The 72,089-nt window shown below is 43.5% G+C and overlaps 1 protein-coding gene and 1 long non-coding RNA gene across 2 annotated transcripts; both read left to right on the forward strand.

Annotated features, from left to right (window-relative positions):
* Nucleotides 1–4,414: 4,414 nt before the first annotated feature.
* LOC134736763 (uncharacterized) lies at nucleotides 4,415–28,816 on the forward strand. The gene is made up of 3 exons (XR_010120998.1): nucleotides 4,415–4,564; nucleotides 28,491–28,587; nucleotides 28,715–28,816. It is a non-coding gene; the product is annotated as an uncharacterized lncRNA (long non-coding RNA).
* A 2,820-nt stretch (nucleotides 28,817–31,636) lies between these two features.
* LOC129481522 (selenide, water dikinase 1-like) lies at nucleotides 31,637–32,667 on the forward strand. The gene is made up of 2 exons (XM_055276691.2): nucleotides 31,637–31,727; nucleotides 31,779–32,667. Exons 1-2 carry the CDS (start codon nucleotides 31,637–31,639, stop codon nucleotides 32,375–32,377), a joined length of 690 nt encoding a protein of 229 aa, XP_055132666.2. The 3' UTR covers nucleotides 32,378–32,667.
* Nucleotides 32,668–72,089: the final 39,422 nt, after the last annotated feature.

Here is a 72,089-nt window from a genome sequence, read left to right on the forward strand (position 1 = left end):
AAGAAGAATGACAAGGGAATAATTGTGTCACTTAACCAAGATGAATAGCCAGGGCTATGAAAACAAAGAAGATGGACATGAAATGCTGAACTATAACTCTCCTTGTTAATGCTAAAGGTCTGCGTATGGAAAGAAATGCGAAGGACTGATGGACAGAGAGAAGCTAGCAACCCTCACACCTAGGTTCTTAACACATCCATCATACCTGTCTCCATTTGAAACGAATCTCATTTTTTGAATGAATATTGATCAAGCTTTGGTTCACGAGAAAGATACCTGAGCCTCACAAGTAATCAACTTGGAGAGGCCATTACATTTGAAAACAGAGCCAGAGCATTTGTTCAGAACACAGAATGGCATACGACATTGAAAACCGATAAAGGGGTCGTGACCAGGGCCAGCTTCACAGGTGTGTAAGGTCAGTCACACACGGCACTGCACTTAGAAGGCCCCATGCTTGGTTTAATGCTCCACTGTCACCATCTTGAAGTTCTGAATACTTTTTTTTTTTTTTTTTGAGACAGAGGAGTCTCGCTCTGTTGCCCAGGCTGGAGTGCAGTGGCGCGATCTCGGCTCACTGCAAGCTCCACCTCCCGGGTTCACGCCATTTTCCTGCCTCAGCCTCCCAAGTAGCTGGGACTACAGGCACCTGCCACCATGCCCGGCTAATTTTTTGTGGTTTTAATAGAGACGGGGTTTCACCATGTTAGCCAGGATGGTCTCGATCTCCTGACCTTGTGATCTGCCCACCTCGGCCTCCGAAAGTGCTGGGATTACAGGTGTGAGCCACCACGCCTGGCCAGCTCTGAATACTTTTTTAACATGAGGCCCTGCATTTCCATTTTGCACTGGCCCCCACACGTTATGTAACCAGTCCTAGTCATGGCAATTGTTCAAAGAAATAAAATATTAAGGATATTTTCCACTGGATGAGATTTTAACATTTAGAGTTTGTGACGTAAGTCTTGTTGACTGTGAGGGGGCTGATTTCATCCCCATTAGTAGGCTGCAGGGCTAGGATGTCGAGGCTGGGTCCAGAGCCTACGAACCCAAAGCTGGGAGGGAAGGTGACTTCCCAAGCCAGAAGGACCAGCCACCAGGAGCCTGAGCCCTCTGCTGTTGTTAGCTGGATCTGCCAAGGCAGCAGGCCCTGGCCTTCCAGAATGACACTGGCTGCTGCTAGCAGGGAGCCTGCGGAAGTTTCTACCCGGGCAAAGAAGTATACCATGATCAGACAGGGGTTATGTTCTTCTTGGCCAGACTAACGCTAGTTAGCATATTAGCAAGTTTGGCTATCTCTGTAGAGCCCTTAGAGCCCCAGAGTGCCAACCACAGGAAAAACTGTGAATGCAGAGGTGGGTTGGTGTGCAGGGGCAGAGAGTAGAAACAGATGAGGATGTCAGAAGCTCAGGCTCGAAGTCAGGATGGAGGCCACCAAGCCAGGGACTGTGGGGAGGTCTCATGTCATGCTTGCTACTTGCCCAAGGTTCCCTTGCTTACCCCATGGGGGTGCTCCTCATCTCTGCTTAGGAAAAGTGTAAATGTGAAATACAAACCTTGAGTCAAATCCATGACATCAACTCCGAGGAGCGGGGAAAGAGGAATAGACTGAGGGGTAGTATTTACCTGGCTCCCAAGAGAACCAGGGCTTCAAGGGCAGGGTTGGAGGACAGAAGCAACACAGCAAGAAACAGCAAGGATGAGATGGTCACATGCTCCAGGGAAAGAGGGAAGGAGGGCTGGAATGACACCCTGACTGTAGGATCCCAGGAAGAAAGCTGTGGAAGAACACAGCTCCCGGTAGGCACTCCACCCCACAGCCAGCCACTTTAGCAGGCTCTGTCTCAGGAGCTGCATGCCCAACAGAATGCCCTGTGGCCACCACCAAATAATGTGCTTGAAGTGGCCCAAAGGAGCAGCCCCTGTCCATGCAGTTGAGCAAGAAGCCACTGGAGCATTCTGAGTCTCCTCAGTAGGGTTGCCAGATAAAATACAGGACGCCCAGTCAAATTCAAATTTCATATAAACAACTTTAGGGTCGTGGGGTTTTTTCCCTTAGTGTAAGTATGTCTCATGCAATATTTGGGACACACATACTTAAAAAATAAGTGACTTATTTGTTATCCAAAGTTCAAATTTAACTGAGTGTTCTCTATTTTCATTTGCTATATCTGGCACCACTTCTCAGGGAAGGCACCCTACTTTGACCCTCAGCTCTATTCTTCCCTTGGCCCATCTCTTTCCTCAAATCAGAGAACAGACTTGCACTCATGGGTATACAGCAAGATATTGAGCCTCTCAGATGCAGGCAGGTGAGAAATACATACACTTCTCTTCCCGCTCCATCTCAGTTATTTTCACTGTTCTAGTATCCAGCACACACACATCCCTGAACAGTGAGCCTGGCATCCTGGCTTCTCTCCTATGGGAACTGCAACCACTCTCCATTATTAACTCTCAAGCTACCTCCCTGCATTGGCCCTTTGGCAACAGAATGGCAACCACAGGGTTCCCCCACTCCTGCCCGTGCCTTTTCAGATGCAAGTGCCTTGAAGAGACAAAGCAATGGTTCTCAACCAACTTTGCAACTTGCTTTCCCTAACACTATCATTACCCAAGATGGATCAATAAATAATACAATTAATGATGCAGTTTTCAGAAGACATAGGTCTTTCTTAGCATTCACCACCTACTCAATGCCTCATTTATCTGGGAATCAATTTGCCTTGATGAGTGATCTTATCTCTCTCACTATTGCAGGTCTCAACCAGAGTTCACTTTCTGGAAGTTGATAAAAGAAATAACTGTCATCTCTTGCACACTCAATATCCATAAAATGGGAAACACAGCATCCATCCCATCATCCATTTGACAAGGTCAGTAGAGATCATAAAACCTGGGCAGTTTTGTAGCCTCTAAACTTTGCAAAAACAATCAACTAATATCATATAAGCCATGCAAAACTTCTCACCCGGTAGCAAATTTGAAATGCTAGCTCCCTGATCTAAAGCCATGACTCAGCAGTAAAAACCAGGAGAACGTTGATCAACAGTTGTGGTTTCCAGTCCCTTATTAAAATATATGCTTTAAGAATCAACCAAAAGAATGTGAGCAATCATTAACAAGGACATTAATGGATTTTTGCTTCAACCCTGTACAGTTTAAAAACAAAACCAAAAAAGTTTCCCTTTTACATAACCACTTGCTGTCCTAGTCGAGAATCATTTGATTATGAAGAATGGAAAGAGGAACCCTCTGGAAGGATGCAGTGGGACTTTGCATACCCAATCCCAGGAAGGATAAGTAGACCTCTTAAGAATCCGAGATCGGCCGGGCGCAGTGGCTCACACCTGTAATCTCAGCACTTTGGGAGGCTGAGGCAGGCAGATCATCTGAGTTCTGGAGTTCAAGACCAGCCTGACAAACATGGAGAAAGCCTGTCTCTACTAAAAATACAAAATTAGCCGGGCATGGTGGTGCATGCCTGTAATCCCAGCTACTCAGGAAGGCTGAGGCAGGAGAATCGCTTGAACCCAGGAGGCAGAGGTTGCAGTGAGCTGAGATCACGTCACTGCACTCCAGCCTGGGCAACAAGAGCGAAACTCAGAAAAAAAAAAAACTAGCTGGGCGTGGTGGCGCGTGCCTGTAATCCCAGCTACTTGGGAGGCTGAGGCAGTACATCGCTTGAACCAGGGAGGCAGAGGTTGCAGTGAGCCAAGATTGCACCACTGCACTCCAACCTGGCCATGGAGCGAGACTCCGTTTCAAGAAAAAAAAAAAGAATCCGAGATCATTGGACAATTACTTTCTCCACCTCTGTTTCCTTGAGCCCACTTGGATTTTCATGTCCACCTGTTTTCTTCCCTTAAAATGCTCCTCCTCCTGTTTGTGTCCCAATTCTCACTCATCTCTTGGATTATCAGCCACTTTTTAGAGCAGCTCTTCATGGTGCCCAGGAATACAACAGGCCCTTGTTCTATCTTCTCATGGTGCCCTATGCTCAGTCTTCCAAACATGTGTATTTCCATCATTGTTCATGATTGTGTCTCTCACTAGACACAGCCTTGATGAGGAATCTTAGCTCTCCTACCCCTCACTAGTGGCCCCAACCTGAGTCTGCTTCTTAGAGTTCGATGGAAGAAATAACGGTCAACTCTCCAGCCTTCAGCGGCCGCCATATAAGGTGCTACCTTACCAGGCGCTTATGATCTGCAAAAAGCAAGCTATCAACGATGGTACATACAGGTAATGGGTGGGGGATGCAGAAGCCTCATTCTAGGACATGAGTCCTTATTCACATCACACTATTCCAATTTGCTTGGTGCCTTTGTGTCCTGAGGTTTGGCAGCTGCGATCTGAGGGAAGGAGTAGAGCTAGTCCCTGGTATCAGCTCCCACGGGCTCCTGTCATTCATTGCTTCACCACTTCCTGGCTCAGTGACTACATCCAAAAGTTCTTTCAATGCTTTGAGCCTTAGTTGTCACTAATAAGTAATAATACAAGCCACCTACTGGGCTAGACTCTCCGTGTGCATTGCATCTAATTCTTAAAAAAACTCTAACAGGTAAGTGTTATTTTGCCCCCATTTTAAAGATTAAAAAAACTGAGTCTCCAAGAAATAAAGTAACTTGCTGAGGGTAACATATTTTAGAGGTAAATAAGACAAGTTTCAAGTGTGGGTCAGCTTCTCCCCAAGTTCAATCTCTTTCTATGAAAATGTGCTGCCTCCCTTAGAAAGCCCCAATTGATGGCTGTTCTCGGAGAAATAAAAACACACAGCGGAGGGTAAACAAGGGTATTAAAGTAAAAGGAAGCAGAAGAGGCCTGCATGGTTCTCTGGGGCCAGGTCCTATGAAACTGATCCCCAGGCAGGGCCCCTGCCTGCACACAGCCCCCACCTATATGCAGCCCACAGTCCTGCAGACAGACTGAACTGGCAGAGTGTCAGCACTCCCTTGAGAGCAGGCTCCCAACCTTTAAGCAGTGTTCATCTCCAAAGCACAAAAACACCCTTCCTCACACATGGCCAGGCCAGAAGGACCGGCCCAGGACCCCGTACACATGAGACAGCCCTCAGTACTTCCCAAGTGACAGCTTGCGTGTGGCGGCCTTGCCGGACCATACACCGCTCTGCCTCTGGTTCCTCTTCATTTAGAATTCATCATGTCTCTCTTTCCATGAAAGATAAGCCAATAGCTGCCCTTGACAGCTGTTTTCTCTAGGGTCATTCCTTCTATCCGCCCAGCTACACTTGCTTTGGGGATTTGAGTGATGTAATGTTAGTACTATCAATTTCATTCAGTCCTTCCAGGGTAGTCTACAGGGATGTGGAGGCAGCTAAGCGAAGTGCCCTTAACTGTTTGTGCACTGTGTGAGCCAGGTAGGGAGAGAAACAAGGACAGAGAGAGCAAGGTTGAAAAAACAAACAGACAAACACTTCTAGTGCAGAGTATGTGGAAAGTAGGCAAGAAAGAATGAGGATGGCCAGCAACTTGGAATACTCAAATCCACTTAAACCAGACCCAAGCGCTCCATCGCTGAGTCCAGTGGGCAGCTCGGGAGCTGCATGCCTCGAATGGGATGCTCAGTTACCGAAGCACAAAAAGCTGATGCTCCCAGCAAATTATCTGCCAGTCAAAGAGGGAATCCATCCCTTTGCACCTCTATGTCACTCAGCTTGGCAGTTTCATTTTGGTTAGGCCTCAGAGGAAATCTATATCCATTCGCAAGGTGGAAAGGATTCCCACCCCATGGAATATTGGACAGGGTGTAGGGAAGGTGGACTCAAGTTTTCTGCAGATTAAATGAAGCAGTCAGCATCTGACAACAGCCTCTAAAGGTAAATACAAGGATGCCCATTTTTCGAATTAGTAAACTAAGACTCTTGGAGTTTCAGCAACTTACCAAAGGCCATGCAACTTAGAAGTAAAGAAGCTAGGATTGGCCGGGTGCGGTGGCTCACGCTTGTAATCCCAGCACTTTGGGAGGCCGAGGAGGGCAGATCACGAGGTCAGGAGATCGAGACCATCCTGGCTAACACGGTGAAACCCCGTCTCTACTAAAAATACAAAAAATTAGCCAGGCGTGGTGGTGGGCACCTGTAGTCCCAGCTACTCAGGAGGCTGAGGCAGGAGAATGGCATGAACCCAGGAGGCGGAGCTGGCAGTGAGCCTAGATTGCACCACTGCACTCCAGAGCCTGGGCAACAGAGCGAGACTCCGTCTCAAAAAAAAAAGAGAAGCTAGGATTAGAATGTAGGTGAGACTAGTGGTTCTCAAAGGGAAAATTTCACACACCCGTCCCCCACCCAGGCGGCTTTGGCAATGCCTGGATATACTTTTCATGGTCATATCTGGGGTGCTACTACTATTGAGTGAGTAGAGACAAGGGATGCTGTTAAATATCCTACAACACACGGCACGACCCCTCACAACAAAGAGTCAGCCAGCTCCACATGCCAGTAGTGTCATGGTTGAGAAACTCCGAGTGAGACTGACTCTGAGTCCCTGAGGCTGCACGCACTGAGGAGGACAGCAAGAGGACAATAAATGACTGTAAAAATTCCATATGATGTTTCATAATTTCCCAGTGTCATTAGGGCCCTGGTGACTCCCAAACTTAATGGGACATACGGAGAAAATTCCCAAGGCTCTACCAATGACTCTGACGCATAATTATAATGGTGTGTCTAGTACAAACCATGTGGCCCAATCTCCAGGCTGGGCACTGAGATTTCATCCCAAGGGTCTTCATGGACCTGAACTAGATTTTCTGAACAGGTAGAAAGCATGTTTTAAATGGTGACTGAAAAAGAAAAGCCTCCCGCAAGGAAAACAGAGCATGGTTCAGGTGCCACAAGGTACGGCCCGGAACTCTTCAGAAAACATCTGTGCTTATCAGACCTGGAGGCGACGGTCGGCCCAGTGTTTATCCAGGTTCTTGCTCCTTGGGCAAGGCGTCCCCTGCACAGGTCTTGAAGCTACCAGGGGATTGCCTTCTATCCTTGGAGGAAACAGCCAACTTAAAAGACCAAGGAGGAAAAAAAAAATCCTCTGGGAACAGATTATAGTAGGAGTTAAGGACTTCTCACAGACATGTCTGGAAATGAAAGGGCCTACGTAGTGAGGAAGGAAACAGTGAAACGTATTTCTTAAACACTGATGTGATCTAGTCATTTCCCTGCCTATAACCCCTGAGCTCTTATGAAAGTCAAAACTCAACTTTCAGGAAGGAGGGCCCTCTCTGATTTGACTCCAGGCAGCCTACCCCAGACCCCACCAGGAAGAATCCCCCATCCCTGGATCCATGACTTTCGCCGTGCTGTGCCTTCTCTCTAAAAGGCTCCTTGGAGCCACTCAGCCCCACCTTCCTGGCAGTCAGCATTCCTACCAGAGCTTCCAGTGCTCTAGTGCAGAGCCTTCCTCTTACACATTTTTGTTCCCAGCACTAATAAACAGCTGGGCCTCTTCAGTAAGGTGAGAGAATGAAAAAAGACAGTTGTGAGCTGCCATGGGTGGTGGCAGATACCAGATACTAACTAGATGACACCTTTAAGTTACGTCAAGAGGCTTGGGAGTCAAGTCCCAAAGCATAGATCATCTTACACGTACTCTGTTAGGTTGTTACCTTATGTCTGTGACTTCATCTCTTCAGACCTCAGTTTCCTTATCTGTAAAATGGAGGTATGAAAGCAATACCTATCTGGAGGGATTATAAGGACCAGTGAGAAATGCATGCAAAGCATTTAATTAGCACCAGGCCTACAGAAAATGCTCTATTTAAAAAAAAAAAGTCTTCCTCTTTTGGTAAAGGTGACATCATGGCCAGTAACAAGCGATTTGCTTTAATTGGACAGTAATGATTGGAATTAAACTGATGCAGTCAGAATTGCGTGGCCCATCTCCTTTGTAACCAACGGGAGAAGGGTTTGAAACCAGGTTTGGCATATGCTATCTGTGACCATACAAGAAAGTGATAATTGACCATGTGTGGCTCAGCTCCTTGCCCTCAATTCATTAGTGAAACACACTAACCAAATAGAATGGCCAGATGAGCACAAGGAAGAATACCACTAGCTTTAAATGCAAGGCAGCACCCTCACATTGGCTTTGCAAGGTCAGAAGCTCCTCTGTCCTGCTGGGTGCTTCATTCCTTGTAGGGGCAGTCCCTGGAGCTCAGGGTTTGGCTACAATATGCTGTCAGTAACCAATTGCTGGTGAAGGAAGGAGAAGCAACTGCAAGCCAAGTGGTAGCAACTGGTGCAGATAAGAAGGGCTGTGTGCCACAAAAGTTGGCATGGTCTTCTGCCCTTGGAGAAACACAGAACTTTATGTTCTTAAAAGATAGTGCTCTTTGGCTGGGTGTAGTGGCTCATGCCTGTAATCCCAGCACTTTGGGAGGCCAAGGCGGGCAGATCACGAGGTCAGGAGATTGAGACCATCCCGGCCAACATGGTGAAACCCCATCTCTACTAAAAATACAAAAATTAGCTGGGCGTGGTGGGGCGCGCCTGTAGTCCCAGCTACTCGGGAGGCTGAGGCAGGAGAATTACTTGAACCCAGGAGACAGAGGTTGCAGTGAGCTGAGATCATGCCACTGCACTCCAGCCTGGACAACAAAAGCCAGACTCCATCTCAAAAAAAAAAAACACAAAAAAAAAAACAGAAAAAAAACAAAAGATAGTGCTCCTTTTTGCAGCTGCTACCAATTTTCTTAAAGAAAGTGATCTCCATCTCTATGGTTAAGGGAATGATTTAAGGCAAAACTACAAAATGCTTTTCATCTGGAGAGTAAGAGCTTTCACTGGAATCATCATGCTGCCCCTTCACTTCTCCTCCCTCCCTCCCTCCCTCCCTCCGCCTCCCTCCCTCCCTCCGCCTCCCTCCCTCCCTCCGCCTCCCTCCCTCCCTCCGCCTCCCTCCCTCCCTCCGCCTCCCTCCCTCCCTCCGCCTCCCTCCCTCCACCTCCCTGTCCTCCCAGCCACCCCCCTCCCACTCATTCAGGGATCTGCCCTCATCCCCTTATCCATCTCCGCTGCTGGCTTCTGTAGGGAGGCAGGGAGCTGTAACCAGACCTGGTGTGCGATGGTATCAGCAACCCCTGGTGACTGGCACTTTTACTAAAAGCCTTCTGTCCCTCCTGCGCTGTGACTGAGTTTCCCTCTCCTAGCTGGACCTGTCTCCCACTTAGAGCAGTGTCAGTGCCTGAGGGTCAGGCACTCACCCACCCGCAGTCAGCATCTGCTAATGTGAAGCAGCCTTCCCGGTCTGAATTAGGACATCTCTCCCAGTGAAGAAGATAGCGCTGTTAGCTCTGGGCGAGCTGGGAGACATAGCCAAGGGACCTGTGGGTAACTGCATTTTCTTGGTTCCTAGGAGATGGGTTGAAATGCTGGGGAAGGAGGGGTTTGAGATAACACTGACATCTCCACCAGTTGAATCTGGGATGCTTCAAAAAAGACTCTGAGTGCTGGGAATCCAAATGAAGGCAGAAGACTGAGAAAACACAGAGCCCTACTGTGTGCCTGGTCCTTCCTGTAGATCACCTTAGGGAATCCACATAGTGCCTGTGAGTCCTCTCTCCCCATTTACTCAAAAGCCCACCTGAAAACCCTGCACTGGCCTGGAAATCTCCCTTCTTCACTGCCATGTGCAGCAGTCACCAAGCCCTGTCAATTTTACCTCCCAAAGAATTACTGATTTTATTTCACCCTTGCTGAACCGTCTAACTTTTAATATTTCAAAACAGGCCGGGCATGTTGGCTCACACCTGTAATCCCAGCACTTTGGGAGGCTGAGACAGGTGGATGACTTGAGGTCAGGAGTTCAAGACCAGCCTGGCCAACATGGTGAAACCCCATCTCTACTAAAAATACAAAAATTAGCCGGGCGTGGTGGCACGTGCCTGTGGTCCCAACTTGCCCTGGAGGCTGAGATGGGAGGATCCTTGAGCCCAGAAGATTGAGGCTGCAGTTAGCCAAGGCCATACCACCGCACCCCAGCCTAGGTGACAAAATAAGCAAAAAAAAAAAAAAAAAACCACAAGAAAAACCCATATATATATATATATATATATATATATATATATATATATAAACCTATGTATGTATGTGTGTGTGTACACACACACACATACATACATACATATTTATACACATACATACATAAATATATATATTTCAAGACACGAGTATGAAGTGGTAAATATCATTATCGTTCCCATTTTAGAGGTGAGGAAATTTTAGAGGTGAGGAAAAAGATCTGAGAGAAAATCTAATATAATTCCCTTGTTTTGGGTGAGAAAAAATAGGTCCTCCTTCACAATCTATTTGCTCTTAGTTTACACATAATCCTAACACATTTTCTTGTTTTCCAATCAAAACACACAAAATGCAGTAAACTATATTAATATAAAGAGGCAGGAAAGCTGCTATATATTTTCTAACAGCCTAATGTATCAGAAGAAAAGCAAAAAAAGTCTATATAGCAGCAGACTAGAAAGGCACAGCAGCCTGGGGTCATCTGCAGAAGGGCAAAACCCTAAAACTTAAGGGGCTCGGAAAGACTCTCTCTGTTTGAGTTTCAGCACAAGACATTAACTAATATCTATTATAATGACTTAGCATTATCAATAAAATATCAAATTATGTTACATCCTATTCTCTTACACAAGATATAATTTCCTTTTTAGGCAGAAAAATTTACAAAACACATTTGACACAGACTTTCATTAACAAAATTAAGATGTTTTGTTTTTAAGGGAATGAATTGGTTTACCGAGAAATTCACTCATGTAAAATAGGTATTCTACCAATGCCATATTAAAAAACAAGCAAAAATGTCAGTGGGGATGAGTCTAGGGAATCAGAGTTGTTCAAAATGAAGAAAGTGAAAGGAGAAGTATTCTTTGGTGTACAGAAAATTTGGTGGTCATTTGGCCAAGTAATCTCACCTCTAGCAAAGAGTACGTATTTTGTGCTCACCGTGACAGACAGAGCAACCAAGGCTGTCAAACTCACATTTCAGCTTGTAACATGGGTGTGGGAACACCTGTGGACCTGGTTGCAGAGCCCTGAGGCTGGCGGTAGAGGTGACACCCTTAGAAACAGCCTTTTCCTCAATAGGACAACGGTCCTGACCTCAAATCTTATTTTTTTATTTTTTATTTTATTTTTATTTATTTATTTATTTTTGAGACGGAGTCTCGCTCTGTCGCCCAGGCTGGAGCGCAGTGGCGCAATCTCGGCTCACTGCAACCTCCGCCTCCCGGGTTCACGCCATTCTCCTGCCTCAGCCTCTCCGAGGAGCTGGGACTACAGGCGCCCGCCACCACGCCCGGCTAATTGTTTGTATTTTTAGTAGAGACGGGATTTCACCGTGGTCTCGATCTCCTGACCTCGGGATCTGCCCGCCTCGGCCTCCCAAAGTGCTGGGATTACAAGCGTGAGCCACCGCGCCTGGCCCTGACCTCAAATCTAACCCAGGTTTGAGGAATGAAAAGATCAAGAGAGGGAAATATTATAAACATTAGCTTCCTGGACAGTTTGCAACAGAAAAAGTAGAAACTTGGTTTTTGAAATCCATTCTTTCTATAATCCTGGAAAGGTCCCAAACCAACCAAAAAAATGGCAAGAAATTCCTTCAGAGACAGAAAGTACAGAGAAATATGAAATATTAGGATATGAAAAGAACTTTAAAAACAACACAGCTGTTAAATCATTGAGTACATTGGGTTTAAGACAAGGATTCCCTGGTCTATAGTGGAATACCAACAAGATAAATTCAAATCAAAAATTATTATTTGGCAATTTAGTTAGGGTTAGCCCCTTACTAAAATACCATGAGGAAAAGAAGAAAAAAAGTCCAAACTACAGGCAGTTTATGTTGTGCATAGTAGTGATCTAACTGTAACTTGTGCTTATTAGAACTGTGCAAAGTGAAGACATTGTTCTAATATGCACAAATTTCAGTTATTGTGGTGCCTGGAAAAGCAAAGACTGCTTGCATTTAATAAAGCAAAATGTCTTATCTAAGCCAGCAGTACATTAAAAGGATAAAATAGTAATAAATAAGTAAGGTTTCTCCTGGTAATGCAAGAATGGTTCAACGTTAGAAAATTTTTCACTGTAATTCTATATATTAACACAATTCAATTTATTAACATAATAAATGACAAAAATCATATAACCATCTAAAACTTGTAGAAGAGCATTCGATAAGGTATAACACCCACTTCTGATGTACATGTTCATCTTTTAGTGCAGCTTATGCTTTGAAAACTAGAGGTAAAAGGAACTCTTCTAACTTGAGGGCATCGACCTACTGGCAATATTGCAAAATAATTAAACACTTGAACTCTGAAGTAAGCATTCCTGCAACTGAATCTCTACTAGATGTTAATGCCACGGTCAAGTTCCCTAACCTCTCTGTAATTCAGTTTCATCATCTGGAAAATGGGTATCATAAGAAATGGATAATGCAAATAAAATTCTTACAATACTATCATTTAGTCAGTACTCAATAAGTACTATTATTGCCATAAATATGTAGCAGGTAAAACCTTAATGCTAAATTAAGGTTACTTAATGACATAATGCTAAAACCTTATCAATATTTTAAATGTTTAAAATTACTTAGTGTTAAAATCTTAGCAATATTTCCACTGAAGTTGAGATAAGATAGTTGTACCTGTTATCGTTTATTGCTCTGATTCAACATAATGCTGGTGGTCCTGACCAATGTAATAAAATAAGAAAAAGAAAAGGAAGAGCTATAAATAATGGAAAGGTGAAAACAAAAAAGACAACAGACTCAGAGGCCTTGGGAAATTGACCGTGTGTGCTTAGTCAAGTGGAAATAGCTTTCTTAGGGCTTGCTACCACTTCGAAAATGATTTGCTTACCCACATTGGAATTGCAAAGGAGTTCTCTTCCCATAAACTGACCACAGCTGGCAGGTGGCCTGGAAAGCCAATGATGCAATTCCCAAATGGACTGGGTGACCAAATTAATGGGCAACAACATTGTTAGAGGGCATGTGTCCTCGCCCAGAAAGAATTTATAAATGTGTTAATTTCACCAATATGGTCGCATGTACTGGAGGGAAGGGGTGATTTTGTGCGACCACTATGGCAAACCTAAATTGTGGTCTTTATTGTTATTTTCTCATGGCTAGGGTGCTGTGGATGGAGGGCTAAATGTTCCTAAGATACAGCTGCTTGGGATTGGACTGATTAAAGGCCATCATCATTTCACACCCAGGGAGACAGGTGGATGATGCTCCACAAGGATATCAGGGTACCTCTGTCCTTGGAAACTGGGTTCCTGTGGCCAGGCTATGACTAAGCCCATACACCAGATGGAATCTGGAACTTCTTAAAAATGATCTGTAAACTCCATTTACAGGAAATATATGTTATATGGCAAAAAGATGCAAATGGAAACTGATTCTGTAATATTTATTGATGCGTGTGATATGCTAGACATTAATCTTTCTATTAGAGTTATATAATAAAGGGTTTGTAGGTTCCGTTATAGAATTAAATAAAAACAGAACTTACGTGTATGATGATCCTCTGGATTAAAAATATTTAGGATAAATGACTTAAGGCCCTCAATTAACCTAATACTAATGGGGATTGTTTGGCCAAAGAGAAAGTAAATTTGATTCTAAAGAAATGATATACATAGATCAATGAATCTCTCAGTACCTATAAAAGGCTATAAGAGGTCATGGGTAAAGAAGGAAGAAACGGAATAGAATACCTTGATTAATTAGGGGATTTCGAAAGGTTTGTGAAGGAGGATAGTCACAAAATGTATGTGGGGGGGATTCCCACTTCTTATTGGATATTCTGGGCGTCATGGTCGGTAGTGTGTTAGTGCAGTTGGCTCTCTCTATCCATGGGTTCCGCATCTGCAGATTTGACCAATCACTGCTCAAAAATATTCAAAATAAATTAAAAATAACAATACAACCACAAAGAATAATACAAAATTTAAAATATAATCTAACAACTATTTACAGAGCATTTACATTGTATTAGGTACTATAAGTAATCTAGAGATGGTTTAAAGTATACGGGTGGATTTTACAGGTTCTATGCAAATACTACACCATTTTATATCTGGGACTTGAGCATCTGTGGATTTTGGCCTCCATGGGGGTCCTGGAACCAATCCCCTGAGGATATCATGGGACAACTGTATGTTCATTTTTATGTGTTTAATTTTATTGAAAAATTTAATGGAAATTATAATAAAATACCTGGGAAACGTGACATAAAAGCTATGGCAAGAGGGTGGGACTGAACAGAAAAGATTAGCAGCTGGACTGTGAATCACCGTACCAGTTTCTTTGGGGCAGTTTGACCCTTAGTCAGTGTGATGATTAATTTTACGTGTCCACTTGACTGAGCCAAGGGATATCCAGAAGGTAGTAAAACATTATTATTGGGTGTGTCTGTGAGAGTGTTTCCAGAAGAGATTAGCATTTAAATTGGTAGACTGAGTAGACTCACTCTTGGTAGACTCACTCTTGCCAATGTGAGTCGAGAACCTAAACAGAACAAAGAGGCAGAGGATGGCAAGTCTGCTTCCTGTTCCATTTGGGACTTCCATCTTCTCCTGATGATGGACGCAGACTGGGACTTAAGATGTTGGTTCCCCTGGCTCAAACGTGGATTGAATTATACTATGGGCCTTCCTGGTTTTTCTGCTTGTGGATGGCAGATTTTGAGACTTCTCAGCCTTCATGACTGCACAAGCCAATTCCTAAATATATCTTATTGATCCTATTGGTTCTGTTTCTCTAGAGAACCCTGACTGGAGAACACCTAGGTGTTGGCAAAATCATCCCTGAAATAGATGAGGGGTTTTCAGGGCCTCCCATGTACTCATTTCTGATCCAAGAATGTTCTGAGCTCACTCACAACACTTGGCTTGTAGGATTGTCCAGAGAGTCACTTTCATTTTATTGACCTGAGCTCCACTACAGAACGAGAACCAATCACTTACTTTTATAAAGGTTATATACCAGAATAGTATTTAAACTGAGGGGAGACTCCAAGCCATTTCCCCTACCCTCTGCCATCCCTGCCAACCCATGCCAGTGGCTTTTCATGCATGTACTGATGTGGCTTGTACTCACATGATCTTTTCATTAGCCTCAAACCAAAACACATCTCATCTGGTAACTGAGGACAGTGGAAACTGCATCTGAGTGCCCACGACACCCAGGTGCTTATTGAGTAAAATAGTTTAATTAGAATTTGATTAAGATAATAGAATATATATGTATATAAGTACATGTAAGATATAAAGAATCCTCAAATAATTAACACCCATGTACCCACCTCCCAGTTTAAGAAAATAAACAAACATTGTCTCTGAAATCCCTTTTCATCACCCTGAAATACTATCTATTCTTTCTTCAGCAAAGGTAACCATTCTCCTAAATTTTGTTTTTCTGTTTCATTTCACCAAATTGCTTATATGCATAAATATGTTGTTTCATTTTGCATGTTTTTAACTTTTAATAATGTGAGGTATTCTTTTATCACTTTCTTTTTTAAACTCAACATTATTTTCCTGGAGTTCAACCAGGTTGTTGCAAGTAGCTATAATTCATGCTGTGAAATATGCCATTGTATCACTATACATACTTATTCGTTCTATTATTGGTGGACATTAGTTATTTTCAACTTTTGTTATTACAAATACCACAGCTGTGAACATCCTTCTTTATGTCTCCTGGGGCACACATGCAAGAATTTCTCACTCAACTGCTTCTCTGCCATTATTGTAGAGTATTTTAGTATTTTCTATTTTTAATCCCATAAGGTATTATTATTTTCTTATATAGTTGAAGCTTGTTTATATATATATATATATATATATATATATATATATATATATATATATATTTTGTTGTTGAGACGGAATCTTGCTCTGTCACCCAGGCTGGAGTGCAGTGGTGCCATCTCGGCTCACTGCAAGCCCTGACTCCCGGGTTCATGCCATTCTCCTGCCTCAGCCTCCAGAGTAGCTGGGACTACAGGTGCCCGCCACCACACCCAGCTAATTTTTTGTATTTTTAGTAGAGACGGGGTTTCACCGTGTTAGCCAGGATGGTCTCAATCTCCTGACCTCATGATCCGCCCGCCTCAGCCTCCCAAAGTGCTGAGATTACAGGCATGAGCCACCGTGCCTGGCCATTACCTCACATATTTTAAAACTCTTAATTTGTTCTTATGTCTCAAAGCTTCCACCTGGAATCACTTTCTATCTGCCTAAGTTATATTCCTGAGATTTTACTTTAGGAAAGGTCCAAGAGGGAAAAAAACCCCACATTCTATGTTTGTATGAAAACATCTTTAATTTGCCCCCATTTATGAAAGATATTTTTGCTAGGTATGAAATTCTGGGTTGACAACTGTTTTTTTTTGTAGACCACAATCTTTAATCTTTTATTGTTATTCTTAAAAAGTAGTTATTAATACAGGAACAGAAAACAAAACACCACATGTTCTCACTTATAAGTGGGAGCTGAGTGATGAGAACACATGGACATGGGGTCGGGAAAAACACACACTGGGGCCTGCTGGGGGAGTGGGTGAGGGAAGGGAGAGCATTAGGAAGAAAAGCAAAGGGATGCTAGGTGTAATACCTAGGTGATGGGTTGATCTGTGTAGCAAACCACCATGGCACACGTTTACCTATGCAACAAACCTGCACATCCTGCACATGTATCCGGGAACTTGAAATAAAAGTTGAAGGAAAAAAAAAAAAGAAGTAGTCGTAAATCTGATTGTCATTCCTTTCAAGATAGTCAATCTATTGTCACATGCTTTTTTTTTTTTTTTTTTTGGAGACAGGGTCTCTCGCTCTGTCGCCCAGGTTGGAGCGCAGTGGCACAATCATAGCCCTATACAATCTCAAATTCCTGGACTCAAGCAATACTCCCACCTCAGCCTCCTGATGCTAACTGGGACTACAGAAGTGTACCACTGCGCCTAGCTAATTTTTTAAATTTTTTATAGAAACAGGGTCTATATTGCCCAGGCTGGTCTCTAACTCCTGGACTGAAGCCTCAGCCTCCCAAAGAACTGGGATTACTGGCATGAGCCACCATCACATGCTTAAGATCTCTTATCTTTGTTAATATTCCATTTTGCTAAGATTTTTTAGGTGTGGATTTATTTTCTTATGCTCAATATTCATTTGGCTTCTCAAGTCTGGGGATAGATGTCTTTCAGTTTTCAAACGTTATGAACAATTTGGTATTCAAATGTCGCTACTCCCCTAATTTTTGTCTTTTCTCCTTCTGAAATGTGAATGAATGAGACACATACTGGAAAATTTCTATCCTATGTGTGTGTTTGTGTGTATATATACATATATACATGTAAGATATATATGTTAATCTCTCTTTTAAAAAAAAAATCTCCTTCCTTGAACTGTTCTGGATAATTTATTTAGATCAATGCTCTAGTGCACCAAATTATTCCTTCAGATAAGTTTGATGCTATTTAACCTATAAAATTTTTAATTAGCATCAGTGAGGTATAATTTACACACAATAAGACTCACCAATTTTATGTGTATGTTTCAACAAGTTTTGACAAATGTACACAGTTGTATAACCACAACCTCAATCATGAGATAGAATATGTCTATAACCACCAAAAAGTCCCACTGTGGCCCTTTGCAATTAATCCCCTACTTCACCCCTGACCCTTAAAAAACACTGACCTGCTGTCACTAATTTTGCCTTTACTAGAATTTCACATACAGTGAACCATACACTATATATTCTTTTGTGTTCATATTATTTTACTTAGCAAAATGCTTTTGAGATTCACCCATGTTATTTGGTATTAGTAGTTCCTCCTTCCGGGTGACGAGGAGTATTCCATTTATGGTTATACTGCAATATATTTAGTCATTCACCAGTTGATGCACATTTGGGTTGCTTGTAGGTTTTAGCTATAATGAAAATAGCTACTATGAACATTCGAGTACAAGTGTTTGTGTAAATCCACATTTTAATTTCTGTTGGGTAAATAATCTGTTTTCCAAAGTGTCTGTACCATTTTGCATTCTCACCAGTCATGTATAAGAATTCCAGTTGCTATATATCCTCACCAACATTGCTATAATCAATCATTTTAATTTTACTCATTCTAACAAATGTGCAATTATATTTCTCCTTATGGTTTGGTTTTGCAATTCTCTAATGTTAATGATGTTGAGTATCTTTTCATGTGCTTATTCACCAACTGTACATCTTCTTTGGTGAAATACGTATTCAAAACTTTTGTCCATTTTTAAATCTGATTGTTTATCTTCTTCTTATTGGATGACAACGCTATATATTCTAGATACAATGACTTTATCAGATATCTTCTTTGCATTTATTTTCTCCCAGTCTATTTCCTGCCTTTTCACTTGCCTGTGCCTATTTAGAAACAAAAATTTTTAATTTTGATGGAGTGTAAATTTTCAATTTTTCTTTTACGGTTTTGTTTTTTGTGTCTAAATCATGAAATCTTTATTTAAGCCAGGCCACACCCACACATGCGTACAAAAATCTTCTATGTTTTTTTCTAGAAGTTTTGTAGTTTTACCTCTTAAATTTAGATCTGTTTTTTATTTTGAGTTCATTTTGTATATAATATGTGATAAGAACCAAGATTCACTTTTTTACACACAGAAATCCCATGATTAAAGTAAGAGTTGTTGGAAAATTGGTCCTTTCTCCATTAAATTATCTTGGCATCTTTGTAAAAATATTAACTGGCCAAATGCAAGTGAGTCTATTTCTAAATTCTCTATTGTGTTTTATTGATCCGTATGTTTATCCTTATGCCAAAATTACACTGTATTAACTATTAAAGATTTATAATAAGGCTTTAATTAGATTGTGAAAGTCTTTCCAGTTTTTTTTTCAAAACTGTTTTGTCTATTTTACGTGTTTTTAATTTCCATACAAACTTTAGAATTATTTTTTCCATTTCTTTTTGTTGTTGTCAAAAGTTTGCAGAGATGTTGATTAGGGTTGCAATAACATAAAGATCAAATTTTGTAAAATTTATATCTTAATAACATTGAGTCTGCCAGTCTATGAACATGGTCTGTCTTTGCATTTATTTTGTTCTCCTTTCATTTCTCTCGGTAATATTTTGTTATTTTCAGCATACAGGTATTGTGTATGTTTTTAAAAATTCATTTCTAGGTAGTTAGTATTTTGATACTATTTAACTTTTTAAATTTCCACTTCTGATTGTGTGTTGGTAGTGTGTAGAAATAAAATTTAATTTTGTATGTTGACTTAGTTTCAAGAAAATTTCGTAAATGCACTCATTGATTCTAGTAATTTCTTTGTAAATTCCCTAAGATTTTCTACATTAACAATTATGTCATCTGTGGATAAAGAGTTCATTTCATTATTTTCAATCCGTATGCCTTTTCTTTTTCTTGCTTCCTGTACTGACTAGGACTTCCAGAATAATGCTGAATAAAAGTCATAATGAGAATGAATACACTTACCAATCTCCCTGTCACTATTAGGTATGATGTTAGCTGTAGGATTTTTATTATAGATGCCCTTTACCATGTTAAGGAAATTCTCTTCTATTACCAGTGTCCTGAGAATTTTTATCATGAATATATGTTTAATTTTATCAAAAAAAATTTTAGTGTCTATTGAAATGACTCTTTCTTTTGTCTGTTAATATAATGAACTATAATGTTTTTGAATAGTAAACCAACCATGATTTTCTGCATGAACTCTGGTCATGGTATATTATTCTGCTTGTATATCATTGGATTGGATTTCCTAAAATTTGTTAAGCATATTTGTATCTGTATTTATTAGGTGCATTAGTCTGTAGTTTACTTTCTTGTAATACATTTGTTTCTGTTCTTGTTTCTTTGTTTTTTTACTATCAGGGTAATGCTTGCCTCATAAAAGGAGTCAGGAAGTGTTTCCTCTTCTATTATCTGTAAAGATTTGTATAGAATTGGTATTTTTTAAATGTTTACTACAATAATCAGAGAAATCATCTGGGCCTAGAATTTTCTATGTGAGAAAATTTTAACTATGAATTCAAATTGTTAAGTACATATATATGGTTAATTCAGGTTATGTTTCTTCTTGCGTGAGCTCTGGTAGTTCGTGTCTTTCTAAGAATTTCTTCATTTCATCTAAGGTAATATATTAGCATAAAGTTGTTCATAGTTATTACTTTAGTATCCTTTTACTATTTGTAGTATCTGTTCTGTTATTATTGGTTTTAATTTTTGTCTTTTATTTTTTGTTAAGTTTGGCTAGAGTTTTATCAGTGTCATTATTCATTTCAAAGAGCGGGTTTGGATTTTATTAATCTTCACACTTGTCCATTATATTTACCTTTTAATAGAACCAGATTTAGGTTTCATTGATTTTTCTCTGTTATTCTGTTATCTGTTCTATTGAATTCTGCTTTTATCTTTAATAGTTTCTTTCTTCTACTTGCTTTGAGTTTTGTTCTTCTGTTTCTATTTTTTAAGCAAAAACTTCTATCTTTGATTTAAGACCTATCATTGTTTTTCTAATGTATACTGTTATTAGTTTGTTAGGTCTGCCATAACAAGGTAGCATAAACTGGGTAACTTCAACAACAAAAATTTATTTTCTCACAATTCTGGAGGTTAGCAGTTCAAGATCAAAATGTCAGCAGGGTTGGTTTTGTCTCAGGTCTCTCTTCTTGGCTGGTCGATAGCTGTCTTCTCCATGTGTCTTCACAGAATCTTCCCTCTGTGTGTTTCTGTGTCTCAATCTTCTCTTCTTATAAGGATGCCAGTCATATTGGATTAGGGCCCACCCTAATGACCTCATTCTAATTTAATTACCCTTTTAAAGGCACATCTCCAAATACAGTAACATTCTGAAGTACCAGGAGTCAGGACTTCAACATAAGAATTTGGGGAGATGTAATTCAGTTCTTAACAGTAACTATGCCCTAAGTTTTGATATGTTTTTTCCATTCAGTTCAAAACTTTTCAGATTTGCCTATGATTTGCTCCTTGGTTTGGAAATTTTTTTCAGACATCTTTTTGTTTACTTCTAGTTTCATGTTTTGCAGACAAAGAATATACTTTGTATGATTTTAGTATCTTATGTTTGTTGAGATTTGTTTGATTCAGTATTATGGTAGATATTCATAAATATTCCTTGTATACTTGGAATGAATGTGTATCTTTCTGGTTTTTGTGATTTATAAAATGTCTAGTTGAGGCATTTATAAATTAGTTGCTACAGCTGGTAAAGTCTTCTACATCCTTACTGATTTCCTGTCTACTTGTTCATTCAATTATTGTGAGAGTAGGACATTTGTGGCTGTTATCTGATGAGATGACCACTTATTCAATATGAAATGGCCCTTTTTATGCCTGGTGACATTCTTTGTTCTATATTCTACTTTGATATAAACATAGCCAGTCCAACTAGTTTGATCACACAGAATATATCTTTAAATTCTTTTAAACTAATTGTATCAGATTTATTGTGTGTTTCTCTCAGACAGCATATAGTTGCGCATTACTTTTGTTAATCCAAATTGACTGTCTTTTGATTGGTGTGTTTATATCACTTCCATCTCATATTATTAATATGTTAGATATAAAACTTTTATCTTGCTGTTCATGATATATTTATTCTGTCTGCAGTTTGTTTCCTTTTTGCCTTAAATTTTTCATTTCATTTTATCTTCACTTTAGGCTTATTAGTTTTGCCTCCTTGGTTTACTTTTTTGGTTGCTTTAAAGCTTACAATACCCATCTTTCACTTATCATTGATTATCTTTACATAACATTATAACACATCACTTATCATGTAACAGCCTTACAACAGAATGCTTTTTCTTCATCTATCCTCTATGCTATGCTATTATGGTCACATCTTTAACTTGGTCACATCTTTAACTTTGACATACTCTATAGGCCTAACAATAAATACATTGTTACTTATTTTTCTTTAAGCAATTAACAATGAGAAATACTACCTTTTTAAAGTTTATCCCCCTTCCTGACCTCTCTTTCTGGGCCTCCAGTTATATTTTAGACTGCCTTTTCCCCTCTCTTGGGCTGTTTATTTTGAGAAGTTTCTGATGCTATATATTCAGGTTCACTCTTCTTTTCTTCTGTAGTGTCTAACCTGTCATCTCATTCAGTGTATTATTTTTCCTTTCAGTTTTTATTTTTTTAACCAAAAGGAATATAATTCATTCATATAATTCATTCTTATATTTTCTATTTCTCTCCTCAATCCGCTCACGTTTTCTTCTACATTCTTAACATGTAGAGTATACCTGTGTTCATGTCCTTGTTTGCTATTTCTACCACCTCTGTCATTTGGCGATGCAATTCTATTTAATGATTTTTATTTGGGTTATGGACTTTCTTTCATGCCTGGTAATTTTTGACTGGATGCCAGACATCGTAAAATTTAAATTGTTGGGTGATCAATTTTGTTTTCTTTAAATAGTGTGCAATTTATTCTGGCTCACGGTTAGATCCTTTCAAGTTTTACTTTTACACGTTGTTAGAGAAGAGTCAGAATAGCCTTTAGTCCAGAACTAACTTAGAATCATTATTAAGGGGATACACTTTTGAGGATTCTATTGAATGTCTCGTGTCTCATGAGGGCTTTTGACTCTGGTCAGTGGTAACTAAATTATCCCAATCCCTGTTGAGCTCTGGGAATTATTCTGCTGTCTCCATTCCAGTAGTTCTAGTAGTTCTTCCTTGGCCATTCGTGGTGTTTGTTTTTTTTCAATCGTACACAGATCAATACCTAGCCGAACATCATGGGAAGCCATCTGCAGATCTCCAGAGCTCTTTTTATAGCTGTTCCTTCTTCTTCTCTGGGATTCTGTCCCATATACACTCAGTTCTCACTTAATATCAATGATAAGTTTCTTAGAAATTGCCACTTTCAGCAAAACAACATATCATGAAACCAATTTTACCATAGGCTAATTGACATAAACAAGAAATAAGTTTCTATGGCATATTTCTGGTCACATAAACATCACCAAACTTCTACATAAAGACCAAAACACTTCTAATATTAAATATTGAAATAACTGTGAGCTACACAGACATTTAAGACAGATTAATAAAAACAAGCAAGATAATTCTTTACCCAATTATTCAGTTCAGGATCTTAGGTGGCTGAACCCTATCCCAGCAGCTCAGGGCACAAGGTGAGACTCAACCCTGGATAGGATGCCATTTCATCACAGGGCACACTCACACACTCACACTCACTTGGACTGAGAGAACTTAGACATGCCGATCAACCTAGTGTGCACATCTTGGGGATGTGGGAGGAAATCAGAGTACCCAGAGGAAAACACAGACATGAGATCATGCAAACTTCACACAGACAACGGCCCCAGTGAGGAATTGATATTTTTTTCCTCATCGGTGTAATAGTGAAATGACGTTATTTGAGGACCTGCTACATTCTATTTGACCTCCTCTACATCTGAGCACTGTCTCCTCAACCCAGTAAGGGCACGAGCCTTAGTTTCAGTCTCTCCTCCCTAACTTGTATCCTGAAATTTGCCTCTAGGATGCAAGCTGGTGCCATCATAGGGCTGACTTGACTTCTCTTGCTTATCATACTTCTTGTCTACCAAGCATCCAATGTCTAAAAACTGTTGTTTCATGTACTTTGCCTGACTTTCTAGTTGTTTAAAGCAAAAGTATAAAAATCTGGTCCCTGTCACTAAATTTTGATCAAAAGTAGAAATATGTCATCATTGAGTTTTACATGTCAATCATTTTTAATTTCTGGAATGTCTGTTTGATTCTTTTTACAAATCTTCCTGTTCTTCACTCAGTTTCAGGTTGTTAATTGTGAAATTTAACAGATTATTTTGTGTCTGAAAATGTTAATATTTGAAGTCTTCAAGGATCTGATGTTTCTCTGTTTGCTGACCTTCACTCAAAGTACCTTGTTATTTTGTGTGTGGGGTGTGTATGTGTGTGTGTGTATATGTGTGTGTGTTTTACTATGAAGTGCTCATTTGTATCTGGAACTTTGAGAATGAAGATAAATTCTTCTAACTGGAATCAGTTTTTGCTTCTGGAAGACCCTGATGGAAACCACCAGTCCTCAGTCATTTCAATCTCAAATTGAGATTTCTGTGGACCTCCCAGGTGGCAAGTTTGAGAGCAGTAAACAATGAAAAGGGCTAGTTTGCTGCAATTTATCAGGGAATATTCCCATCTCCTCAATTCAATTCCAAGTCTCAAGTCTGACAGTTATCTTTGCAGTCCCCTGCAGGTGTGAAAGTGGGTGTCTTCCACTCCACCCTTAAACTGATGTAGCTCACTAGAGTCCCAGTTTTATAAAGTGGATGTCCTATTCCAATCTCCACCTTACATGGATGCTGGGCATTGAATGCCACCCTGTAACATTTGAGACCAGGCAAGCAAGGACCTAACCAAATACCTCAAGTCCAAAGCCAGATAATGAGTTCTACTTACTTCTCAGAGACTCTGCTTTCATTTTCATTTTTGCCTTACTGTTCTTTAATATCTTGTCTCATATTCGTTTAGAAATTTTTTAAATATATTTATCCAGTACATCCAACTGTTTTCAGCAAGAGTCAGTTTAGGTGTCTTATTCATCATATTGGCAGAAGCCAAAATATCACTGTGTTCTTAAGTTTGACTGTAGTGTGTTTGACAAATGTATTTTGATAAAGTCAATTTTACCACCCTTTTCCTTTGTATCTGCTATCATGGTTTAAGTGGTTTGAAAACAATTTTGGGGGAGGGGCCTTTGCCTGTTTTTTTCTTCTAGTATTTTATAGCTTTATTATTTACATTTAACTAATTATCTGGAAGTTATTTTATGAAAGATTTAAATTTATGTTTTTCAAAATAATTAACCATTTGTCTCAGCACTGTATATGGAACAATCTGTTTCTGGTTTCTTGTATTATCCTTATGTACTTGATTCTCATATAGATTATTATCTGTTCCTGTACTATGCATATTGGTTCACCAAACCATCTTTGGATTCTTGCAGTAGTATGACACTATGCTGTTTTAGTTGCTGTACATGTTTCGAATGTTTCTCTCTGGAATGGTAAGTTAAACCTAGTATTCCTTTCTATGTTTCTTCTTTCTTGTCATGACATTTCTATGTTCACACACAGTTCTAGGATCTAGACTGGAAGTCAGTAAAATGTATGTCAGTTTGGGAAGAATTGATATTGGACTCCATCGCAAATTCACCTGATTTTGTTCTCATGTTAATCCTTTAATGAGGGGTAATTTTGCGAGGTCCCATGAAGGAAAGACAGCAGTCTCATGGCTTCTATGGTCACTCTTAAGTAACACAGAGCCCTGTGGTCCCTTTGTCACAAAAACAATCCCATATCAGAAGCTAAAATGTGTTTTAATAAGGTATATTTCAGTCTGTATTCATATTCACGCCTGTCCCCATCACCCCTTACAAGGGTCTGCTGCAAGGAAGTAACCAGCAGACAGGAAAACAGTGTGTTTTCTGCACCTTCCTTCTTTCCTGTTGGCCTCTCCCTCTGCATGTAGAAGCAGTGCTGGCCATTCCAGAGTTGGTTGGATGAAGTAGGAGAATTAAGAGAAGAAAATTCTTACCTACCTGACAGTGTCAGAAGCTGGATTCATGTACTGAGTTTGGCTGATGCTTCCACCTGGTGTTTTCTCTAATGGGACACTTTCATGGTCATCTGAACTGTCACTAAGGGTCTCTCACTTTCTTTTATCTGGTCATGTACTTGGCTTTACTAGGTGGCCACTTACTTGATCTATAGTCCTCAAGAATCCAGCAACAGCTTCAGCTTTTCTTCATTGAGTTTAATTTGCCTTCACAAGTTCCTAGATAACCTCGCATTGGGTTTCACACAAGGCCCACTTCCGGTCCATAGAAACACCTTCTTTGCCCACAAGTGCCATTCATGCAAATCAGTGTCCACCCTCCCCACCCCCATGCCACCATCAGCTTGTCCATCCACACCTGCCTAGCTCATTTTCTACCCCTCACTCAAGGAGGAGTCAGGCAACAGCCCACTATGCCCCTTACTGAAAAGTGACATATATGGTTTTCTACATGGTTTTGTTGACTTGAAGTGAAGGAAGAAGAACCAACACCACACACCACACATACACACACACACACACACACACTCCTTGCTTTATGTAAGTAAAAGTTCGCCCCAAAGTTCTTTTCAGAAACACTTCCTTCAAAATCTCTCTCCTGGGCTGGGCACAGTGGTTCACACCTGTAATCCCAGCACTTTGGGAGGCTGAGGCAGGCAGATCACTTGACGTCAGGAGTTGGAGACCAGCCTGGCCAACATGGTGAAACCCCATCTCTACTAAAAATACAGAAATTAGCCGGCCATGGTGGGGGACGCCTGTAATCCCAGCTACTCATGAGGCTGAGGAAGGAGAATTGCTTGAACCTTGGAGGCGGAGGTTGCAGTGAGTCGAGATTGTGCCACTGCATTCCAGCCTGGGCGACAGAGCAAGACTCTGTCTCAAAAAAAAGAGAATTAAAAAAATATAAAAAATCTCTCTGCTGACTCATTGATATGCCTGATGTGGATGAGAGGTTTCAGAGACACCAGTTGTCGATCCACCACCCCAAAACTTGCTCACAGCAGTCCCTTTGGTGTGTCACACCTATTGTCTTCATGCCTCAGCCAGAAATAAGAAGGGTCCTCTTCAAAACTTTGTTAGGCTAGGTCAGAAAGTTAGATGAGGGATGAATACTGCTTCCGTCCGTTTTGTGCTGCTGTAACAAAATCCCTGAGACTGGGTCATTTATAAAGAACAGAAACTTACTTCTCACAATTCTGGGGGCTAGGAAGTCCTGGATCAAGGCAGCAGCTGGGCTGATGAGGGCTGCTCTCTGCTTCCAAGATGGCACCTTGAATGCTGCATCCTCCAAGAAGGAGGAATGCTGTGTCCTCATGTGGCAGAAGGCAGAAGGGCAAGAGGGCAAATGGTGACCAACTCCCTTAGTCAAGTCTCTGTAGAAGGGCACCTAATCCATTCAGAAAAAAGGAGCCCCCATGGCCTAATCATCCGGAGTGTCCCACCTCTCAATACTATCACATTGGCAACTCCTGAATGTTGGAGAGAACATGTGTGAACCCTAGCAGATATGTAATCCTCTTGAGGGCTGATATGGTTTGGCTGTGTCCCTCCCCAGCTCTCATCTTGAATTGTAGCTCCCATAATCCCCATGTGTTGTGAGAGGGACCCAATGGGAGATAACTGAATCATGGGTGCAGTTTCCCCCATACTGTTCTTGTGGTGGTGAATAAGTCTCATGAGATCTGATGGTTTTATAAGGGATTATTTCCCCTTTTGCTTGGCTCTCATTCTCTCTCTTGCCTGCTGCCACGTAAGACATGTCTTTCACCTTCCACCATGATTGTGAGGCCTCCCCAGCCACGTGGAACTGTGAGTCCATTAAACTTCTTTTTCTTTATAAATTACCCAGTGTTGAGTGTATCTTTATTAGCAGCATGAGAACAGACTAATACAAGGGTGATACATTTGATGTGCAGACTGAGGCTCAGATCACCTGCCTGTTCTGAGAAACCCTGGGCTTTCCATACAATGGCCACAAACACCCTCCCCAGAGGCCTTCTTCCCACAGCCCCTGCCACCCTTCAACCCTCCCCCGAGGTTCCCCTACTAATTATGTCCATTTTGTGCACCACCCACCTAGGCTCCCATTCTCATAGAACATTTTCCCCCTTCCCCTCAAATTTATAAGAGTGTCAAGCGGCCCTGCCCCTGGAACTCCTGCATTCTTCATGACAGAAGCCCATCAGCATTTTATGAGCCTCTCCTAAAGGGAGATAATGCCCAGCTTCATCACCAAATGACCTTCCTTTCAATGGTAGCTTCCTCCTCTTGTATGGCCACAGAGAACATTCGTGACCACATCCCATCAAATGCCAAAGTTGTCTGAAGCCCCTGGGCTCCAGGGACCTATAACCCCACCCATCACAGGACACAGTTTTGTGGGCCCCAACATGAATAGAAGCATGATATCCGCATGATATTAGTGTCTAGGCCCAGCCAGGAGCATTCACTCACGGAGAAGGTAAGGACCCCAATTTCTTTTTTAACTTTTCTTCATTCCATAATTTTTTTACATAGAATGGTGTGTAAGGATCCAGAAAGTTCTGATCCTATCCCCACATATCCCCGGCCATGAAGAAAATACACCGATATCCTTTGCCACAAGGCACATTTCCTACACATCATCTTTAGACCAAAATTAATCACTGATAAAATACGGTCTGTCGTGGGGTTAAGTAGCCCTTAGATTATTCCGTGAAAAACAGAATACTGGATGAGAGGATTTCGCTGATCCTTCCCAATCTAAGATCAATAATTCTGATCCCAAATACTTTCATTTTCCTTTTATCCTCAGTTTGTCAATGAGACACAGGCGCCTCGGCAAGGAGGTGAAAGAGAAGGACAGGTGGACATGTAAAGAAGAGGCCATGAGTTCTGGTCTCTTTCGGAAGGTTTGTGTGCTTGTTGGTTCTGTATCATGCTGTTCATCTCTCTCCACTCAAATCTTTAGAGTTGACTGGAAATTCTGAAGATATATCTGGTATTCAAACTTCCTCTCACTTCTCTGATCATTTCTAGAGACCCCTTGGTGATAGAAGAAAGCAAGTCATGTCAACAGCAGAGCTGGGGAATCTTTTCCTGCTGTTCCAGCTGTGCTTATCAGAGGCCTCTTCCCTTCCCTAGACAGCTCGAAATGGAGTTGAATTGGGATTTGTAAAAGTAAACAATGCAAAGCCCAAGTTGGTGTTTTTTCTATCACCCAATGGATGAGAGGCTGTGAGTAAGAACTGAAGAGAACTAAACAAGACTGCTTTTCCTAAGGCTGACGGAGAAGCCGATTGTGGGGGGTGGTTCCGGCAGGGAGGGAGTGAAGCTCCTCAGCTGAGGCCAACTTCACACTGCAGGCCTGTCAACGACCCTGGAAGAGAGCTGCCTCTGTTGACTACCAAAGTCTCCTCCTGTCATCCTTGGGAATGTTTTCAAAACATCTACAAATACTGTTTTATTTTCTAGAACCAAACACATTTTTTAAATAGCCTGGGTTTTCTTCATACCCTTGCGGTCAGAGACCCATGAGACTCTAGGCTGCTTTCCCCAGATACACACTCCGGCTAACTCGAGAATCCACCTAGAGGTTGAGGTAAATTCTGTCAGTCTGGTTGGCTCATCCTAAATCATGCATTTAACTTTTAAGTAAACAGACCCTTTATTTATAAAGGCTTCATTTAAAAGCCAACAACAGTCACAGCTGTCTTAGATACAGACTGCCCTTCGTACGGTCACCAACATCATCACATCCTTGGGAAGGCCACTCCATAAAGGGACCGGTTCACTGGGTTGAAGTCATACTACCTCCTGGGAGCAAGCCGGGTGAGCACATTCCTGGGTGCCATCTTAACAACTGCAAAGCTATACAGAGATTATAAAGTCCCTCTCACCCTCTCCTGCTTCTAGCCTCTCCCTGGCAGAAATACCCACAGAAATCCTGAATCAAGAAAACACTTTCATTAGGACCCCGACCTTCTGTTTAAAATGGCAAAGTTATACTCTGCTGTTTTTCTAGTAAATTACAAAACAGGTAAAGTTGGAAACACAGACACATACAGATTATGACTGACAACCAATCTGTTGGTAAATTGGGTGGCATTTAGAAATGTCTTCCTACTTAGAAGGTTAAATTCGTGAAAAAAGAACAGAGCTGGCTGGGCACGATGGCTGACGCCTGTAATCCCAGCACTTTGGAAGGCCGAGGCAGGTGGATCACCTGAGGTCAGGAGTTCAAGACCAGCCTGGACAACATGTTGAAACCCTGTCTTTACTAAAAAAAAAAATTACAAAAAATTAGCTGGGCATGGTGGTGGGCGCCTGTAATCCCAGCTACTTGGGAGGCTGAGGCAGGGAGAATTGCTTGAACCTGGAAGTGGTGGCTATAGTGAGCTGAGATCATGCTACTGCACTCCAGCCTGGGCGGCAGAACAACACTGCATCTCAAAAAAAAAAAAAAAAAAAAAAACAGAGCTGTTGCATTGTTTTTGACCATATGAAATAAAGTTGCTTTGCCTTCTTTAAAGAAAGTAGGAATAGGCTTCCTCCCTAACCCTTTACAGCCTTACCTAATCAAGGTTGGGATCCATCCAAACACAGCACTGGGCACTGGAGAGCTGCCTGTCTACTGTGTAGCTGATGCCCTTGAAGTGGCCACAATGGTAGCAACCCATAACCTTGTTCGTCTTGCTACCTTCATTTGAGGACTGAACTTCCAATGAACAAGGGCCCAGGGTAAATGGATGGCTGCAGAATGTGACATGGCAATAGATTCCCTAGCAGTAACATTCCATGGGAGGCGCAAAACTACAGAAAACTCAGGTAGCAATTTATAATGAAGACTGCAGTTTTTCATTCATCTAATCAGAGCAATAGAAATACAGGTCTGAGAGAAACATCTCACAGCAGCATCAAAGAACCTAGTTACAAACTAGGAAGTGAGCTGGGGCTACCTGACAACATGACTTTTCAGCTCTCAAAACAATCAAGGAAAATCTAACACTGCATGCTGGCAAATGCTGAGCCTAAGAATGTTTCTGGGGCTGTGGGGTTGCAGGAAGACAGGCAAATGCGCATGCACACACACACACACACACACACACACATTTAGGCCTTTGTAAACACTCACTCATCTATACATATTTTGAGGGTTCAGTTCACAGTGGTTCCGAATCATTTCAGCTTGCTTTGGATGCAGTTCATATCTCCAGTCCTTGTAGTGCCACATATCCCTAAGTTTAACTGAATTTAAACAGTAGACTCAAAATACAGAATGATAGCACAATGATTCTTTGACTTCTAAAGTCAAAAAAGCAGAATTTGAGTTATTTCATGTTATGAATTGAATGTATCCCCCAAAATTTGTATGTTGGAGCCCTAATTCTCCAAGTGATGGTATCAGGAGGGGTCCTTTGGGAAGTGATTAGGTCGTGAGGGTGGAGGTCTCATGGATAAAATTAGTACTTTTATAACAAGAGACATGAGAGAGATGATCTGTCTCTCCACCGTGTGGTCTTGGACTTCCCAGCCTCCAGAATGGTAAGAAATAAATTCCTGTTGCTTAAGCCACCCAGTCTATGATGTTTTTGTTTATAGCAGCCTGGGCTAAGCCACTTCGATTTTATTGTTCTGTCTTACCACTTTGTGTTTAAAATTTAAAAAGTGAACACAATATATTTCTTTAAGCTGCAGCTGTGTTTTTTAAAAGAAAAACAGACTTAAGAAGTGTATTCAATATTTTCCTTAAGTTGACTATTATCTTTAAAATTGAAATGTATACACTTTAAATTGTTTTAAAACTAAAGAATAAATCCGCCCCGCGCCCAGCTGACGGGAGCTTGGCGGCCCGGCTCCCGCAGGGTCGCGCCGAGCCAAGCGAGCCCCAGTGGCGCCCAGGCGCGAGCCCGCGTCCTCGCTGCCGCCGCTACCCCCGCCCGCGGCATTTTTATTCAGGCGATGCTTAAGGGAAGCCGGCCGCGCCCGGTGCATTGTGGGAGCCGCTCGCGGCCCGTTTTCCGGGAGGAGGCGGAGGGCTCAAAGCGAGCGGGTGAATCCGTAAAGAACCCAGCCAACCCGCAGAGGGCGGGGAGGGGGTGAGCTGTGAGGAGAGCAGGCCCCAGAACCGTGTCTGCGCATGAGTCCTTTAACCCCGAAAGTTACGAATTGGACAAGAGCTTCCGGCTAACCAGATTCACTGAACTGAAGGGCACAGGCTGCAGAGTGCCCCAAGATGTCCTGCAAAAATTGCTGGAATCTTTACAGGAGAACCACTTCCAAGAAGATGGGCGGTTTCTGGGAGCCGTTACGCCATGGCTGGGCATTGGAATGGATACTTGCGTCTTTCCTTTGAGGCACGGTGGGCTTTCCTTGGTTCAGACCACAGATTACATTTACCGGATCGTAGACGACCCTTCCATGATGGGCAGGATAGCACGTGCCAATGTCTTCAGTGACCTCTACGCAATGGGGGTCACGGAATGTGACAATATGCTGATGCTCCTTGGAGTCAGTAATAAAATGACCGACAGGGAAAGGGATAAAGTGATGTCTCTGATTATCCAGGGTTTTAAAGACGCAGCTGAGGAAGCAGGAACATCTGTAACGGGCGGCCAAACCGTACTAAACCCCCGGATTGCCCTGGGAGGAGTCGCTACCACTGCCTGCCAGCCCAGTGAATTTATCATGGCCAGCCCCTAGTTGGACCAGCAACAGGGGATGGTGTTCCCTCCTGGGATCTGTGAGGCAGCAGCTGAAGGACAGATAAATTTGAAGTTGCAGAAGACCTACACATGCACCACATCCCAAACCTGCAGAGGCCTGGAGATACAGTATTAAGAGTCCAGCCCGTCTGACAACCCAGAAGTATCTACTGAGCATTTTATTCAGCAACACCGTTCATGCTCCTTAATGACAGCACAGCCAGCCAGCCTCATCTTACAATAAAATTTTGAGTACAACTATACTACCAAGGGAGAGACTCCTTTATTCTAAAATTATTTCAGCCATTTGGTTGCCCTCTTCAGCAATCAGTTTAAGAAATTGGGGCCGGGCGCGGTGGCTCATGCATGTAATCCCAGCACTTTGGGAGGCCGAGGCGGCAGATCACGAGGTCAGGAGATCAAGACCATCCTGGCTAACACGATGAAACCCCGTCTCTACTAAAAAATACAAAAAAATTAGCCAGGCGTGGTGGCGGGTGCCTGTAGTCCCAGCTACTCAGGAGGCTGAGGCAGGAGGATGGCGTGAACCCGGGAGGTGGAGCTTGCAGCGAGCCAAGATCGTGCCGCTGCACTCCAGCCTGGGCAACAGAGCTAGGATCCGTCTCAAAAAAAGAACGAACGAAAGAAAGAAAGAAAGAAAGAAAGAAAGAAAGAAAGAAAGAAAGAAAGAAAGAGAAATTGGAGTCAACTATATATTGATATCCAGATTCTAAATATTAAGTATCAATTTCTCTTTTAATCTTAGACGTCATGGTGGAAGGAAAAATCAGTTAGCAAATAAGCAATCCCAGAAAAAGTGTAGCTATTTGATGCCTTTATGCCTTAAGACAATGTTGAACGCAGTGAGAAGGATAGGTTCGCTTTATTGAATGTTTTTTGTGAAAAATTAGTTTTTCACTGCGTTCCAGACCTAAATCAATGTGTACTACTTTGGACATTAGCCTTGGAAGAAGGAACAGCTTTTTCTCTTCTGGCACCACAGTATATCTGCATTTGATTTTTTTCCCGTTGTGCATGAGCACCTCATGGGCCACAGAGATGTGCTTTGAGAGCACCCTGAGATGAAGTTTATTTTAAAATGAACAACAACCGACACCACCACCAGCCGCACAGGGGCTGTCCAGTGTACATTATTATCATCTCCTTGTGTTATGAGTGTTGACTTTTAGAACAGTTTGGAAAGTGCTAATTTAGAATATTAATGTATTTATCTTTAATTTTACTTTTCTTTTTTTTTTTTTTTTTTTTTTTTTTTGAGACGGAGTCTTGCTCTGTCACCCAGGCTGGAGTGCAGTGGCGCAATCTTGGCTCACTGCAAGCTCCGCCTCCCGGGTTCACGCCATTCTCCTGCCTCAGCCTCTCCGAGTAGCTGGGACTACAGGCGCCCGCCACCACGCCTGGCTAATTTTTTTTTTTGTATTTTTAGTAGAGACGGGGTTTCACCATGGTCTCGATCTCCTGACCTTGTGATCCGCCCGCCTCGGCCTCCCAAAGTGCTGGGATTACAAGCGTGAGCCACTGTGCCCCGCCAATTTTACTTTTCATTCTGTAAACACAACTAGCTTATAAACAATTTTGTTTCAAATGCACTAGACTTTGTAGCTAATTCAATTGTAAGTAACTTTAATTAAAAATGGTAAGTTTACACTCATTAAAAAAAGAATAAATGAAGATGATAATTGGTTACATGATCACTAACAAAAATCTTGCCATATAGAGAACGGGGTATTAAAAAGGATTCACTTCAAGGAGTCAATCCACAAGGTGCATCTCTGCACTTGCTGTACCCACTTCCTGGAACGTTCTTACCCAGATACCCCCACAGCATGGCTTACACTTCTTCAGGCCTCTGCCCAAATACCAGCTTATCCAAGAAGTCTTCCTTGACTACCACCCACCTCTATCCGTGTCTATTGCCCTAGCTGGATTCATTTTTCTTCATCTCACCAGTTTCCTGTCAAGCTGTTTATTGGTTGACTCATCACTTACTGTGTTTCTTCTTCACTAAGAGCTCCCTGTTCCCTGGGAACAAAAAAACTTCATTTTCTGTTGTTCACATGGTGAATTTCTGAACCCCGAGCAGTACCTGGCCTGCCCCCAAGCAGACTCGGGGGGAAAAAATGACTAGGTGATTTCTGTATCAATTACTGCCTGCTTTACACTGATTTGGAATGCCACCTTTATTAGGAAAAGTCATGCCTCAATATACTCAAGGATGAAAGCTCACATTTGCAGTCTACAGAGTGCCCATATTGGTGATGGGGGTGGGGGGAGAAAAGGGAAGAATCTCAGCAAATGGAAGGCCATTTTCATCAGCTAGGGGTGCAGCTGGAGCCACAGCATTCACTCTACCAACTCTGCTGAAGGTAAGAAGCTTCACAGACCTGCCTTTGCCTTTTTCTTCCTATCTTTAAAGAAAATCCAGAGCACCATCTAGTAAGCATGTGCAGATTTCTGAGGAACCTCAGGGTTCCAGCTATAAAAAGCATTAAATACCAAAAGGAAGCATGCTAAGCAGCTGGACACAAGACAGGACAGGAAACAATGGGGAACTTCTAGGGCAAGAAGAGCAAATCCCCTCTTAGCTGGCCACACCCTCATTCCAGCCTCGCACCATGGTGGCAATTACTAGGGACATTCACCTTGCTTTGCTTTCAACTGTGATGCATCTATATTAGTCACAGCTCTAAACAGAAACACTAATCTGAAAGCACACGAGGCAAAAATGAACCTGTATCTAGGTTTTCTCCCCTTTGTCACTGATCTATTTGGCCACCAAGGTTCATGCTGTTTAAATGATTTCAGATTTATTTTAAATATATTTTTAACAGCACAAGTTTTGCCCATTTATTTTACTTATTGTTCCTTTTCCCTGGGCTAGTTTCACTTGTTCGTCCAAAATATATTCTTCGAAATAAATAGTAGAAATACCATTACAAGTTCCAAAAGAAAAAAAAAAAAACCTCATGCAATTTGGATGGAAATTGTGTTAAATGCATCTGTTCATTTGGGGAGAACTGACTGCTTTGCAATGTGAGGTCTTCCTTCCACAAGATGTGGGGGTCCCTGCATTACCACTCTCCATGAACAGCATTCCCTGCTGAGTCCGGAACTGCGCCACGAGCTGAGGCTGTTAGTGGGAGAAGAGAGCCGTGAAAAAGGGGAACGTGCCAACCCTTCGTGTCTGGACCCACCACCATCCCTATGCCTGCTCCCCGACAAGCCCAAGCAGTCTCCTGACTTCCCTATACCCCTCACCTCTGCAATGATCCCTGAACTTCCTTGTGATTGTCATTGCCAGCACCAGTCAATCTCTTCCTTCCTCATGACCTTAAGAATCTGCCCCACAGGACCCTTGACCTGTCTTGATACAACCCCCCTTCTCTGTTCAGAGCCATTGGTTTCTCTTGCCCCTCCTACACCTTTCTTTCCCAACTGTCTTCCTTTGACCCTCCTCTTCACCTACACTGGGGCATTCATGCAGATTAACTTTTACAATTTCAAAGCCAAAATTGTGAGAGGTCCCTTAGCTTGGGGAGGTGTTTCCCATAGACTCCATGAAGGTGACCTTGAACATGGGACTCAGACTCAGAAGGGAAATAGCCTCAAACAGGCACAGAAAGCCTAAAGCCCATGGCATCTCAAGTTCAGGCCCTTCTCCTTCTGACCTTCCCTCCCTGGCTCTCTGCCCTCCTCGTTCCCTTCAGAAGGGTCCTTCTCTCTCCCTCTCACCTGAAGGCTGCCTGAGAGGTGCCCTGTGAGAGTGCTTGCTTCAGCACTTCAGTCTTTCAGGGTGAAGTGCTGAGAAAGTGTGTTGATCAGAACTCGACCTTGCTACATCCAGCTCTGGGTAACTTCTTCACCAACCAAGTGATGTCTCTTTCTCCCTCAATATTCTCAAAATCACCAATACAGTAACACTCACACAGAGAGCCCCATTCAGAAGCTGTAGGCGCAGGCCACACGGTCACCTGGGTTTGCAGTGAACTTGTGATGTAATCAGCAGCATGGCACTGTCCATGAGGGTCACGTCAAACAGAAGAAGCATAGCCGTGGCTGATGCTCCACTGTCCAGCCCAGGAGGACTGGTCTTCTTCCCAGAGGAGGGCAGTTCCTAAATTCATTCATGTTATCACTTGTCTTGTTTCCTCGCATGTGTGAAATGAGATGTTTTTGCAAACCTGCAGAGTCTTAATCCTAACCCCACGTATTCCTCTACAGCAAAAGGATTGCCGGGCAGTCCTTCCCTTAGATGCTTCCTATCTTTGGAGTGTCCTTCAATTCATCACGCATGTGTGGATGAGCTAATAGATAAAGTCGCATTCCTGAGCACCCAGGGAAAAGCATGTCTTCCTCTCTGTTTCCAGAACTTCATGGGGGATTGGTGAACATTAAGTAATGTTAACTATGACCTTCTTCCAGAACAAGTTTTAAAAGGGGAAGGTATCTACTGAACATTTAACTATGCACCACGTACTCTACATTAAAATTTTCTCTGGCTTTTCAGCTTTACAAAAACCTGTAATCTCCTTCTTATCTTCTAAGACTCAGCTCAGACATCTGTCATCCAGGGAATCATCTTTGTCTCCCTTCAATAACCTCATCGCATTAGCACTGCTATTCTCAACTCCAGGGTGTTTCTGGACCAAACCAATGTACATCTTACATATACTGATTGATGTCTCATGTTCCCCTAAAATGTATAAAACCAAACTGTACCGACCACCATGAGCACGTGTCTCCAGGACCTCCTAAGGCTGCCTCATGGGTGCATTCTTAACCTTGGCAAAATAGACTTTCCAAATTGATTGAGTTCTGTCTCAAATACTCTTCCACAAGGGTCATTTCTTCTCAACATGACCTTCAGCCACTGTGTGACAGTCATGTTATACATGTGAACAAAATTTGGAGGATAGAAAAAAACGCGAGAAGAGTTATCAGTGAATTCTTTCCTCATTTGGAAGTCCTCACTGGGACTTAGGGTTAGGGCACTCATCTATGGTTAACAAAATTCTTTCATATCGCTTCACTTCACCCTCATACCAGCTCTGCGTGGTCATCTGGGTAGGAAAGATTATCCCCATTTTACAAATGTAGAAACTGAGACTCACAGAGCCTAAGATCACCTAACTGGGCAAGAAAACCATTTGCTGCTCAGAACTCTCCCCCTACCTCCCAAATACCTCAACTCCTGCCTTTGAGTAACAACACTCAGCTTCGTGTCACCATAAGTGAGAAAATTTTCATGACCCAAAGTAGGAAACCCATATCCTGTTATTCCTATTGGATTTTTTTCCCTCCTAGCATTAATCACAATTTGTAATCATTTTTAACTCTTTTTGTCTGTCTCCCCAGCAGAGTCGGCAGCTGCATCAGTGCCGGTGCCATTTCTATCACGGTGGCCATTGAATTTCTGGCCCATAACACTGGCTCCAGAATATGAAGGATACTCCAATAAATATCCATGGCCTTCTGATTCCGAATTCCCTATCCTTTCCACTTTAATAAGCATGGTTGGGAAATGATTTCTCCAAACTCTCCTACTATGTAATCCTAAAACTGAATCTTATCATTACCATTCAATCTTTAACCTGAAATGTGCACTTTTTGAGCAGATGGAATCACAATAATAACTGGGTTTATGCCACTAGAGTCCAAGCATTTCATGGAAATGGGCAATGCCTGATGAAATCATGATAATACTGACTAGCATTTGGGATGTGTCTGGCTGCTCTAGTTATTAAATATATCAACTAATATATAAAACCCTCATGACAACTCTGTGACATAGGGATGACTCTATTATCTCCATTTTATAAACGGAGAAACTGAGGGCAGTAGGTGCAGCACTGGCCCCATCCTTGGGATAACCACTCCAACATTGATCCTTCAAGGTCACGGCATCTTCCTCTGGTGCCATCGATGTGCCTGCTGTCTCCCGCTGAAAACCTATTTCTTTTCTTTTGTTTTCTTTGAGATGGAGTTTCACTCTTGTTGCCCAGGCTGGAGTGCAATGGAGTAATCTTGGCTCACTGCAACCTCTGCCTCCCAGGTTCAAGTGTTTCTCCTGCCTCAGCCTCCCAAGTAGCTGGGATTACAGACACCCACCACTACCACGCCCAGCTAGTTTCTGTATTTTTTTAGTAAGGACGGGGTTTTACCATGTTGGCCAGGCTGGTCTCAAACTGCTGACCTCAGATGATCCTCCCGCCTAGGCCTCCCACAGTGGCTGGGATTACAGGCGTGAGCCACCGCACCCGGCCCTGAAAACTTATTTATTTGTCCCAATGTATGTTTTGCCTCGGAGGGCTTGAGGAAGCCACACCCCAACGAGGTTCTGAGAGTCCAGTGATTCCTGCCCCTTAACTGCCACCCTCTACTGCCACTGCTTCCTGCTGCAGCCATGGCCTCAAGCCTACACCCTTGCAGGGCCGACTGCCTCTGTGTGGTAGGGCTTCATTAGGAGACATTCCAGTTGAATGTTGTCTGGGATGAATGGCCAGGCACAAAATGACAGCCATAGTAAGTGACAGAGGGGCCTGGCCTGCCCCCAGCTGCAGCACACTGGCCCAGGGGGTGGTGGAGGTGATCTGACAGACTGCCTCCGTCTGCTGAGGTCGTCTTCACTTGTGGTCCACACTGACCCTTCCCAGCTTCTCTCAGCCTGTGTGTGTCCCCATGGCCCCTTTTCTCTGGACCTCTTGGATGCTCAGAGCAGCTCTGAAAAGACCAGGATGAGCAGGCTTTGGAGACTCCCTTGGAGCCCTCCTGCTTCAGGAACAGCCATCCTGCAGCCCTGACCAGGCCACTACCTTTCCAGAGCTCCAGTCCCTCACTCCTGTCACTTATCCTAGCCTTACCTGCCACTTACAAGGCCACCTCAACCTGCCTCAAATTCAAGTTACAATTATCTCCCTCTGTGTTTGCTTTCACAATGAGCAGATCCCTGACCTCACAGCCTGTCAATTTTCCTCAACTGGGTTACATGTCAAATCCTTTCCCCCCTCCAAGGCTCTCCCTTTCCCAGTGGGCCTTCTGACCAGTCTCCACTCTTGCCTTCTTCTAAGTTGTGCACCACATGGCACAGGTGTCCTCACTTAAAAGGAAAAAAAAAATGTGATCATTTATCTCCTCTGCTTAAGACCCTTCATTCAAAGGCTTCTCAAGGCTTCTAGGATAAACGCTGAAATTTTGAACCTGGTCTGCAAGTTCTTATAGCAAGTTCTCATAGCATCTTGGCCTCCTTTCCTGGCCTCAGCTTGCACCATTATCTCACACACCTCACTCCAGCCAATTGCTCTACAAAACTTACTCTCTTCATATAGAAAGTGTGTCAGGGCAGAAGCTCTCTGAGGGTGAATGTCTGTTTCTGTTTGCCTAACACTTTTTGTCTCTCCAGTACATAGCTAATGCCTGGCATATAGGTGTTCAATAACTGTTAAATGAATGACTGGATGACTGAATGAATCAATGAATGAGAAAAGTATAAAGTATTCCTTGTTCCAGGAGTACCAAGAGTGACCAGGGTAAGCTACAGAGCCCAAGGCCAGCTCTGATTAGATGGGCCTCTCACTCCCAGGTACTAAACACCTGTAGTAAGACACAATCAAATCAGAGAGGAAGCCTCAGTTTTCCCAGTAGACACATGAGCCCAGACAGAGAGCTGGTTAAGCATGAGGCATTGTTGGGGGGCATGAGTTTATATTTCTTAGAGCTATACACATCTGCAACCCCTGAAGAAGCCACCATAAGCAATGCTTTTGCACTGGCTCTTTGAGCCACTAGAATGGCCTTTCCTCCTCCTCCACGGCCTAGCCCCAGCCCTGAGAGTGGAAGAACACAAGCATTTGCAGCCTTGGAGTGTGAGCTACTTTGGGGTATGCAATGTTAGGGGTGACGGGGACAGCTGCAGCTTCAGGTCAGGAGTGTCCTAGGGGGTTGAGCCGAGTAAGGTAGCAGGAAGTCCTGTGGTCCCCAACTTTCCTCAGCTAGGCCTGCCAATGTATCCACAGAAGTTTCTCCTCAACCAAAGCAGGTGAGTGTGGTGAAATTGTGAAGCTGCAGCAGAGAGGTCACACAAGTGACCACGATGGCCTTGGAAACTTGGTTAAGAATTAGGTGGGAAAATCAAGTCGCCGTGCACTGCTGTGCGGTTACTGGATGCTGAAGGCTGAGACCACTCAGAAGTAAAGGCTGGACCCAGTCCTCGGGGCCTTGTAGTCCAGAGGCCAGAACCAGGGCACCAACCCCTGAGAATTTTGAGGGTGGAACATTCTGATGGCAGTTGAAGCCAACAGTTGAGGAAAGGTTCAGGGCAGGGCAGGATTCACAGTCCAGAGAAGGGTACAGATACACTGGAAAGAGGGGCTTGGAGAGGGAGACAGGGCCGGGCAAGGCTGCTGGGGAAAGAGAAGAAAAGGGATGTGGGGCACAGGGGCCTGCTAAAGATATGAAAGAAAAGATGAAGGCTCGGGGCACCCAAGGGGCTGAGAACCCAAAGGGACCAAGGAACAAGAAGGTAAACAAATCACACTGTGGGTCTTTTGGGGGGCACCCAGCCTGGAGAAGAGTAGCCCAGCCACCGAGTAAACAGGCTCTTTGGCTCAAGGGACAGGAGCCATGGCTGCCTCTGTGTGTTCATTGAGTATTAGGACAACAAAAAGTCTTGGTGCACACACTAGAACAAGTTTCAAAAACTAAACGCACTCATTCACTCATTCATTCAACAAATACTTATTGAACACCTGTGAGCTGGATGTTAGGAATATAATAGCAAGAAGCAGGACAGCTCATGCCCGATGAGAAGTGCAGATAATCCTAGAATACTTGTCTGTGACAGGCGTTATAAAGAGACAGTGCATGCACTATGAGAGCTTAAAGCCCTGATCTAGTTTAGGGCTCCTCTGTGAACAGTGGAGCTGGAATCTGAAAGACATACAAGAGTAATTACCTAGTTCAAAATGGAGAGGATGAGGAGTAAGGGCAAAGGCATTCTAGGTAGAAGGAACTGCATGAGCAATGCCTCAGTGCTGAGAAGGAAGGAGTGTGGCATATTCCAGACGCCAACAGCCAACAGGCCAATGGGCAGGCATGAGCCAAACTGTGCATGCTCTTGGAGGTCATGTCCAGTATTTCTTTTTGAAGTTGATGTTGAATTGTTCTGGTCTTGATGCTGAAGGCAAAGGCACAGGTAACCAATGGCAAGGCCAAAGCAGGGGCCAAATATAGAAGAAAAAGATAAGCATATGTGAATTCATAGGCAGGACCATGCACTTAGGGGATCATGTGCTATAATCCAGCACTGTTGAAGAATCTGCACTCTTTCCCTCCGAATTAATTATACAGAAAAAAATATCAGGCATCTCAGGCACAGAAACTTACTAAAGTTTAAATTGTGGTTGCACCAATGACAGACATTAGCACAGTTTTGTTGTGTATGTATGTGTATGTGTGCATAATTCTCCTGACCAAATCTACATATTGATGCAAAAGAGATGAATATTACCTCCTTTTGTAGAAGAGCTAAGGTTTACAATGGTTACATGGCTTGTCAAAAGGGAGAAAGAGACAGAATAGAGACTAGAAACCACTTTCTAGCTTGTCTCACAACATGCTTCTTTCTAAATAACAATGCTTGGAATCACTATTTGATAAGAAAATGAAAGTAAGATAAATTAGTCCCCCAAAATCCATGCCTGTATGCTTATGAAGTAGTTGGATAATATATCAAAAGGGTTCCACCCTGAGTTTGCAACTAAGGATATTAAATACTAGATAATTTACCAATCTTCAGACTGAAGTGATTTACTTAAAGCAAGGAAATTATCAAAATCATAAAAGGAAAAATAAAAGAATAATTGGAGAGGTCATGAAGTAAATGATAATGAGATAAAGTCACCCAAGGAGTCTTTGGATATGCAATACTGATTAATGCACATGTACATTACAGAACTTGAAAAAATGATGGTGAAATCCATCTGGAAGGCAGAATTGTCAATTGTCAGGTGTATCACAGAACTGATGCTCTAGCCAATCCAGACTACAGAACAGAACATGACAACACTATTCAAGCCATATCAAAATGGGTTCAAAAGGGAGGAGCGGGGATTACCAATGGTTTGGAAAAGAGAATCCAAGAAGTACAGACATGTCAGCTTGTGAACAAGCTGCTCCTACTCCTGGGTCCCCGCCGCTGGCTCCCACTTACCTGTCCACTCAGACACCCCCGCAAAAAATGCCTCCAACCCTATCACCTGCCAGAGCATCTCAGGAAAGCCTGGCTCCCACCTCCGCCATGACAAGCTCTCCAGTGGTTCCTCTGCCCCTGGCCTCACGCAGCCCAATGTGAGGCACATCACTCTCCCTCTCCTCTGAGCTTCTGACAGCCTCGCCTGAATCCAGCCAGCTGCCATCCTTTCCCTCTTAACACTCAACTCTCTTCCTCCAGGCTGCACCCACTAGAAGCAACAATATCCCAAGGAAATGAAGAGTCCATGAATCATGCATGCATCAAGCTTCTAGGTCATAGATCCTCTCAACCCAGGAACTTCTTGTGGGGTCCCTCTAAGAGGGTTCATGGTGATCTCTCATCTGATCTTAGAAGCTAAGCAGGGTTGGGCCTGGTTAGTACTTGGATAGGAGACCCAAATGAGCTGGACTCAGCCATGATGCTGCTGCAGTGTGATGATGCTCCCTGCCTTCTTTTAAAATATATAGAATTTGAACTGATTTGAGGGGCCCCTCTCCACCTGCAACCACGCTCTGTGGAGACTTCCAGGAGTCTGGCTGCTCGGCTGTGTAGGGTGGTTTTGCTCCCAGCAGAGCCTCAGGGAGGACAGGCTGGGTGCGCACAGGGCTGAGGCCACATCCCTCTCCATAGCTGTCCTCTCTGAATCTCATTTCCACCCACCTATTCTCTCTTCCTTGTCATTTACAAGATTGAAGGGCTAATGGAAGCTGAGCCCAGGGTCCATGTGGCAGCTCCGCTGAGAAGAGAATGGGCAGGGAGAAGCCTGCACGTGGCAAAGAAACAGAAGGTTGGATCCTGCTCCTGGGTGGGGCTGGCACTGCCCCATCCCCAAAACAAGCACAGTAGCCTGCACAGACCTGGGCACCAGCCTTTGCCCACCATCCCCCTGCCAGGCAGAGGACCCCATGAGGCCCACTGGCCCAAAAGACCCTCAGTGTTGGCAGGACAGCATTTCCGGGGGCATCACAGCAGCAGCACTTCCTGCCCGGAGCCACCTGTGCCTTCTTAAAGGCTATTCCTAACTTTCTGCTTCCTTCCCACTCTTCTTTCAAAACCCGTGTGTGTATGTGTGTGTGTGTGTGTGTGTGTGGGCAACCCAGGGCACAACAGGCATTTTAGTTATGAATGGAGTCTGTTTTGAGTAATTTCTCACATCTAAATGCTACATTCTTCTACATGTCATATTGAAAGAAACCCCACAGACGCTCTAGGGAAAGCTTTTTAACTCCTCACACTATCAACCACAACCAACCAAACACATGCCCAGTTTTGGGAATTCACAAAGGGCCTTTAGATAATTCAAACTGCTTGTCAGACAAGTAGGTAAAGTTTGGAATTAGTAAGGGACAAGGGCACTTACTTACCACTATCAATTGTTAAAACCTTCCCTGGGCTTAGTTTAGCAAATCAAGCACTTGTTTTCTAAGCATATTCTATGGAATAGGTATCATTTTAAATTTTGAAAAGTATGAGAACCTTATCCTGGGTATATGTAAGTGTGTGTGTGTGTGTGCACAAACAATATAATTGTAAAACTGAACACATAAATATCTTTATCTCCCTTCCAGACATGTTCTAGCACAGAGATGGTATATTAGTCCCTTCTCACACTGCTAAGAAGGAATACCTGAGACTGGGTAATTTATGAAGAAAAGAGGTTTAATTGACTCACAGTTCCGCATGGCTGCGGCGGCGGGTGGTGGGGGGCGGCCACAAGAAACTTAACAATCGTGGCAGAAGGACCTCTTCACAGGACAGCAGGAGAGAGAATGAGTGCCAGCAGGGGAAATGCCAGATGCTTATAAAACCATCAGATCTTGTGAGAACTCACTCACTATCACAAGAACAGTATGGGAGAAGCAGCCCCCTTAATTCAATTACCTCCCACCGGATCCCTCCCACAACACATGGTGATTATGGGGATTATAATTCAAGATAAGATGTGGGCGGGGACACAGCCAAACCATAACTGCTTGTGGTTAATCAGTCGTCCCTTTCTGCCTTAAGGGTGATGGGAATCAAAAAGAACTTCTCCACCCTTGGCTTTGATATTTCAGGAGCACAAACAAGGCCTCATTCATCCTTCCCAGAGCCGATCCACTGGCATGATTGCTCTAATGCCAACATCACCACCCCTCCCCAGAGGCCCTGCCAGCCTCTACTCTCCCAGGAAGTCAGCCCCACTCTGCTGGCTAGTCCTGGCTCTCTACTGTCTTTCTGGGTCCATCGTGGCTCCCTGACCACCCAACTCTGAAACAATCTCCAGGTCCAGGGCATCCCAGGAACCAGGTCGTTGATGGAACTGTTATTTGGCAATTGCAGGTGCGGCAGGAATGGTATGGGGAAGTAGAGGCAGAATGAAATGGCCTGGAAGAAGTTGCCCTTTTTGGATGAGTCCAAACCCCCTAGGCTGATGCACCCAACCCCTGCTCCGTCATTCGTGACCTGCTCTTTCTAGAGCAAAATATCACAGGACGGGAGGGCCCTCTGAATCTTTTCCTATGAACTTGACTTTGATGATGTGTTGATCCTTTTGTCAAGTCTGAGCTGCTTGTGGTCTGATGCTGAGTGTCTCACCTGTCACATCTCAGCACATAACACTCCACAGTGAGAGCCTTCCTTCTGCCCCTGGGAGGGAGAGCTTTACAGAAGTATTTCCATGCGAATTTCCAGAAGGCCTCAAAGTAAGCAGCAGAAGCCGCTGCTGGTGTGAGCAGCAAATCAGCACTCAGCTTGAGGCCTCCCAGCCTGCCCCGGGAGGGCACGGCTCGCAGCCTTTGCACTCTGGGTTCTTTCCAGTGAGGATCCCATGGGGCACTTCCAGGAAGGAGCCCCTGCTGCCTTCTCCAAAGAGCTCTGCTTCAGGTCTCAAAGGATTGGTTTTATCTGCAGAGAAGCTAAAGGAAGGAATCTACTGGTCCCCTAAGGACCTGATGACACATGCACAGAGATCCCATCTCTCTTTTCATTCTCTGAAGTAAGGAAGGCAATGAAGCCATACGTGTACCACAAAGAGTGTGAGAAAAAAGGAACTCTTCAGCCAGGGTCTTTCTCTGAGTCATTTTTGGGTCTTAGGGTACAAAAAGCTCCAGGTTATATTCAAGGTTTTATTTTTTCCAGAGTATCTTCAGGGGAAAAAAAGTATATATGAAAATCACAGAAACTCTTCAAGGTAAATTAGAGGATTTGAAGGCGCAGTGCTGGATGATCTCTGGGTTCCCCTCTATTCCAACACCCAGACTCTGAGATTGCTTCCCTGTGGGAGCTCGGCCTGGCCTCCTTCCATGGGCGTTTCTTCCACCGTGGAGGTTTGTCAGTGGCGTGCCTGATGGCCAGGGCCAAATGCTGTTCTTCACATCAGAGAGTCATAATTTAAAACGTCTATGCTCTGAAGCAAGAAATCAGAGCTTCAAACCTAAAACTTGCAGGATTTACAGAGCAGTTTCATTCCACCAACATCTATTGAGTACTCATTATGGGCCAGGTACAGAGATGAGAAGTGGGTCTGAGAACAGTCCCTGCCCCAAAGGAGTTCACAAATCTCATTGTGAAGAAGCAGCACAGAAAATCTATCCATCTGGTAGGGGCCAACCCAAGCCAGGTGGCAATACTTTCCCTCATAGAGTTAGAGGGTAGTTTAAAGAAACTGCCACCCAGAGGGAAGGGGGTGAGGTTTTAAGAATTATGATTCCTTTCCTAAATTGCTTTGCTATTTGTTATGAGCTACACAAATGTGTATACTCAAGTCTTAAAGTTTTAGCTGATTAGAATATTTTCAATAAAGAGAGAATTTCTACTTAATGGGCACCATGTATGTTATTTGAGTGATGCATATCCCAAAAGCCCTGACTTCACCACTACACAATCTATGAGTGTAACAAAATTACACTTGTACTCCATGTATTTACACAGATTTTTTTTTTAAAAGAAAGATAGGGAATTTAGATTTAACAGTGAAAAATATTTGAAAAGCTTGCCTTTGGTTCCCTTTTACTTTTCCGAGAATACAAAACAAACAGCATACAACTGGCAATTATATTTTTGCACAAAGGACTGGAACGAAATGAATTTGAGTTGCACATGTTTTGTTGGAACTAGTTCACGAAAGCACTGTCAACTACAGAACCCTGTTGAAATGGGGGACAGGCATGTTTATGCAGAAATTCACAAGAAATTTATTTCTAGCTCTGAAAAGAGGGCTTGAAAAGTAAATTCAAATGGAACTAGGGAAAAGTTGGCCTCTTTTAAAAAAGCAAAGGCTTTCATGGCTTTGCTTGGATTAAAATCTGAAGATATCAAATCCAAGTTACTGTGGTGTATGAGTGATGCTTCCTGCCCGGGGTTCAAGGGTGTGTGTCAGGGCAGGCATCACAGATCCTTAAGGGTCATAAATGTTTTTTGCCATTTTCTTTTGTTGCTTTTTCTTTCTTCTTAATTAGGCCCAAGTAATAAAGATGTGAGTCCAACCTTACTGTATTTCAGAATCCTGACACTAGAACTAGAAAGTTCAAAGACCCAGCCCCCTGCGTGCCTTCTCTGGCCTCACAGTCCCCAGTTCTTCCACTCTCATTTCAGGATTCCTCTTGCTGGGCTCGCTCTAAGCCTCCGAGAAGCTTCAGGCTTCTGCCCTCCTCACCAGGACAGATACATGTTCTCCAATCCTACTCCACAAGTCCCTGCTGGGGCTGGCCTAGAAGTCCTTTTCAGGAAGGCCTAGGCCCTCCAAACCGTAGGGCTTTCTTCCTCTACCTTCCTCCTCACTCCAATCCCAGCAAGTTCTCTCCTCCCTTCCCCTTCCACAGCCTGGATGCCAAGGCCAGTCTCCCCTTCTCTCCCCACATGCAGCCATCAGTCACAATGAGGCTGTCACCCAAGAGGCCTTTGCAGCCGCTCCTGAACGTGGGACAAAGCCTTACGAGCTGCTCTTAGGAGAAATGTAGTGTATCTGATTTGGGAAGCCATCTCCCTCCCCAGATTCATTCCCCAGTGATTGGAAACAGCCCCCACAGGAGCCTCTTGATCCCAGCTCCTGGATCTGCAACTGTTCTGTTCTTGCCACCCTCTCTGTTAGTTCCTGTTCTTGCCACCCTCTCTGTTAGTTCCTGTTCTTGCCACCCTCTCTGTTAGTTCCTGTTCTTGCCACCCTCTCTGTTAGTTCCTGTTCTTGCCACCCTCTCTGTTTGTTAGTTCCTGTTCTTGCCACCCTCTCTCTTAGTTCCTGTTCTTGCCACCCTCTCTGTTAGTTCCTGTTCTTGCCACCCTCTCTGTTAGTTCCTGTTCTTGCCACCCTCTCTGTTAGTTCCTGTTCTTGCCACCCTCTCTGTTAGTTCCTGTTCTTGCCACCCTCTCTGTTAGTTCCTGTTCTTGCCACCCTCTCTGTTAGTTCCTGTTCTTGCCACCCTCTGTTAGTTCCTGTTCTTGCCACCCTCTCTGTTAGTTCCTGTTCTTGCCACCCTCTCTGTTAGTTCCTGTTCTTACCACCCTCTCTGTTAGTTCCTGTTCTTGCCACCCTCTCTGTTTGTTAGTTCCTGTTCTTGCCACCCTCTCTGTTAGTTCCTGTTCTTGCCACCCTCTCTGTTTGTTAGTTCCTGTTCTTGCCACCCTCTCTGTTAGTTCCTGTTCTTGCCACCCTCTCTGTTAGTTCCTGTTCTTGCCACCCTCTCTGTTAGTTCCTGTTCTTGCCACCCTCTCTGCCCAGCAAACCAGGCCTCCTCCTGCCCAGCAGCACAGACTTTGGGAAAGCATCACTGGCCATTCAAGTGGAAGATTCTCTGGTGGTCCCTGCCGACTGCAGTCTTACACATATGCCTCATCTTTCTAGAAGGAAGGAGAAACAGGAAGAAGACCCCATCTGAGACAGCACTGCCTCCTCTTCACAACTTGCAATGGTCACGCAAAGGATCTGTCAGCTGATGATGTTTCTCGAATGAAACTGGGTGCCAGTAGGCAAAGGAGTTCTCTGCAGGGAGGTCCCTGCCGGGACTATGAATGCCTTAGGATCTGGGATGGGAAATCCCACTAGCACACAGAGAGGATTCTGTGTATGAGGATAACATGCCAAGCAAGGGAAACTTGACGACTTGGGGAGCCTTCGTGCAACTGTATAAAAAGAAAACAGAAAATCAGCCAGACTAGCATTCTCAAAAGAAGGCTTTCTTTTCTGCGGAAAGTAGACTATCACAGAACAGAGAACAGAAACTGGAAAGGCAGTCACAGACTCTCCATATCTTTCTCCTCTGCCTCTCTGGGCCTGCAGGTCTTCTCTCGGTTCCCCTTTGTCCAGAGCTTCACTTCCTTCTTCTCAGAGGAATTGTAAGTTTTCAAGGCTCTTGTTTCCACATTTGCAATCTTGGGGAGGTCACCTCTGCCCTAGCAGATGACAGAGCACAGCAGTCTAACCACAGTCTCTCAAACTCTTCAATGAGGAATTGCACAGCTGTGGTCATCCAATAGATTCCTTACCCCCACCCAGGATCAAATGTCCAGCCCGTGTCCAATCAATGGAGAACAGGAAAGCAGGATCCATTGGTAGGGACGTGACCTACATGGTGTAACCAAGAAGAGGCGCTCCAAGATGGTGAGCTCACCTGTGATAGTGACACAGGAGGGGGACAAGGAAGTGCTGGGTAAAGAAGGCTGGGGTCCAACCCAAATGTCCAACAACGATAGACTGGATTAAGAAAATGTGGCACATATACACCATGGAATACTATGCAGCCATAAAAAAGGATGAGTTCATGTCCTTTGTAGGGACATGGATGAAACTAGAAACCATCATTCTCAGTAAACTATCGCAAGGACAAAAAACCAAACACCGCATGTTCTCACTCATAGGTGGGAACTGAACAATGAGAACTCATGGACACAGGAAGGGGAACATCACACTCCGGGGACTGTTGTGGGGTGGGGGGAGGGGGGAGGGGCAGCATTAGGAGATATACCTAATGCTAAATGACGAGTTAATGGGTGCAGCACACCAACATGGCACATGGATACATATGTAACAAACCTGCACATTGTGCACATGTACCCTAAAACTTAAAGTATAATAATAATAATAATAAAAAAAAGAAGGCTGGGGTCCCTGACGAGGGCTCTACCCTCAGGCCTGTGCCCACGTACCTAAGTGAGGACAGGCACTTCTGTTTTCGAGCCCAAATGTTGCATTTTCCAAGATCACTCTAGCCCGCCACATACCCCCATCCTGTGCCTATAAAAACCCCGAGACCCTAGTGGGCCCAGACACAGGCAGCTGGACGTTGAGAGAAGCAAAGGAGAGGAAGAGCACACCGACAGGCACCAGCAGACGCCAGCAGGCAATGGACAGAGGGTGACATGGAATTCAGCTGGGGGCAGTCAGGGGAGAGCACAGCCGCTGGACAGCCCGACGCCAGGAGAAGACCACCTTCCCACTCCATCCCCCTTCTGGCCCCCCTATCCACCTCACTGAGAGCTAGCTCCACTCAATAAAACCTTGCACCCATCCCCCAAGCCCACATGTGATCTAATTTTTCTGATACACCAAGGCAAGAACCTGGGATAGAGAGAGCCCTCTGTCCTTGCAGTGAGGCAGAGGGTCTAATTTAGTTGATTAACACAGGCCACCTGCAGATGGAAAAACTGGAAGAGCACCCTGTATCACACACTCACTGGGCCTTCCGGAGCTGTAAACGCTCAACCCTAGATGCTGCCACAGGGTCAGAGCCCAACATGCTGCCACGACTTGTCCTGCAGGCTCCCCCCCGAGGGGTCTGAGCAGCGGGGCACCGAAGAAGTGAGTCACACCCCTCTTGCACGCCCTGCGAGGGGGATGAGGGAACTTTTCCCGTTTCAGCAGGGTAGAGCTGAAAGCATCGTGTAAATTGCCAAGTGCTGCGTCACCATGGGACCAACACTACCGGCAGTGTATGGTAGCACCCGCGAGTGCGGCAGAAGTCTCAGGCAGAGAAAGGAGAAGCTGCCGGGGTGAACTGCCACTGAGAAACCATGAGGTCTGAAGACTGCAAAAAGGCCACAAAGACCCAGTTCAAACAAAGTCTTGGCGGTCTTTGATGATTACAGCTTCTTGCAATAGGCATAAAAGGGAAAGAGAAACAGAGGAGTCAGCCACCTTGTCGCTTGAAGCCACTTAAAGATAGAAAGGAAAGGGTCAACTGGGAGGATGAGCGGGAATTTTCTTGAGAAAAAGGGAATTGGAATGAAGATAAGAAGTGCCAAGAGGCCAGGTCCTTTCAGCGCTACTGCTGTCCAGGGGGCCCCAGAACACAGCTCCTGAGCCAGGAGGAATGGGGTGAAGCCTGAGCCTCAGCTCTGCAACTCACCAAATTCGTAGCTCCACTCTGTGCCTCAGTTTCCTCTTCTGTAAAGCAAAAGCAGCCCATGTTTTACAGGAGTGGTATAAGGACCATATATGTCTCTTGCTCAGCCCACGCTGAGTTAATGGTAAGGGTTTACTGTATGGGGCCTAGAGAGAGAGAAGTGCAGAAGTTTCCCCTACAAGAAGTGATTCCCCCTTCCAGGCACAAATCACACATGCTGATTTTCTCTCAGACCTTACCACACTTTGTCTCGGGTTTTAGTTTCTTTAAGTAACTTCCCAGCTCGCCATCTGGCTGGACTGGACAGGAGGGTCCTATCCTATTGACGAGCCCAGCCCCAGCCAGTGGTGTAGTGCCAAGCATACAGACAAGGCAGAGTCACCTGCCCAGCCTTGAAGAGCTGATCTAGATGGGAGACTGAGGGGGAAGCCTTCTGAGTCCCAGCATTGTCTGATCACTGCTTGCATGCTGCTCCAAGCAACGGACACCAGGTCAATGGGCCTCAGTGTCCTCATCTGTAAAATGAGAGGCTTGGTCTTCAAGTACTCCAGAGGCTTCTCTTGGAAAAGCTGGAAAAGAAGAGTCATTTTCTTCTAGAGTTAATAAACTCAAAGGTTTGGGAAAGGTGCACTCATGGAAATGCCCATTTCAAAGGTGTCAGTAGGTTGCCAGAAGTGGTCCACAAATTTGGCCCCAAGCAGCTCCTACATCTCTGGGTAGCTCTGTAGTTTAAAAAACCAAAAGGGCACACACACATACACACACAAAAGCCCTCATTCTTCACCTGAAGCAGGATATGGGGCTCCAGACTAAGAGGGAAGCAATTCAGAAGAGAAACTGGCTCTTTTTTTTCCTCCTTTCTGAGCTCTTTCCTTTCTTGGTGAGCCAAATCCAAATGCCCTGGTCTCTTCAGTTATCCTTTACCTTGAGGAAGTAGCCAAGAAACCTCTCGCCCATCACCAGCACCTGTGCTTTGGAGGGTGCACCTCTAAATCCTACAGAGCCTGGACCAACGCTGGAAGTTGAGTTTGCAAACTGCAACTCTACCAACAGCTATGAAACTCCTACTTCATGTGGGGTGCCACTCTCTCCTTAAAGAGGCCTGGCCCAGACAGAGTATATGATTGTCCTTCCACCTTGCCTCCTCGGCCTTGGCCATGTACCAGTCCACCAGGCTGGTCCTGGTGTTCTGTCCACATGGGCTGACACGTCTGCCATCTCTGCTAGACTGTGAGCTCCTTGAGGACAGGAAGAGTGTCTTCCTCTCTGCCCCTTACAAACATGCACATTTTCAGACAGCTTACCCGGAGATGACTAACCCTTGCTATATGTTTTAATTAGGTAATTGGCTTTGGGAAATAGTAGACAGTGGGTACCACTCACAGAACTAAGAAACACAGAAAGGAAGATTTGAGGGGTAAAGACCATGAGTTGATGGCACTGAGTTTGATTTGCCAACTGAATGGCTAGGTGAAAGGATGCAACAGGTGAAGGAACCTGGAGATGCACGGGAGGGCTGAAGCTCAGGGGAACCGTTGGGAATATGTTTGGGGTGACCAATTTATTGGGTAAGCACAATGGACATGTATGAGATGAGCCTAGAGGAGGATTACCAGGGCACGCGGCTACTCTTCTGGAGAAGTCCATCTCTCAGAGGACAAATAAAGAAACAAGAAGAAGAAGTAGAGAAACAGATATTGACCAATCAGAACTCAGTTGCATCAATCAATCAAAACTAAGAAAATTTCAGTCCTTCCATTGTATAGACAGACCTGATTGAGAGTCTCAGAAGAATTGTGGAAGAAAATGGAGGCGAGAGTTTCAAGAAGGAAAGGTTGGAAATTGCAGCAGAATCTTTAATACGGTGGTTCTGAGAGAGGTGTGGAAGGCAAGGGCAGGCCAAAGCCAAATGAAAGGATCACACGAAGAGTCAAGTTCGGCCAATAAACTGAAGAATGCATGAGGAAAATTGATGTAGCAAAGATTTCTCATAAAAAGCACCTGAGCCTTAGCAAGCCGTCTGTTTTGCAACCTGGAAAGTAAGATTTTCCACGCTATAAGCACAAGTTAGCGAAGGAACAAAGAGTTGATATTTTCCAAGACTTCTTTAAACTCCTCGTTGCTAGCACCCCACCCCCATTCAAGTATGCTGTTTATCTTATAGGAGAATGGCAAACAGTAACAAATTCCATTATGGAAAGGCTCCACAAAAGGGCAAATTGGGACTCAAACACCCCTCCGGCTTTGTGGCTGGTTGCATAAAGCACAATCGGATGTGTGGTGCTAAAGTACGCCCCCCTTCCGCCCGTCTACAGACAAAATGGACTTTCTGTGTCTAACTGAGGTGTACAAAGTTAAAACAGAACCAGGCGACCATAGCTGGATCAGGGAGTGGCCACATACTGTGTGTTATCAGAAAGATATTGTAAAAGTATCACAGGATCTGCCTTTCTACGATCCAGCCAAACCAGTTGCTACTGTCAGTGCCAAGATAAACTGCAGCAAGAAATCCAGCTCCCCCTACCCTCACTAGCCATTTTAAAGAAACATCTCACAGAGACTTCTTATTTTTGTCTTAGAAACCAACCAATCAGAGCTCACCTGAACCAACCAATTAGAGATTACCTTCCCCGGCCAATCACCGCTCCATTTTATCAACTCATCAAGGCTCAGTTATATTGACCAATCAGAACTCAGTTGTATCAACCAGTCCTTCCATTGCATAGACAGACCCGATTGAGAGTCTCAGAAGTATTGTGGAAGAAAAGGGAGGTGAGAGTTTCAAGAAGGAAAGGATGGAAATTGAGACTCTGTCTCAAAAAAAAAAAAAAAAAAAAAGATTTTTACCTAAGCAAAATGTAGCTTGTGAGCTTTCATTTATTTATTTATTCATTCATTCATTCATTCATTCAACGAACATTTTTGGAGTGCCTACACTGTGCCAGGCACAAGAGAGACTTTAGGAACATTGACAGCGAATCTTTCATTTACTATCCTGAATTATGCAGGTATTAAAACTAAGGCTTGGGTACTTGTTCCAAGTGGCACAGTTAAGCAACCATGGTTTTCCAGTCGGGCATTAAAAAATAAGCCAAGGTGTGGCCGGGCGCGGTGGCTCACGCCTGTAATCCCAGCACTTTGGGAGGCCGAGGCAAGTGCATCACAGATCAGGAGTTCAAGACCAGCCTGGCCAAGACGGTGAAACCCCGTCTCTACTAAAAATACAAAAAAATTAGCTGGGCGCAGTGGCAGGCACCTGTAATCCCAGCAACTCGGGAGGCTGAGGCAGGGGAATCCCTTGAACTCAGAGGGCAGAGGTTGCAGTGAGCCAAGATCGCGCCACTGCACTCCAGCCTGGGTGACAGAGTGAAACTCCATCTCAAAAAAAAAAGGCCAAGCTTTCAAGCCCAAGTAATTACTATTTCTCTTTTCCTTACATGTATTAGAAATGCCATAGAGAAATGTCTGTGGAATGACTCTCTGGAGCCATTTGAAGTTTTACTTACTAGGATTTTTCCTTTTCTTTTCAGCTTTTCCAGCTTTTCACAAAGAATCAAGTATATGCATGTCGCAAAATTTCTGCTTAATAAAACATATTTACTTCTCATGGCCTTTAAGGTAATACTGAAGAAGTCCTGTTGAAGTTCTTCACTGGAAACCCACTCTTCACTCCCCAAGCAGGGCTTATTTTTCACAGAAAAAAGAAAAAGAAAATAGCTGCTAAAAGTAGGGTGGGAGATTGGGGAAAGCCAAAGGGGAAAAAGAGAGAAGTCTGGGGCTTTTTCTTTTTTTTTTTTTTTTCTTTTTTTCTGGCCAGAGCCTGCCTTTAAAGAGAAAATAAAATCTAAGTACTTACAAAGTTTATTTGCCTGTTTTTTTCTTTGTCATTCAGTCTCATATACCCAATTTTCCTAATAGCTCTGCAAAATTCAAGCATATGCTTTTTTTTTTTTTTTTTTTTTGAGACGGAGTCTCGCTCTGTCGCCCAGGCTGGAGTGCAGTGGCGCAATCTCGGCTCACTGCAGGCTCTGCCTCCCGGGTTCACGCCATTCTCCTGCCTCAGCCTCCTGAGTAGCTGGGACTACAGGCGCCCGCCACCGCGCCCGGCTAATTTTTTGTATTTTTAGTAGAGACGGGGTTTCACCGTGGTCTCGATCTCCTGACCTCGTGATCCGCCCGCCTCGGCCTCCCAAAGTGCTGGGATTACAGGCTTGAGCCACCGCGCCCGGCCAAGCATATGCTTTTTCACCCTTGGTCTTCTCTGCTCTATGAGGAAGTCAGCAGGTAGCCCATCTCAGCCCCAACTGAAGCTGCAGCTAAAATCCCTCGAGTTTACAGGGTACTCAACCATCAGCCCGTATCTTCCTGGAGCTCGCTGCACATGGAAACCTCATGTCCCACTTAGGACAGTTCTGATGGTCCTGTCACCTAACCTAACATTATGAGAGACCTGGAAGAGACACAGGGGTACGTACCTTTATAAACTGTGTGGCCACCCTTCCTGTGGCTGAATTGCATTGCCTATTATTGCAGGTCACTTGGATTCCCTCTCCAGAACTGAGCCACACTAACCCTCTGCAGGTAGCTGGCCAGATGGGGAGACAAAATACCAAGTAATTGTCTTTAGAGAACTTTCTAGTGCATAAAACTCTTGTAAAGCAGTAATTGAGATATATTTTTATTCTTTCTCGTGGACCCTAACATTAGCTATCTCTTATTATGCCACATGCTGCTGTTGGTGTTTCTTACATGTATTTACTCATATAATCTTTGAAACAGTCGTTAGAAATCTTGCTACCGAAAGCATGGCCCATGGGACAGCAGCATCACCACCATCCAGGAGCTTGCAGAATTTCAGGTTCCACCCTGGGTTCACTAAATCAGTCTCCTTTTTTTTTTGAGATGGAGTTTCGCTCCTGTTGCCCAGGCTGGATTGCAATGGTGCTATCTTGGCTCACTGCAACCTCCGCCTCCCGGGTTCAAGCGATTCTCCTGCCTCAGCCTCCGGAGTGGCTGGGACTACAGACGTGTGCCACCACACCTGGCTAATTTTTTGTATTTGTAGTAGAGATGAGGTTTCACTATGTTGGCCAGGCTGGTCTCGAACCCCTGACCTCAGGTGATCCACCTGCCTCAGCCTCCAAAAGTGCTGGGATTACAGGTGTGAGCCACCATGCCTGGCAGAGTCTGCATTTTAACAAGCTGATGTTTGTGCATATTCTATTCCAGTTCGAGAAGCACTGCTCTAGTAACTGCTATTATCTTCATTTTATATACAAAGAAACCAAGGCACAGAAAGACCGAGTAACTTGCACAGGAATATGCAGATAGTAAGAGATAGAGCTGAGATTCACACCCAAGGAGTTAGGAGTCAGAGCCCGTGTCTTTCACACCACAAACGTGGCCATTGAATGACTACTTAAATACCTTCCCAAAGTGATTTCTTATTGCCAGCCCCGCATGAGTGAGTCCAGGCCTCCTCCTCACTGTTGCCAGTGTCTCTCCAAAACACTGCTCTCATTATAATTCCTTGCGTAACATAGTCTATGTCACCCCAAGACCTACAAGATCAAGTCTAAATGCTTCTTCATAGAGGGGAAGGTCTGTGACAATATGGCCCTGACAATCTTACCCACCTGATCTTTCAGCTTTCCTGCCTCCTCACTCATGTAATCCAAACCCAGCGGGCAGATCATCTGAGGTCAGGAGATGGAGACCAGCCTGGCTAACATGGTGAAACCCCATCTCTACTAAAAATACAAAAATTAGCTGGGTGTGGTGGCAGGTGCCTATAGTCCCAGCTACTCAGGAGGCTGAGGCAGGAGAATGGCATGAACCCAGGAGGCGGAGGTCTCAGTGAGCCAAGATCGTGCCACTGCACTCCAGCCTGGGTAACAGATCGAGACTCCATCAAACAAACAAACAAACAAACAAACAAATAAGTGGGATCATATGGTCCAAACCCAGGATGTCTTTGTATCCTCACACAGACTGAGTATGCCCTCTAGCTGGAAGGTTCCTACTTATCCACCTGGCAAAACCAAGGCCTCCCACAAATCTCAAGTGTCATTTCAACATAGAAGCATTTCTCAGCTCCCTTGGCCAAATTTTACCATCTCAGGCCTTCTGTTCTCACAGCATCTAGTTCATGCCACTTTTGTAAATGCTCCATGTGGTTATAGGTGTATGTCTCTCCTCTAACTCCCAGATGTGAGTAAGACTCGTGTGTAAGACTCTTCTCACTATTATCTTACTTACAAATTCAAAAGAGTTCTCTTCCATGAGAAGAGGCAATGTCATATTTGGTTTTGGCCCACTGTGTCCACACAGGGCTTTACCCATGATGGTGGGTGCTTCTCCTGTGAGTCAATGAAACGTGTGGGCTTTGTAGTTCTGTTGAAGAATGGAGAGAACAGATCATTTTACACAGAAACCCTCTGTTTGGTAGAAAGAAAGAAAGTGCCACCTATTGTGTCTTCCCTCTAATGGTCCTTGGAGGTAGCAGTGCAGATTATGTAATGAAAAGCTTCATTTTAAAAGCCAGCAACCTCCTTAGCTAGTATAGAGAGGAAGTTGAAGAGTGCAGTCATGCTACCATAGCCATTCTCTTTGTATCCTGATAGTTGGATCCTCAGGGTCTTGCTCCTTTCTGATCTCAATGTTCTGTGAGCCAAAAATCATAGCATGTGGGAAGCTGACACCCAGATCATTCGGCACTGCGCACCCCAGCCCTTCAGTACAGAGAGGGAATTATTTCAGTTGTTCATAACTTTGGGTCACCAGGTACTTCTAGGTACATTTGCTTTTATTACATTTCAATATCCTTTTTTTGTCTGTTTTTTTTTTTTTTTTTTGGAGATGGCGTCTCACTCTGTCACCCAGGCCGGAGTGCAGTGGCGTAATCTCGGCTCACTGCAACCTCTGCCTCCTAGGTTCAAGCAATTCTCCTGCCTCAGCCTCCAGAGTAGCTGGGATTACAGATGTGCACCACCACACCTGGCTAATTTTTGTATTATTAGTAGAGATGGGGTTTCACCATGTTGGCCAGGCTGGTCTCGAACTCCTGACCTCAAGTGATCTGCCTACCTCGGGCTCCCAAAGTGCTGGGATTACATGCGTGAGCCACTGCGCCCAGCCACTACATTTCAATATCTTAATGTTGAATCAAATTGCCCTTTAAAATAGGCTTTTGGAAAATCCAGGCACTTTTGGAAGCCCTCCTGAACATAAAACCAACTCCTGGACTATATCCACCTGCATGACAATATTTGTTTTTTGAAAAGTCCCAGATACCAACACTTCCTCCAAAATATTCAAAGAAAAGTCAAAAAAAAACTGTCCAAAGACTGTGACAGAAGAGGGAGACCAAGAGACGTCTCTATTGTTTATCACTTGAAAATCTGCTACTTAGAGAGGACCTCTGTCGTGAGTATTGTAGTTGGTATTTTAGTTGCCCTGTGAATTGTCAAGCCTTTGTAATATTTCCATGTGGCTTTGAAAAACGGTTATGGAGGAGATGTGGAAGTTCCAGTTCTACTTCTCACATCCTACCTTTTAGAGATGGTAGGAACAGTCTGTATTTGCCATAGAACATTCTTTTGCCCAACATTCATGGCAAAAGGGGCCTCCACACTTTCAGCCCCAAACTTGCATCTCACTAGCTCTTGGCTTGTAGGGAAATGAACTGGACAACTCACTACATGCCTTTAACTATGCTCTTCTATGTACCTGGAGTGCCACCTCACACCTGCTCATTTGTCACTGTTCTAAATCCAATTCGTTTCTCAAAGTCTAGTTCCTCTGCTGGCACGGAGTAGATCAGTTCAAGATCTGTGCCATGGAGGGCTGCTCACACCAAGACCACTGTGAAGTCGTGAAGGCTACTGTTGCCTCCCTCGGGGGTAGAGAACTTTTGAAACTCAATGGTAATTAACATGTATCTGACTAGATGTTTCCAGCACCTGCATGATAGGAACAAAACTATACCTTACTTGTATCTCCCCATGGTCCCTGGCACATAGCAAGTATTCAATAAATGTTTATTGGATTAACTGGATGAATACAGTCCCCTGCACTTAAATGAATACTAGTTTGTGATTATACACAACATGAAAGTATGTTTATACATATATCTTACTAGCTCCTAAGTGCAATTTAAATATTACCTTATTAAAATGAAACAAATTCAAAAGAGTAAGATAATAGTGAGAAGAGTCTTACACACAAAATCTTGTTATATTATTAGGAAAGTAACAGTAGTTTCAAATAAAATAGCACATAAATAACTCATCCAGTGGGTATGGAACAGAAAGGCTGTAAACCCAGGTGTATTAGTCCATTTTCACACTGCTGATAAAGACATACCCAAGACTGGCAAGAAAAATAGGTTTAATTGGACTTATAGTTGCACATGGCTGGGGAAGTCTCTGAATCATGGCGGGAGGCAAAAGGCACTTGTTACATGGCAGAAGCAAGTGAAAATGAGGAAGAAGCAAAAGCAAAAACCCCAGATAAACCCATCAGACCTCGTGAGACTTATTAACTATCATTAGAATAGCACAGGAAAGATCAGCCCCCATGATTCAATTACCTTCCCCTGGGTCCCTCCCACAACACATGAGAATTCTGGGAGATACGATTCAAGTTGAGACTCGGATGAGGACACAGCCAAACCATATCATTCCGCCCCTAGCCCCTCCAAAGCTCACGTCCTCACATTTCAAAACCAGTCATGCCTTCCCAATAGTCCCCCAAAGTCTTAACTTATTTCACCATTAACCCAAAAGTCCACAGTCCAAAGTCTCATCTGAGACCAAGGCAAGTCCCTTCTGCCTATGAACCTGTAAAATCAAAAGCAAGCTAGTTACTTCTAGATACAATGGGGATACAGGTATTGGGTAAATACAGCCATTCCAAATGGGAGAAATTGGCCAAAACAAAGGGGTTACAGGGCCCATGCAAGCCTGAAATCCAGAGGGGCAGTCAAATTTTAAGTCTTCAAAATGATTTCTTTGACTCCAGGTCTCCCATCCAGGTCATGCTGATGCAAGAGGTGGGTTCCCGTGGTCTTGGGCAGCTCCGCCCCATGGCTTTGCAGGGTACAGCCTCCCTCCCAGCTGCTTTCACAGGCTGGCATTTTGCGTCTGTGCTGGTGTTTGTTTGTGGCTATTCCAGATGCACGGTGCAAATTGTCAGCGGATCTACCATTCTGGGGTCTGGAGGACAGTGGCCCTCTTCTCATAGCTCCACTAGGTGGTGCCCCAGTAGGGACTCTGTGTGGGGGCTCTTACCCCACATTTCCCTTCCACACTGCCCTAGCAGAGGTTCTCCATGAAGGCCCCTTCCCTGCAGCAAACTTTTGCCTGGGCATCCAGGTGTTTCCATACATCTTCTGAAATCTAGGCAAAGGTTCCCAAACCTCAATTCTTGACTTCTGTGCACTGGCAGGCTCAACATCTCATGGAAGCTGCCAAGGCTTGGGGCTTCCACTCTGAAGCCACAGCCCAAGCTGTACGTTGGCCCTTTTCAGCCATAGCTGAAGCGGTTGGGACACAGGGCACCAAGTCCCTAGGCAGCACACAGCATGGGAACCCTAGGCCTGGCCCATGAAACCACTTTTTCCTCCTGGGTCTGTGATGGGAGGGGCCGCCATGAAGGTCTCTGACATGGCCTGAAGGCATTTTCCCCATGGTCTTGGGGATTAACCTTGGGCTCCTTGCTACTTATGCAAATTTCTGCAGCCGGCTTAAATTTCTCCCCAGAAAATGGATTTTTCTTTTCTATCACATAGTCAGGCTGAAAGTTTTCCAAACTTTTACGCTCTGCTTCCCTTATAAAACTGAATGCCTTTAACAGAACCCAAGTCACCTCTTGAATGCTTCGCTGCTTAGAAATTTCTTCTGCCAAATACCCTAAATCATCTTTCTCAAGCTCGAAGTTCCACGTATTTCTAGGGCAGGGGCAAAATGCTGCCAGTCTCTTTGCTAAAACATAACAAGAGTCACCTTTCCTCGAGTTCCCAACAAGTTCCTCATCTCCAGCTGAAACCACCTCAGCATGGACCTTATTGTCCATATTTCTATCAGCATTTTGGGCAAAGCCATTCGACAAGTCTCTAGGGGGTTCCAAACTTTCCCACATCTTCTATCTTCTTCTGAGCCTTCCAAACTGTTCCAACTTCTGCCTGTTACCCAGTTCCATAGTCGCTTCCACATTTTCGGGTATCTTTTCAGCAATACCCCACTCTACTGCTACCAATTTACTGTATTAGTTCATTTTCACACTGCTGATAAAGACATACCCAAGACTTGGAGGAAAAACAGGTTTAATAGGACTTACAGTTCCAAATGGCTGGGGAGGTCCAGAATCATGGCAGGAGGCAAAAGACACCTCTTATATGGCAGCAGCAAGAGAAAATGAGGAAGAAGCAAATGCAGAAACACCTGATAAACCCATTAGATCTCGTGAGACTTATTAACTATCACAAAAGTAGTCCGGGAAAGATCGGCTACCATGATTCAATTATCTCCCCCTGGGTCCCTCCCACAACAAGTGGGAATTCTGGAAGATACAATACAAGTTAAGATTTGAATGGGAGACAGCCAATATCATACTGAACGGGCAAAACCTGGAAGCAATTCCCTTTGAAAACCGGCACAAGACAAGGATGTCCTCTCTCATCACTCCTATTCAACAGAGTGTTGGAAGTTCTGGTTAGGGCAATCAGGCAAGAGAAAGAAATAAAGGGTATTCAATTAGGGAAAGAGGAAGTCAAATTTTCTCTGTTTGCAGATGGCATGATTGTATATCTACAAAACCCCATTGTCTCAGCCCAAAATCTCCATAAGCTGATAAGCAACTTCAGCAAAGTCTCAGGATACAAAATCAATGTGCAAAAATCACAAGCATTCTTATACACCAATAACAGACAAACAGAGAGCCCAATCATGACTGAACTCCCATTCACAATTGCTTCAAAGAGAATAAAATACCTAGGAATCCAACTTACAAGAGATGTGAAGGACCTCTTCAAGGAGAACTACAAACCACTGCTCAACGAAATAAAAGAAGACACAAACAAGTGGAAGAACATTCCATGCTCATGGATAGGAAGAATCAATGTCGTGTAAATGGCCATACTGCCCAAAGTAATTTATAGAGTCAATGCTATCCCCTCAAGCTACCACTGACTTTCTTCAAAGAATTGGAAAAAACTAAAGTTCATATGGAACCAAAAAAGAGCCCGCATTGCAAAGACAATCCTAAGCAAAAAGAACAAAGCTGGAGGCATCACACTACCTGACTTCAAACTATACTACAAGGCTACAGTAACAAAAACAGCAAGGTAGTGGTACCAAAACAGATATATAGACCAATGGAACAGAACAGAGGCCTCAGAAATAACACCACACATCTACAACCACCTGATCTTTGACAAACCTGACAAAAACAAGAAATGGGGAAAGGATTCCCTATTTAATAAATGGTGCTGGGAAAACTGGCTAGCATATGGAGAAAGCTGAAACTGGATCCCTTCATTACACTATATACAAAAATTAACTCAAGATGGATTAAAGACTTAAATTAAAGCCTAACATCACAAAAACCCTAGAAGAAAACCTAGGCAATACCATTCAGGACATAGGCATGGGCAAAGACTTCATGACTAAAACGCCAAAAGCAATGGCAACAAAAGCCAAAATTGACAAATGGGATCTAATTAAACTAAAGAGCTTCTGCACAGCAAAATAAACTATCATCAGAGTGAAGAGGCAACCTACAAAATGGGAGAAAATTTTTGCAATCTACTCATCTGACCAAGGGCTAATATCCAGAAACTACAAAGAACGTAAACAAATTTACAAGAAAAAAACAGCTCCATCAAAAAGTGGGCAAAGGATATCAACAGACATTTCTCAAAAGAAGACATTTATGCAGCCAACAGACATATACAAAAATGCTCATCATCACTGGTCATCAGAGAAATGCAAATCAAAACTACAATGAGATGCCATCTCATGCCAGTTAGAATGATGATCATTAAAAAGCCAGGAAACAACAGGTGCTGGAGAGGATGTGGAGAAATAGGAACACTTTTACACTGTTGGTGGGAGTGTAAATTAGTTCAACCATTGTGGAAGACAGTGTGGCGATTCCTCAAGGATCTAGAACTAGAAATACCATTTGACCCAGCAATCCCATTACTTGGCATATACCCAAAGGATTATAAATCATTCTACGATAAAGACACATGCACACGTATGTTTACTGCGGCACTATTCACAATAGCAAAGAATTGGAACCAACCCAAATGTCCATCAATGATAGACTGGATTAAGAAAATGTGGCACATATACACCATGGAATACTATGCAGTCACAAAAAAAAGGATGAGTTCATGTCCTTTGCAGGGACATGGATGAAGCTGGAAACCATCATTCTAAGCAAACTATCACAAGGACAGAAAACCAAACACTGCATGTTCTCACTCACAGGTGGGAGCTGAACAATGAGAACCACAGACACAGGGTGGGGAACACCACGCACCGGGGCCGGTCAGGGGGTGGGGGACTGGGGAAGGGATAGCATTAGGAGAAATACCTAATGTAAATGACGAGTTGATGCGTGCAGCAAACCAACATGGCACATGTATACCTATGTAACATACCTGCTCATTGTGCACATGTACCCTAGAACTTAAAGTATATTAAAAAAAAAAAAAAAGATTTGGATTGGGACACAGCCAAGCCATATCACCAGGTGAGCCAGAATCTTGCTGCAAGCAGGTAACTTTTAACCCCAATCACTACTGATGGACGGAGAGAAGAGAGGAGAAAGGTAAGGGGTCACTAGTGATATTCAGAAATGCAATGGAGGAAAAGGTTTTGAGTTACAGCAGGCAAATCTTTTCAGGCAGCTCTCAAACCAAAATTTATCTTTTCTTTTATTAATCCTTTTCTTTTTTTCCTTAAAGAAAACTATAAAACCTTTCTTAATACCACAAGAAGGACCACAGTTGGAAGGGATTTGAAAAACATCTTTTTACCTACAGGGGACATCAAAGTCACAGCTCCTAAGGTACCTACGGAACGATGGAAAATTGCTTAACAGAAATCAGCAATAGAAATGGCAACATAAATATACAGATTCTGTATTATGTGTATCTGAAACCCAACACCCCGGTACTGATAAAATTTTGAAAACTCATTTTGAGAAAGTGCAGCAGAGGGATTGAGACACCTCATAGCATCTGCCTTGTAAGGAGAAGCGCACAGTGTGCATATCGTGGTTAAAAGCTTGGAGCCAGGCTGCCTGGGTGGGAATCCTGGATCCTTCATCCAACCAGCTGTGAGTTTTGGCAAGTCACTTAGGCTCACTGTCTCAGTTTCCTCTTCTCTAAAGTGGGAATAATAATACCTTATACGGCTGTTTGGAGAATTAAATGGGCTAATATTGAGGGGTAAGTGAGTTAACATTGTCAAGTGCTTAGAAATGGGTTTGACACATACTAAGTAAGCACTGTTGTTCAACAAAGAGCAGCATCCAGGGCAGAAGTGATGAGTGGGAGTGTGGAAAAGATACAACAAAAATGTGACATTCATGCTTCTTTCGTGAAGAGTTTTGCCCATTTTCATTGGATTATTTGTCTCTTTTAGCATGGATTTCAGAGTTTTTTATATATCCTAGATGCAAGTCATTTGTCTGATATATATATGTGAAATAAACACATTAAAAGGTGTTCAATATCACTAGTCATTAGGGAAATGCACATTAGAACCACAACGAGATAACACACACCCACCAGAATGGCTAACGAAAGACAGATGACACCAAATGTTGGGGAGATTGTGGAGCACCTGTAACTCTCAGCACTGCTGGTGGGAGCGTAAAATGATATAACCATTTTGGACAACAATTTGGCAGTTTCTTGTAGACTTAAATATTTACCTGCCATATACCTTGGATATTTACCCAGAAGAAATGAAAATATATGTTTACACAAACTGTTGTACAAGAATGTTCACAGCTGCTTTGTTCATAATAGCCAAACACTGGAAACAGCCCAAACGTCCACGAAAAGGAGAATGGCTAACCAACCATGGTCTACTGATATCTTGGAACTGATACAACAAATAAGACTCTCATGGACATTACGTTGAGCTAAGGATGACAGACACAAAAGAGACCATACTGTGTACTTGTATTTATAAAAAGTTCAAGAACAGGCAAAACTAACCTACAGAGATGTAAGTCAGAAGAGTAGTTACCTCTGGGAGGAAGAGGGATTGATTGCAGTGGGCCAGAAAGAAACATTCTATGGCACTTATTCTCAACTGGGGGTGACTTTGTCCCCGGGGGAACATGTAGCAATGTCTGAAGATATTTTGATTGTCATGCTACTGGCATCTAGTGGGCAGAGGTCGAGGAGGCTGTTAACTAGCCCTCAATACACAGGACAGCCCCCCGCAACAAAGGCAGAGGCTGAGAAATCCTGGTCTGGGTTGATGGAAACGTTCTATAACCTGATTGGTTACATGGTTGTCAAAACACATTTGACCAAATCCATCAAATTGTGTATTTTGCTGTACGAACAATTTAAAAAGACACTGAACATAATGAAAAGAGTCAGACCAGGAGAGAGCTGCTTCCTTAAAGACATACTCAGCTTCTTAATTCACCACCTGAGGAAGGATTGTCAGGTTTACAGTCTTATACCTATACCAATGCTATACCTATACCAATATTTTATGTATTTTTCCTATAAAATACCAGTATTTTGTGTATTTTATACATATATAATATATATACGGTTTTTTGTTGTTTTTTTTTTTGAGACGGAGTCTCACTCTTATTGCCTAGGCTGGAGTGCAATGGCGCAATCTCAGCTCACCGCAACCTCTGCCTCCCAGGTTCAAGCAATTCTGCCTCGGCCTCCCAAGTAGCTGGGATTACAGGCATGCCCCACCACAACCGGCTAATTTTTGTATTTTTAGCAGACACGGAGTTTCTCCATGTTGGTCAGGCTGGTCTCAAACTCCCAACCTCAGGAGATCTGCCCACCTCGGCCTCCCTGGAAGAAATCTCAATTAAGAAGAGCCCATTAACATCCTGGCAATTGGAAACCTTACACACAATGGGTAACTGGCAGTGTAGGGAGCTCATGCCCCCAAACAGTTTGAAAAGTACTGAAAAATACAGTCCTTAGTATGATTTTAAAAAGGCAGCGTGGCTCACACCTGTAATCCTAGCACATTGGGAGGCTGAGGCGGGTGGATCACCTGAGATCAAGAGTTCAAGACCGGACGGGCGCAGTGGCTCACGCCTGTAATCCCAGCACTTTGGGAGGCCGAAGCGAGCAGATCCCGAGGTCAGGAAATCAAGACCATCCTAGCTAACACAGTGAAACCCCATCTCTACTAAAAATACAAAAAATTAGCTGGGCCTGGCGGCGGGCGCCTATAGTCCCAGCTACTCGGGAGGCTGAGGCAGGAGAATGGCGTGAACCCGGGAGGTGGAGCTTGCAGTGAGCCCAGATCGCACCACTGCACTCCAGCCTAGGCGACAGAGCGAGACTCCGTCTCAAAAAAAGAAAAAAAAAAAAAAGAAGAATTCAAGACCAGCCTGGCCAACATGGCAAAACCCCCTCTCTACTAAAAACACAAAAATTAGCTGGGTATGTTGGCAGGCGCCTGTATATGTCATTAAATGCTTTTGACAGCCACAATCCAGGAGGCCATTCCAGTCCTGACAGTGTTCCAAACCGCTGAAACAAAGACAAGACATGGAACTGATGCCTCGGTTGGCACCAGACAGATCAAAACTCCAGCCACAATTCTTTGAGAACAAGGTCCATATTGCCCCCTGGGATGGCATCAAGCCACACCAAGAATGTAAGCTGGTGTCAGTCCTGTGACCACTGCTTAGCTGAAAAATGGGGAATCGTAAGCAAATAGGCAAAAAATCCAAAATGCTGTCATCAAAATTTAGCAGCTTCTCTCTTCATTAAGTACTTCCCTGATTGTTGTAAGTTTTTTATTAGATTCTAGAGTTTTGAAAGAGTTTATTCTGACAGTGCTGGGCAGCTTAATCAAGCTTCAGTGAAGGGAGGGATACTTGGCACTCCCTACTTCACCATTCTCCATGACATTACTTTGTAAACCTTTTGTTTGTTTTTGTTTTTGTTTTTGAGACAGAGTTTCACTCTTGGTGCCCAGGCTGGAGTGCAGTGGCATGGTCTCAGCTTACTACAACCTCTGCCTCCTGGGTTCAAGCAATTCTCCTGCCTCAGCCTCCCAAGTAGCTGGGGTTACAGGTGCCAGCCACCATGCCCAGCTAATTTTTGTAATTTTAATAGAGACAGGGTTTCACCATCTTAGCCAGGCTAGTCTTGAACTTTCAACCTCAGGTAATCCACCCACCTCAGCCTCCCAAAGTGCTGGGACTACAGGTGTGAGCCATCGCAGCCAGTCAACTTTTTTTTAATCTTTAATATTTTTTCAACGGAATCACCAAAAAGTGTCCATTCTTAACCTATTAAAGTTTCATTTACTGCCTTAAATGTCAGCTTTCTTAAAATGTGAACAGTAGTTTACAAAAATATGTTAATATCCTGTAGGACACAAAATTTAAATTATATCTATTAAATCAAACTTATTGTCATTTATTCAAATATTTTATATATTGATTTTTCTTATTTGTTAGGGATGAATAATGCATTTAGTTCTCTTCTTGCTACTAAGTTTTTGCCTTTTCCTCATATTTCTAGTTATAAGTTTGCACTTTTATGCTGTTATTCATCATACCAAAGTAAACAATTTCTAAATATTTATTGTGGCTTGTGCACTTTAGCTCTTTGTTCCATTTATGGTTTTTTCTCAGATTTTTATTTTGTCTCATTTTTAAAATACCATCTTCATTCTTTGTATTTTTTCAAGTCCATTTCTGTCTTTCACTTTTAACTTAAACATGTAATTTGTAGATGTCTCTAAAGTAGCGTATAGCTTCACTAGATTTTGTTCTATGACAAATTTATCATCACAAAATGTGACTATACTACTGTCCTTCTGCCTCATGCTTTGTTTTCTCACTTTCTTGCCCTTTTCCATTTTTTGTTCTAAGCTAAATGGTATGTTTTCCCTTATCCATTGATTTGAAGTTATTCCTGTTTCTGTTCTACAAGTTATTTCAATTTAAAAAATACATTTGAAGCCAGACACAGTGGTTTATGCCCATAATCCCAGTACATTGGGAAAGCTGAGACAGGAGGACTGTTTGAGGCCAGGAGTTCAAGACCTGTGACCAGCCTGTGTGACAAAGCGAGACCCCTGTCTCTACAATTTTTTTTTTAATTAGTTGGGCTAATTAATGATGGTGCACACTCATAGTCCTAGCTACTGGAGAGGCTAAGCCAGGAGGATCGCTTGAGCCCAGAACTTCGAGGTTATAGTGAACTGTGTTGAGGCCACTACATTCCAACCTACGTGACAAAGCAAGATTTTGTCTCAAAAAAAAAAAAAAGAAAAAAGTATACATATATACACATCACACACACACACACATATATAGCTGAACTCCTTTTTCTCTGATTGTCAATGTCAAAAATTAAATAACATCTATACTGGTGGTTCCAAGATAGCCAAATGGAGGACAGCTCCAGTCTACAGCTCCCAGCATGAGCAATGCAGAAGATGGGTGATTTCTGCATTTCCAACTGAGGTACGAGGTTCATCTCACTGGGGCTTGTCGGAGAGTGGGTGCAGTACAGTGGGTGCAGTGCACCCAGCATGAGCCGAAGCAGGGCGAGGCATCGCCTCACCCGGGTAGCACAAGGGGTCAGGGAATTCCATTTCATAGCCAAGCAAAACTGTGACAGATGGCGCCTGGAAAATCGGGTCACTCCCACCCTAATACTGTGCTTTTCCAATGGTCTTAGCAAATGGCACACCAGGAGATTACATCCCGCGCCTGACTCGTAGGGTCCCAGGCCCACAGAGCCTCGCTCATTGCTAGCACAGCAGTCTGAGATCGAACTGCAAGGTGGCAGCGAGGCTGGGGGAGGGGCGCCCGCTATTGCTGAGGCTTGAGTAGGTAAACAAAGCAGCCGGGAAGCTCAAACTGGGTGGAGCCCATCGCAGCTCAAGGAGGCCTGCCTGCCTCTGTAGACTCCACCTCTGGGGGCAGGGCATAGCTGAACAAAAGGCAGCAGAAACCTCTGCAGACTTAAATGTCCCTGTCTGACAGCTTTGAAGAGAGTAGTGGTTCTCCCAGCACACAGCCTGAGATCTGAGAACGGACACACTGCCCCCTCAAGTGGGTCCCTGACCCCCGAGTAGCCTAACTAGGAGGCACTCCCCAGTAGGAGCAGACTGACACCTCACATGGCTGGGTACCCCTCTGAGAGGAAACCTCCAGAGGAACGATCAGACAGCAACATTTGCTGTTCAGCAATATTTGCAGTTCTGCAGCCTCCGCTGCTGATACTCAGGAAAACAGGGTCTGGAGTGGACCTCCAGCAAACTCCAACAGCCCTGCAGCTGAGGGTCCTGACTGTTAAAAGGATAACTGACAAACAGAAAGGACATCCACACAAAAACCCCATCTGTACGTCACCATCATCAAAGACCAAAGGTAGATAAAACCACAAAGATGGGGAAAAAACAGAACAGAAAAACGGAAAATTCTAACAATCAGATGGCCTCTCCTCCTCCAAAGGAATGCAGCTCCTCAGCAGCAATGGAACAAAGCTGGATGGAGAATGACATTGATGAGTTGAGAGAAGAAGGCTTCAGACGATTAAACTTCTCTGAGCTAAAGGAGGAAGTTTGAACCCATTGCAAAGAAGTTAAAAACCGTGAAAAAAGATTAGATGAATGGCTAACTAGAATAACCAATGCAGAGAAGTCCCTGAAGGACCTGATGGAGCTGAAAACCATGGCACAAGAACTATGTGACGAATGCACAAGCTTCAGTAGCTGATTCGATCAACTGGAAGAAAGAGTATCAGTGACTGAAGATCAAACGAATGAAATGAAGTGAGAAGAGAAGTTTAGAGAAAAAAAAGAATTAAAAGAAAGAACAAAGCCTCCAAGAAATATGGGACTATGTGAAAAGACCAAATCTACGTCTGATTGGTGTACCTGAAAGTGACAGGGAGAATGGAACCAAGTTCGAAAACACTCTGCAGGATATTATCCAGGAGAACTTCCCCAACCTAGCAAGGCAGGCCAACATTCAAATTCAGGAAATACAGAGAATGCCACAAAGATACTCCTCAAGAAGAGCAACTCCAAGACACATAATTGTCAGATTCATCAAAGTTGAAATGAAGGAAAAAATGTTAAAGGCAGCCAGAGAGAAGGGTCGGGTTACCCACAAAGGGAAGCCCACCAGACTAACAGCAGATCTCTTGGCAGAAACTCTACAAGCCAGAAGAGAGTGGTGGCCACTATTCAACATTCTTAAAGAAAAGAATTTTCAACACAGAATTTCATATCCAGCCAAACTAAGCTTCATAAGTGAAGGAGAAATAAAATACTTTACAGACAAGCAAATGCTGAGAGATTTTGTCACCACCAAGCCTGCCCTAAAAGAGCTCCTGAAGGAAGCACTAAACATGGAAAGGAACAACCAGTACCAGTCACTGCAAAAACATGCCAAATTTTAAAGACCATCGATGCTAGGAAGAAACTTCATCAACTAAAGAGCAAAACAACCAGCTAACATCATAATGACAGGATTAAATTCACACATAACAATATTAACCTTAAATGTAAATGGGCTAAATGCTCCAATTAAAAGACACAGACTGGCAAATTGGATAAAGAGTCAAGACCCATCAGTGTGCTGTATTCAGGAAAACCATCTCACGTGCAGAGACACACATACGCTCAAAATAAAGGGATGGAGGAAGATCTATCAAGCAAATGGAAAACAAAAAAAGGCAGGGGTTACAATCCTAGTCTCTGATAAAACACACTTTAAACCAACAAAGATCAAAAGAGACAAAGAAGGCCATTACATAATGGTAAAGGGATCAATTCAACAAGAAGAACTAACTATCCTAAATATATATGCACCCAACACAGGAGCACCCAGATTCATAAAGCAAGTCCTTAGAGACCTACAAAGAGACTTAGACGCCCACACAATAATAATGGGAGACTTTAACCCCACTGTCAACATTAGACAGATCAATGAGACAGAAAGTTAACAAGGATATCCAGGAATTGAATTCAGCTCTGCACCAAGCAGACCTAATAGACATCTACAGAACTCTCCACCCCAAATCAACAGAATATACATTCTTCTCAGCACCACACCACACCTATTCCAAAACTGACCACATAGTTGGAAGTAAAGCACTCCTCAGCAAATATAAAAGAACAGAAATTATAACAAACTGTCTCTCAGACCACAGTGCAATCAAACTAGAACTCAGGATTAAGAAATTCACTCAAAACTGCTCAAATACATGGAAACTGAACAACCTGCTCCTGAATGACTACTGGGTACATAACGAAATGAAGGCAGAAATAAAGATGTTATTTGAAACTGAGAACAAAGACACAACATACCAGAATCTTTGGGACACTTTTAAAGCAGTGTGTAGAGGGAAATTTATAGCACTAAATGCCCACAAGAGAAAGCAGGAAAGATCTAAAATTGACACCCTGACATCACAATTAAAAGAACTAGAGAAGCAAGAGCAAACACATTCAAAAGCTAGCAGAAGGCAAGAAATAACTAAGATCAGAGCAGAACTGAAGGAGATAGAGACACAAAAAAACCCTTCAAAAAATCAATGAATCCAGGAGCTTGTTTTTTGAAAAGATCAACAAAATTGATAGACTGCTAGCAAGGCTAATAAAGAAGAAAAGAGAGAAGAATCAAATAGACCAAATAAAAACTGATAAAGGGGATATCATCACCAATCCCACAGAAATACAAACTACCATCAGAGAATACTATAAACACCTCTATGCAAATAAACTAGAAAATCTAGAAGAAATGGATAAATTCCTGGATACATACACCCTCCCAAGACTAAACCAGGAAGAAGTTGAATCTCTTAATAGACCAATAACAGGCTGTGAAATTGAGGCAACAGTTAATAGATTACCAAC

This window comes from Symphalangus syndactylus, chromosome 5, assembly GCF_028878055.3.
Source record: "Symphalangus syndactylus isolate Jambi chromosome 5, NHGRI_mSymSyn1-v2.1_pri, whole genome shotgun sequence".
NCBI lineage: Eukaryota > Metazoa > Chordata > Mammalia > Primates > Hylobatidae > Symphalangus > Symphalangus syndactylus.

Bases quoted from the DNA above. Each gene is read 5' to 3' on its own strand.
- LOC129481522 (XM_055276691.2), top strand. From the start codon at position 31,637: ATGCTTAAGGGAAGCCGGCCGCGCCCGGTGCATTGTGGGAGCCGCTCG. The intron at 31,728-31,778 runs GTGAATCCGTAA...GGAGGGGGTGAG, and splicing joins GGAGGGCTCAAAGCGAGCGG to CTGTGAGGAGAGCAGGCCCC.